The sequence below is a fragment of the Telopea speciosissima genome, chromosome 4, assembly GCF_018873765.1.
Source record: "Telopea speciosissima isolate NSW1024214 ecotype Mountain lineage chromosome 4, Tspe_v1, whole genome shotgun sequence".
NCBI classification, from domain to species: domain Eukaryota; kingdom Viridiplantae; phylum Streptophyta; class Magnoliopsida; order Proteales; family Proteaceae; genus Telopea; species Telopea speciosissima.
In genome coordinates, this window is record NC_057919.1 from 70602075 (window position 1) to 70653389 (window position 51315).

Genomic DNA, 51315 nt, shown 5'->3' on the forward strand with positions numbered 1-51315 from the left:
ACAATCCGTGGGCTCGCCTGCACATCACCAGTTATTGCCACTGCCGTTCTTGGCATTTGAGACACAACCATCCGTTTTGGCCTTCTGGCAATCTGGGGTGTCGCACGCAGGCACTGGATGAGGCGTGGTCGCAGAACCACTCGGACCAGATCCTCCTCCCGTTGCATTGCACATTTACTGGCATCGAGCCATCACCCGACAAGCCATCGACGTATTCGCTAGAGTCAAGAGTCGAAAATCGAGATACACACGCACACAGAAAGAGTGAGGGAGACTGGGAGAGAGATGACGCAGGGAACGCCGACGCAGGCGTATGGAGAGCCGTCGTACTGGGACAACAGGTATGCCCAGGACACTGGGCCGTTTGATTGGTACCAGAAGTACCCATCCTTAGCGCCGTTGTTACATATGTACGTTCGTCGAGATCACCGGATCCTAGTCGTCGGCTGCGGTAACGCAGGTGTGCTTATTCATAACCCATTGTTTCCTCTTCTTCTGTAACTCAAACTATCGGAGCTTCCCCCAATAATCAACTATTATGTTTCAGACTTGTGTTCCTTTGGGTTCTTTTTATTGGCATTAGTTGTATGTGCAACAAAACTGGTTAAGTCGAAGCGATTGCATAAGCATAACTACCCCCCTACCAATTCCGTCCTCGTTTCGTTTTAGGGTTTTTCTTGCATTTTTCCTTTCATAGATTTAATATGATGGACTGCCCATCAATACTTGATGTTGCACCTGTTTTTTATATCATTGCTGAAAAAACGTTTGGTTTTACAATTATTGAATGCTTTCCCAGTTCATGTATTATTATAAGGTGCAATTCATAAAATCTTTCGGTGAAATTAATTTTCAACTAGTTTCATAAAGAAAAATTAAAATAACCTGTTAGCCCTGTTCTCACTTCTTCCCAAAATAGAGTGACCCAGATGCTAAGTGTGGACTCTAGAAAGATGGGTTTGAATCAAAAGTTTTGAAAATGAATCTAACTTAAAAAATATATATATATCGGATAGACTTTTTTAGAACCACACTAAGGGGTGGTTAAGATTTACTCCAGAGCATCCTTTGTTGTTCTCTTGGTCTTATCCATAAGATTAGAGACTCTAAAGAGGATACTCCAGAGCATCCTAGCCGTTCAGAACAGAATGAATGGCATAGGCTCTGGTAGTTTTATTTGTAGATTATAGCAAGAGTACAATTAGGTAAGCTGTGATACAAAAAGGAAAAATTCTATTCAAATTAGATTTCTTAACATAAAAGGAGGATTACAGTATCTTAAACATTGAAACAAATAAGGCCTAATTATATGCTTGATTTCCTCCTTCATTATCTGCTTGATTCCTTCCCCGGTTATCTGTTTGATTTCCTCCTCCATTCAGCTGTCTTGTATAAGGAATAGAAACTCTATCATTTTTACTCCCCCTCAAGTGAAGGTGGGAATGATAGTGAACAATAAGCTTGGACCAAAGAGATAGAAATGAAACGCGAGCAAGAGTTTTGGTTAAAATATCAGCAAGCTGAAGCTGAGAGGGAAGGGATCGAGTAATAAGCGAGCCAGCAACCACTTTTTCACGAACAAAATGGTAATCCAGTTCAACATGCTTAGTTTGAGCATGAAAAATAAGTTGGTAGTTAAGAAATGTGCACTCAAATGATCACAAAACAGAATAGGAGCATGAGGAAGAGGCACAAGGCCTGACCAAGTCCCAAAGTAAATAAGTAATCCAAGTTAATTCAGCGGCACTGATAGTCAAGGAACTGTATTCAGCCTCATCACTAGAATGGGCGACAATGGGTTGTTTCTTAGCACTCCACAAAATGAGATTAGATCCAAGAAACACACAATAACCAGAAGTAGAGCGCTGAGTATCAGAACACCTGGTCCAGTCTGCATCACTAAATATATAAATTTAAGGTACTTTGCGCCAAAATTCGAAGAACAAAATCAACTGTTCCTTTAACATAACGCAAAATGTGTAAGACTCCCACATTACTGCAATAATAATTTGCATCGACCAAAAAATCCAAGGCATCTAAATGCAAGTGATAATGCTGTGGTAAAGGTGTCACAACCTGCTTACACTCTGTCATAGAGGCCCAATCAAGAATATCCCAGGCATAATTGGATTGAGAGAGAAAGAGACCATCACTAGTGCAGACAGCATGCAAGCCCAAGAAGTAGTGAAGATTGTCCAAGCCATAAAGAGCAACCTTAGACCCAAGGATATGAATGAGGTAGATATCATCCGAGAATTCGAACCGGTCATCATCCACGTATAGCAGTGTTAAACAAAATACCATGAGGTGAATGAAGAACAAAAAAAGGATGATTCTGCCTGGCTGCAATAAAAACCCAAGCCAAGAAGAAATAAAGAGATGATCAAACCATGCACGAGGTGCTTGTTTCAAACCAGATAAGGCTTGTTTCAAAAGACAAACATGGTTAGGAAACTATCGATCAATGAACCCTCGAGGTTGTTCCGTATATAGTATCTCCTTAAGAATTCCATTAAGAAAACCTTTTTTAACATATAGCTGACGAATACTCCTATCATTAACGACTACAACAGATAGAACGGGACAAATTGTTGCTGGCTTAATAACATGGGTAAAAGTCTCATCAAAGTCTATTCCTTTCACCTGAGTTTACCTTTAGCAACCAAACAGGCCTTGAACCATTCAACTGAGTTATCAGGCTTAAGTTTGTTCTTGTACACCCAATGAGAACTGACAATTTTCATATAAGGGGTACGAGGAACAAGAATCCAAGTTTGATTATTAGCCAAAGCTTGAAATTCTGTATGCATTGCATTAACCCAATGTGGAGATTTAAGGGCTGACCGCAAAGACTTAGGTTTGGCAATATCTAAAGCAGGAGCAGCCAATGCTTATTTTAAAATTGGGTTTAACTACACCATGTTGTGCACAACTAACCAGATGGCGATTAGGTGCAATAATGTTGCCAAGAGATACATCACACAATGAAGAATCTCTACAAAGCTGAGTAGAAATCATAGATACACTTGTCTGAAGTGAGACCTTGGATGAAACTGGTGAAGAAACATTGTGGATATCAGATGAAGGCACAACAATAAAAATATCAAGAGAAGTATCCGAACTAGAAGACAAAACTGGACTGCCTGAAATATTACGATCAATAGGAATGAGATCAGTTGAAGTAATGGGTTGGAAATGATGTAGTACTAGCATTAGAATCAATAGCTGGTGATGGTGATACTACTGACTCCCCTTCAGATGGTGGATGAGAAACTACATGAAGAGAAAGAGAAGCTGTCAAATCAAAGGAATTTGGATATGTTGTTACAGGTTTGATCTGTGAAACATTAGATGGAACCTATTGGGATTCAAAAATAGATAAATCGTCTAATCAGACAATACTCTGTGAAATAACAACATGCCCAGTAGAAGGAAGTAGACACTGATAACCTTTGTGCAATGGACTATAACCAATAAATACATAAGGAAAGGTCTTTGGCTGAAATTTATTGTCTGTAGAGGTCTTCATATAAGTGAAGCACTGACAGCCAAAAGAACTCAGACCAATATAATTTGGCTCCTTTCCAAACAGCTTCTGATAGGGACTGACACCTTGCAACACTAGAGGAGGTAACCGATTAATAAGAAAGACCGCAGTGGAAAATGTCAACCCAAAGATGCTTTGGTGCACTAGCATGAAATAACATCTTCAGTCTAGTTTCAACAATATGCTTCCGAATTGCGACACCATTCAATTCTAGTGTTCATGGGCATCAAGTATGAAGAATAATTCCACAGGTCTCAAGGTGAGAAAGAAATTAGGTTTTCTCAAAGTCACCTCCTCCATCACATTGAAAGATTTTAATTTTTCGTGAAAATTGATTTTCTACCATTTATTGAAACTTAAGAAAACATATTAGAATTCAGATTTTCGTCGTAAAGGATAAAGCCAGGTAAACCGTGAGTAATCGTCTACAAATTGAACATAATATTTGTAATGTTAAACAGAAAAGGTCGGAGCTGGTCCCCATAATTCATAGTGAATCGATCTTTTCCAAAGGGAAATCAGAAATTTTATTGTTTAATTGGAATAGAAGCCTACAACTCTTTCCCAATTGACAACTACAAACTGAAGACTATTTGAAGTTTTGAACCACCTACTGACATCAATTAAACCTTGCTAAGACAATATTTTTGAAATCGTAGAATGAGGGTGACCAAGTCGAACATGCAAGACTTCTTTTGAAGCCTTTCCAGATCTCAAGGCTACCGAAGCTTGCATACGGCCACTGTCCCAGCTTGTAAATGTTGCCATGCCTGCTCCCTTTTGCTATCAGTTTTCCCGTCTCCATTTCCTTAATAAGAAAACCATTTGAAGAAAATTCAAATATGCAGTCATGATCCTTAGTGAGTGGCTGACAGATAATAAATTCCATGGTTGCTAATATCATTTGTCATGATGATTGGGCCCCTGTTTTCTTCTTCTCCCCTACTATCCACCATCTGGAATGCCTTGCCTTTCATTCCCAGAAGGCTTCACAGTAGGGTAGATAATGTTGTTTGGTCTGCTTCTTCTTTGGGCCTACTAGCTCCAAAGCAGCTTGGGACCTTATCAGATCCTGTGGCCCTATGTCCCCTGGCGCAAGTTCGTTTGGTTCAAGAACCACATTCCCCATCATAGCTTAACTGTTTGGCGGGTCCTCTCCAACTGCCTCCCAAGTAATCTTCTTAGTTGACATGTACAGGTATAAAGCAAAAGAATACAATGTGCAGCAGCTGGAAGAAATATTTATATGGTTCTGTGCATGCCAATTACCCTTAACTTTGTTTAAGATATGTGTACGTTCATTCTCATCTACTGCTTTATGTTGTATGTGACACATTGTCTAAGATATGTATATGTTCATGCTAATTTATTGCTCTATGTTATATATTGTCACCCAAGACATCTCTTGTCTTATGTACTAATATTTAGGTTTCATGAACTATGTTGCTTAACAATTTGACTAGTTCGTGCATAACACAGTTGCTTTTTGGTCTATTGACAGTGTTCAGTGAAGGAATGGTTGATGATGGTTTCCGAGATGTTGTCAACATTGATATATCCTCAGTAGTGATTGAAGCCATGCAAAAGAAATACCAAGATCGTCCAGAACTGAAATGTATCCTATTTGTTAGTGTGGTTGTGGAGTGGATAACGTTCTGTTGATTGGGGTAATTGGTTCGGTGAAAGTGTCTTCAAGCCATGAACCAGTAAACTTTATACCAGAATTTGGTCTGGTGCAAATGGGTTCAGATTCAAGTCTGAACAAGGTGGGAGGGAAGAAAAACCTAATAAGATTTTAATACTTAACCTATTAAGGCCCTGTCTGGCTGAAAGGAAAGTTAAGGGAAGGGAAATGTAATGGAAACAAAAAATAAAACAGATTCTTTTGTAATCATTTCCATCAATGCTTAACTATCTCCAAAACTTACTAAAAATGGGGATTGAATCTTAGTGTATCTTAGTTTTCAATCAAATTACTTGGATTTGAAGAGGAAAATATGATAGTGCTAATTATTATTTTTTAAAACAGTTCAGTTACAATATTTGTTAAGATTTTAAGTTAGTTACACACTCATGGTTATAAAAGTTTTCATTTCCTTCTTTACATTAATTTGACTTCCCCTCATTTCTCTTTACTTTTCAGTGGAATGAGCCTAAGTAAAATGTTCTGCCTGTAGTTTCTATATAGGGCTCTACTCAAACGAAAATGCTTACACCTTACGAGTTTCATGTTTCACCCATTTAGTACTCCCTAGAAAGAAATCTTGTAATGTTACTCTGAAATATCTGCCACAATGGAAAGTATATGAGTAGGCATTTTTGACCTAAAAAATCCAATTAAGAAGTTGGGTACTGGCCACCAGTTACAAACAGGGTACCTGCTTGAGTTGGTATACGAGTTCTCAAATTTCATTTTCTCGGTTGAGATCTCGGGTAACTCGAGATCTCGACTCTTCTACTTCTTTAAAAGTCATCTAACTCGACAGAACTCGATATTTCTCGATCGAGTTCTGTCCAAAAGCTATTTTCTTCCCCATTTGAAGGCTGTGACTCATTTTACTTCTGGATTTCAAGTTATAACCTGCGGGAGAGTTGATTCAGCTGCACATTTGAAGGATTCAGCTACACATCTTCAAGATTCATCTCAAATTTAAAGGATTCAACTCTTATATGTTTGCTGTGGAGCACTATATGCAACAGTGCAGCAACACTATGTCATGGGAAGACTATGTGGCACTACTGGGGACTGAATACTTGATTCAAACTCCGTTTATGTGATGATAGTTGTAACTTGTAACATTGTTAAACAGTTTGATGTATCACTTTAACATTTTTAATGCTTATTTAAGTTGTTTAGCTATTAATTGAATGTTTTGCTTGCTTTCTATTACTAAATTATGTGTAGAGTAGTATTTTAGTACGTCGTCACCTACCAACTTAAGGTCCGAAGTAAAACTCTTATTTGGACTCTGTTTTTTGCAAAATCTAATAATGGCATTGTGTTTAAATGGCCTAAAATAGGCTGAATACCAAGTTTCAGATCCAAACTAGGTCTAAAACCCACCAAGTTGAGCTTTCGAGTTGAAAAAAAAAATGCACCAATTCGACTGAGATCTCGGTTTTTCCCAGGGTCGAGTTGGGGTCAAGTTTCGAGTTTTAGTATCTTGGGTACCTGCACCTGTACCAACTCAAGTAGTGAGAAGGTAACTTCTGGTCTTGACTGGTAGCTATTGTGCTTTGATGAGATATTGTCTATTACCAATGTCTCTTTCCTGAATACTTGAGTAGATATTAAAATGGATGTTCGAGATATGGGTGATTTTGAGTCAGGTTACTTTGATGCTGTCATTGATAAAGGTACTGCTATGTTTCAACTTGCAGGAAATCTTATTTGATTTCTTTCTTTTCATTTTCTGAGGTGTTTATTTTGGTGAGAAGATTGCTTAATGAGTGGCTGATTTTTTTCTCTCACAATGTCCTTCTTGTTTCCAGGAACTCTAGACTCCCTCATGGTGAGTGTCGTATACTTTAAATACTCCTGTCTTTGCAGAGAGATGATTACTCATAGCAAGTCTTTGACCGTAGTGTGGACACAATTCACAACAAAATGCAACTAAGATGCTTGAGGAGGTTGGAAGGTATGTTGAAACTGTTGGAAGTCTTGGTATAATTTTTTCTCTTGTTGTCTTTACTTGTTTGATCTGGTAATCACTTACTGACACAGTTAATGGCAATATCAGGGTCCTCAAAAACAAAGGTGTCTATATTCTCGTAAGTTGTCCTTATTCTTTAATTTTTCAAATGTGAACACTACTCCAGCATTACCTTTGAATTTATACAGGTTGCCATATAAAATCTTGTTTTTTCTAGTAGGCTTGTAATTCTTCTTAAACCCAGATTACTTATGGAGCTCCAGTTTATCGTCTACATTTGTTGAGAGGCCTGTGCTTGTGGACAATAAAACTTCATGTAATAGGTTAGTAACTTCCCTTTTCGTGTGGTAAATACTAAATACTATAATCCTGGATCTCAAAGCTGATATGAATGTTGTACGAGATCCTATAGTGAGCCTTATTCAGCACATTTTTAATGCTTGTGTTATTGCAAATGTACACAATGAAACAACATTTCTTTATCATGTTTCCAAAGTTGGGTTAGGCAGTGCAGGTGTAATCTTCCTAGAACTTTCTGGTTCAATATGTGCTGTTTTACATCACCCTTAAATTGTACTTGTACCTCTTTTTCTTAGACTTGTTGTAATTCACAAATTTTGGCCACAAGATGATTCTATTGTTGGCTTAAGATTAGAACTCAATTTTTGTTGTGGTATTTATTCATGTGTATAACCACCGTTATACTTTCTGTCTCCTACCGGAACCAAGATTGGATGCTGGGAAGAGACTTCCGGCTATCAAGGACGAGACCTTTGACCTTTGCCCGAAGAGGCCTTTGAGCAGTGGTGGTAGAAATGATTCGCTACTGAGTTTATGCAACATTCCTGTGCTGGTCTTGGAATTGGCCAGTGTGGGTTGCTCAGCTTAGGGGGGGGGTGAGTAGTTTTTGTGCAAGGGGAGCTAGTATCTCTGTGCAGCTGATATGTTATTCTTAAATGACAACTTAAAAAACAGGTTGGTTTTTAGCGATTAAAAGGAGATGTTTGCCACAGGTCTTCAACCAAATGAATGAGATAATAACTTCCTGCTTCATCTTTTGAGGCTTTAGAAAGAAGCCTGACACTTTTTGAAGCACTGTGGGAAAATGGATTTAAAAGCTTTCATCCGGAAAATGGCATAATCTGAAGAATTCTTGGAAACTGTCCATGGAGATAAGAAACTTGGAAGTCTTCGTAAGTTATAATGATATATGGAAGGCATTGCTTTGACTTTCTTACAGTGCTAGAGTCACAGTTATGGAGATTAGTGTGCTCTCTAGGAAAGAGGAAGAAGGTTTCATAGGAAAAGTTAGGAGAGAGATCAGATCTGTGCTTCAGTCTTCTTACATTTACTGGTCTGGTATCTTTGGGCTGCCCCAATCTTGCGTCAAGAAGACCGAGTCCCTCATCTGTGCCTTCCTAAACTCTTTGGTTCCAAATCCCCTTTGGAAACCTTGTCTCCTTAGGCTTCTGCTTTCTCTCTTCTCCCCAAGGTGTTTGGATGTGTCTGTTATGTCCACGTTAATAAGTTTGCTCAGACTAAACTTGACCCCAAGGCCCTCAAATGCCTTTTTCTTGGGTATTACTCCTCTACAAAGTGCTATAAGTGCTACCATCCCTCTTCCCGAAGGTGACTTCTCTCCAAAGATGTCACCTTCTTTGAATCTCTACCTTTTTTCAATTCCCATCAGCATCGTTTTCAGGGGGAGAATAGTGGGAGTGAAAAGGCTGTTGATGTCGCCCCTTTTCTTCCACCTTTGCCTATTCCTCCATTTCTGCTTGATGTTGGGAAACACAAAGAAGTGGATGTTGTTGATATTAGTGATCATTTAGACGTTGTTGATATTGGTGATCATTTAGGTGTTGGTTTTGGTACTAAGAAGGAATTGCTTGTGTACAAAAGATAGGGAAAGGAGACCTGCCAAGCGTTCTTTTCAAATCCACATCCTGAGATCCACCTTCCTCAATAAGGTAACGTTCCTTCTCTTCCTTCTGAGTTAGATCTTCCCATTTCTATTCGAAAGGGCAAGAGAGTTTGCACTAATCCTATAGCCCAATTTGTTTCCTATGATGCTATCTCTCCTGCAGGTGTTGCTTTCTCTGTTGCTCTTTCCTCCTCTTCTATTCCTAAGAATGTCCCGAGGCCATGTTTGATCCAATGTGAAAGGAAGTCATGTCTAAGGAAATGATGGCCCTTGAGAAGAATTGCACTTTGAAGCTAGTGGATCTTCCCAAGGGGAGAGTTCTAGTTGGATGTAGATGGGTCTACAGAATCAAGTACTAATCAGATGGTGTTGTTGAGAGATATAAGGCCAGATTGGTGGCCAAAGGGTATAGTCAGGTGTATAGGATTGATTATCATAAGACATTTGCTCCTTTGGTCAAACACAACTTGATGAGAGTTCTCTTGTCATTGGCAGCCAATAGAGACTAGCCATCATATCAATTGGATGTAAGAATGTTTTCCTCCATGGTGACCTAGAAGAGGAAGTATACATGCAACCTCCACCTCGCTTCAAGTTCCCTTCAACTAAAGGGAAAGTGTGTCTCCTAAAAAAAGCACTATATGGTCTTAAACAGTCCCCAAAGGCTTTGTGTGAGAGATTTAGATAGGCCATTCTGAAGATTGGGTATTCCCAAAGTCAAGCTGACTACATTTTAATTACCAAGCGAGGCAATGGTTCTATTACAACCCTCATTGTTTATGTGGATGACATTGTTGTGATTGGAAATGACAGAGTTGAGATAAGTAGATTGAAGTCCAACTTGGCCCAACAGTTTGAGATTAAAGATCTTAGACCCTTGAAGTACTTCTCGAGGATTGAAGTATCAAGATCTAAGGGAATAAATACCTACCTAAGGAAGTCTGTGCTAGACTTATTGAAAGAAACAAGGATGTTGGGTTGCAAGCCAGCAAACCTTTTATTGAACAGAATCACAAGCTTGGAAAAGACTTTGATTCATTCCTTATTGACGCAGGGAAATACCAAAGACTAGTGGGGAAGTTGATCTACCTCTCTTTGACTTGCCCAGACATCACCTATGCAATTGGGGTGGAAAGCCTATTTATGCATGCTCCCAAGAGTGGATACTTGGATGTTGTATATCTCATCCTCAGGTACTTGAAGTCCTCTCCAGGGAAAGGACTATATGCCAGACACAACCTGTAGAAAACCTAGGACCCGTAACCAGTAACTTGAGAGAAAAGAGAAGATGGAAGAAGAATTGATTGTAATGCTTGAGTTCTTTAATTGATAGGTAAGCCCCTTTATTTATAATAGAGGGGAAATTACAAAGTGACTAAACTAGGCGATGTGGGACTAAAACCCACATAGCCGACATAAACTTAATAATATAAGAAGAATAAAACTACCCCCAAAAAGACCAGAATACCCCCACGGTATTCTGGAGTACATATTCCAACACTCCCCCTCAAGCTGGATTATACAAATAAGTAAAGAAAGAAGATCCAGCTTGAACTAAAGGAAAAAGAACTCCTAATAATGCTAACACTCTCCCTCAAGTTGGCGCATACAAGGTACTAATGCCCAACTTGAACAAAATGGAAAAAACTAAGTTGCAGCAGAATCCAGCTTGACAGATGAATGTAGCTCCCAAATAAACCTTCAAGATCTTGAAATAATTGATCTTCAAAACCTGGATAGACATGATCAGCAAACCGGGACTGGAATGTCTTCCAAAAAAGGCAGTTTTCAACGATCTTCAATAGCTATCCAGTGATGAATCTCAGATTGTCATAGTGACATAAAATCTTGAAGTTAAATAACTAGAGCAACAAGCAGCGAAAACAAACTGAATCAAGCAATATCAACCCAACTGAAAGTCCTCAAATAGGCAACAACCAAATATCTTCAATTCTCTTCAATACTTCAATCTCCCCCTTACGGCAAATTCAACCCAATAACAAAGGATATCCAATAGCAATGGTGGAAAACACTGATCTTCTATGTTTGCCCACAAATGTTTTTGCAAGTTCTGCTTATACAATGTCTGCAAGTGTACTATACATAATCTCCCCCTCACGTGTAGTAATACACGTGGACAAATAAAGGAAATGGTGTAAGGTTTAGTGGCAAAAACGTAACTTTTCAGAATTTTCCAAAGGTGCTATGGGTAATTAAAAAGGAAGGAATGGCAAAATTATAATTTACCAGAAGTTTCCAAAGGTGTTATGGGTAAATACCAAAGGTATGGGATATGAAGGGAATTAGAATTATTGAAAGGGAACGGTGTTGGAAAAAAAAGGATGGTATGGCTGTAATTTGGTGGAAATCCACTTTTAAATACAATCCAAGCCAAAGGGCAGACTGGTAATAGACCAGAATTTTCAAGGGTCAATTGGGTGGTCAAATAGGGAAATGGCAGAATTGCAAATAACACAAAGTTGAAAAAGGGATGGCATTCTGGTAAATATGGTGAACAGTATAGGATTCCTTTGAAAGAAACAAAGAGGGCTGTAGGGCAAGGAGTAAATAAGTTCAAAAGGTAAGGGCAAAGCTGGAATTTGGTTGTAATCTACTTTTAAACACCATCCAAGCCAAAGGGTAAACTTGGAAGGGAAATAACTAAAAAGTATGTTGGAATTAGGGATAAAAAGAGGGGCATTTATGGAAAGTATGTGAATAAAATAAAGAAAAAGGAATCGTGAGAAAAGGGGAAAGAAAGTACCGTCTCCTACCTCTAGCACAAACCAGAGGCGGAAAACCAGATTTGAATTTCAAGGGAGGAACTCACTCAATTAGCTTCTATTTACCTTGAGATTTCAATCAATGAAACATAATCCAAGACCCTTCTGATTCCCAGTAATATTAAACCTAAACAGCCAATATATTCCAAGAAGGATTGGCTGAAAGTCTGAAACAGATCTGGCGGAAAGCTTAGATTCAGATTTGATTTCTGAATCGACCAGGGAAAGGAGGAGGCGGAACAAAAAATGCATCGTCAACCTCTCTTCAACCAATTCCAAGAACCAGCCACAAGAGAAAAACGAGAACCAGGGATCGATTCAAATAGGCAGCAAGCAATAGAAGAACTGCAGCAAACCAGAATTTGATTCCACAAGTAAACCTTCGATAGCAATCGAAGTAAACAGCAGCAACGACAGTCGATGAATCGATCCAAATAAAAGTTCTCACAGCAAGAATCAATACCACCAAGAAGACACTTGATCGATCTTAAAAAAAAAGAAGAACCAGTGTGCAAAATCTCCGATCTAAAATTACCCAGATGCTGGACAGAACTGATTCAAAAAACTGGGCAGAATCGATGCAATAACCTTCAATCTCCAGATGAAAGGATAAACAACAGCAATCGATTTCTGCAATAACCAGAAATCAGCAGCAGGATTTTTCAACTAGAAATCCATATCAGTAGCAGCCATCGACTCCATTGAACAATTCTTCGAACCAGGAAAGGCCAACAAACAACGGTGGAAGAAAAAAATAGAAATCGAAGAGATGCAGGCACCATCGATTTCAGCTTTCGAAGATAAATAATCGCAGCAGTGGCACGCCAAGAACCCTTAACACTGCATAAAATTTCCACGGATTGGAAACCGCAAGCCTTCAATGTATAACCACACGATTTCCAAATAAATGAATAAACAAGGATGAAACGAGCAGGAAACCCTAGTTCTTATTTTCTTTCTATGAACTAGGGTTTCTCCATAAATCGGAGAACCGTGAAACGACTCTCAAAACTGCAAATCTTAGAGAGAATCAGTCACTGATTACAACAGCTCTGATACTATGTAGAAAACCTAGGACCTGTAACTAGTAACTTGAGAGAAAAGAGATGGAAGAAGAATTGATTGTAATGCTTGAATTCTTTAATTGATAGGTAAGCCCCTCTATTTATAATAGAGGGGAAAATACAAAGTGACTAAACTAGGCGATGTGGGACTAAAACCCACATAGCCGATATAAACTTAATAATATAAGAAGAATAAAACTCCCCCAAAAAGACCAGAATACCCCCACGGTATTCTGGAGTACATATTCCAACACAACCATTTGAGGATAGAGGGCTACACTGATGCCGATTGGGTTGATTCAGTTTCAAACAGACAGTCTACATCAGGCTATTGGACATTTGTGGGTGGTAACCTAGTTACATGGAGGAGCAAGAAATAGCCTATGGTGGCCCAATCCAGTGCGGAGGCAGAGTTTAGGGTTATGGCTCATGGAGTATGTGAACTCCTATGCAAGGTTTAAAGTATAGGTATTGGGTATTGTATCAGTCGGGTGATTTTAAGAGACGTATAGTATCGTATCAGAGATATGTATCGAACACTACAGATACGCTTGGAAATGGTCAAGATACACATGGAAATACACTTTTGGAACAAAAAACAATATAAATAAGCAATATATAACAAGTATCATGCATAAACATTAAAGTAGAGAATAATATATAACCAAACAAGTGTGTTAAATTGAAATTGTTATAAAAGATGAGGTTTCTTACATGTTGTAATAGCTTATAGCCATGAAGAGTATTGGATGATGCAAAAGATGATGTTGTAGCACTCCTTGATTCTTTTTTTAGTCCAAAAGTGTGAAAAACCAATATTAAATACAAGATTTTAGACTTTTGGTTGAGAGTTTCCTTCATTTTTCTATTAGAATAGGAGCTGTGAGTGAAAAGGGCTTTTTTATGGAATGTATCGATGGTATTGGTATGTATCAAGATGTATCGAGCCGTATCGGCCGATACGTATTTAACCAACCGACAAAACCCTTTACCGGACGTATTGATGGTATCGATATGTATCAGTCATATCGTATCGGCCGATACATTTTGATACAATCCGAAACAGTCCATTTATATATATAAAAAAAAAAAAGATGAATCGGTATGTACCATATCAGTACTGACTGATATCGATACGATATGATACTTTAAACCATGCTCCTATGGTTGAGAAGGCTAGTCCAAGAGTTGGGGTTTGATACTGAGGCACCTATGAGACTCTATTGTTAAAACAATGGCTGCTATAAGAATAGCCTACAACCCTGTGCAACATGACAGGATAAAGCATATTGAGGTGGACTGACATTTCATCAAAGAGAAGATTGACTCTAGCGATGTATACATTCCTTCTGTGAGGACAGGTGATCAGTTAGCAGATATCTTTACCAAAGGCTTTGTCCATCATCAATTCAATACCCTTTTGTGCAAGCTGGGAATGTATGACATTTATTCTCTGGCATGAGGGGGAGTGTTAGAGTTCATGTAATAATGGTACTTTGGGTATTGGGATATATTATGTTGTATTGTTTCTTATCATTTTTACCTTTCTACCTCTCTTAGCTACCTTACATTAGCTTGAGGAGTAGGTTTGTAATTTCCTTTTTATTATTGGTTAAGTGAATCAATATAGGGGAAGAGTATGCAATACTCTCCCACAATTTCTACCACCACTTCTTTCTTTCTCCTCCTCCTTCAATCTTCTACTCTCTTTTTCTCTTGTTCTCTTGCAACCTCTAGATTCCAACTTGTCTTTCCTCACCACTTCTCTTAAGGTCATTTTAGGTCTGATCCTGGCTCTTTTAGTTCCTTTAATCTGAATCAAATCACTCCTCTGGACTGGAGCATCCAAAGGCCTCCGTTGAACATGGTCACACACTCATACCACCTCAAACGACTTTCTCATAGCTTACCATGTATCGGAGCTACTCCCAAATCAGCTCTAATATAATCATTCCTTACTTTATCTTTCCTAGTTTTGCCACTATCCATCTCAACATCCTCCTCTCCGCTATACTGAATTTATCTATATGATTCTTCTTAACTGCCCAACATTCTGCACCATACATCATAGCCGGTCGTATGACTGTCCTATAAAATCTTCCTTCAAGTTTTATAGGAATACGTCGATCACACAGCACTCCGGACGCACCTCTCCACTTCAACCATCCTATTTTAATTCTCTGTGAAACATCATCCTCTATATCACCTTCTTTATTTATGATTGAGCCAAATACCTAAAGTAATCACTTTGCAGAATCTCCCTCTCATCAATTCTCACCTCCTCATCCGTCCTAGTGTAACCAGAGTTACACACTATATACTCTGTCGTTCTACTTATCTTAAAACCTTTTGATTCCAATGTTGATCTCCATAAGTCCAACTTGGCGTTATTCCTAGCTTTTGTCTCATCCACCAAAACGATATCATCAACAAAAAACATACCCAACTGTCAATACCTGTCGAAAAGCTGCAATATTTTTCTCTTGTGAGGGAATAGCTGTCCGCTTGTGGTCTGGAACTATGCCCCATGGGCTCAGTTTCAGCCATCACAATGTTAGCTTTGGTTCCCCCTCTCTTGCCACTTCGTGGACCATCATCAGGTGCATATTTAGGAGGATTGATATCCCCACAGGTTTCCTTAGCCTGCCTGGGTTTGCCATAATGCTCATATTTAAATCTATCTCTGTCATCCCCACGACTCAGACCTTGGCCTCTTCCTCCACCACGCCAACTCCTCTGTGAGGTAGAGGCTAAGGGCAGATCTCTCAAGGTATGGTGGTGTTTCCATGGCTGTCCTTCTTGTTTCTTCACTTTGCAAATAGCCATACACTTCATCCAAAGATGAAGAGGTGTTTTATCCGAAATTTGCTCCCGGATTGGTTCATAATACGGGTTCAACCCACCAAGAAGAATCAAAACACACTAATGTAGGACACAAAACATGAAGAAAAAGAGGCCAAAACACTGTTCACGTGAACAGTGTCACAGCCCCATATTGCCTTGGTGGGAATGCTACTAAAAGATCTTGTGGGGCCCAAGACCAGATCGTGTGAAGAATTTTTTAGAAGGGTCAATTTTGTCTATGCATGGGGATTTAGGAGTTAGTTTAGTTTCTATTTTTAAAGTTATTTGTTTTTATTTTCTGTTTTAGTAACTTAGTCAAGTAGGCTTTCTATTAGTTAGTTTCTAATTCAGTTTAATACATGTAAAGCAAGTCTCAGCCATATATGAGACTGCTATTTTATTTTCTTCTATTTTTGAATCATCCCCTCGAGTCTAAATATATGTAACAGCCCATAGAGGTTCCCAACGATTTAGTGAATGATTGAGTATTGCTTTGAGCAAGTTTCTTTTCCCATTGTGAGGATGAAGGGCAGAGGGCCTGGCTGGTGAGAGCCGAATCTCCTTATCCCCTTCTCTCTTCTTATTCCACTCGATTCCCTTAACCTGCTGCAAGTGCTGTGAACATTCCTTGAAGGCTGCAACCATTCTCCAATACTCCAAGTTGTTGCTGACCCAACAAAAGGGAGGCTACAAATACCCTACGGTTACAGTCCTACCCTGGGTTTTGCTGCAGACTTCAAGTTCGCATAACTCCTCATTCCACCATCGGAATCTGCTGAGTTTTGGAGCACAAAGCAAATGCAACAGGGCCTCCATTCAATCCAGATTTGGGTCCAAGTTTTTGGCTGGTTTGGTCTGCAGGGCTTAACTTTCTATTTTGGTGTCACCCTCATATCTCTCAACCTAGCCATTGGAATTGGCTGTGATTTCCAGCAAAGGTTCTCCTCACTGCCTGCTCCATTCGATCCAAGTTTGACACCAAACTGCTGGCTGGATTACCTGGCATTCCTTACCTTCTATTTTGGTGTTTACCTTCTAATTTTGATTTGCTTCCATTATTGATAATCTGCTGCAACTATTAACGATCCTCCTGTAGAGTGGTTTTTCGTGAACCCCTTCTACATTACACGCATGGTACTAAATCTCGTTTCGTTTCGGTGTTTCGGTCTGACCGAAATTTCGTCGAAATATGGTATTTTTTTGTGGGTGTAAAATGCCAAAATGACCAAGATTTCCGAAATTTTCAAAACGAGATTTCCGAAATTTCTGAAACGAGATGACCAAAATTTCCGAAATATTGCACGTGACTTTTTCAATATCTCGCGATATATCGTGAGTCCACGATATTTCGTCGATATCTCACGAGATATCGTCGAAATATGGTATTTTTCCATTTCGGATTGGTATCGTATCTCAGACAGCTCGAGATATACGAAATTTGGCGAAATATCGCCGAAATTTCGCGAGATTTTGAACTATGATTACACGCTCCTTCTCAAAGGTTCCATAAACCTCGGCCTCATCTTCAAGATTGGATAACTGGAGGTCTCTATAGCATAGTTATCAAGGCGTCGCCATGGCGTCCATGCTCCTTGGACGCCTTGGGCGCCATGGCGGGGGCCTTGGGCGCCATGGCGGGAGCCTTGGGCGCCATGGCGGGAGCCTTGGGCGCCATGGCGGGCGCCTTGCCGCCATGGTGGTGTCATCTTGAATTTTGCCCCTCTAAAACGCCATGGTCGCTTTCCCACCGAGATAACTATGCTCTATAGTGATCATACTCATCCCAAAGATCAATGGCAATATTATAATATCCAGAGATAAACATGTTCCCTGTTTCATCGTGATAATTTTTTTGGAGGAATTGATGGACCTTGGTTGAGTTGCCCGCTTGGTTAAATGCCTTAGCTACGCTATCCCAATATCTTTGGCTGTGTCTTTATGCATAAACCTCCTACCAATCTCAAGTTTCATAGAAAAGATTAACCAAGTCATAACACAAGATTAAGTACCATAGATGGGATCAGATGCTCTCTCTCTCCCTTCGGCGGCCCGGCCCTTGAGTTCATACCCTTTCCCCCTCCGGCGGCCCTTGCCACTGGTAACCCTCCCTGCTCCACTTCCCCATCTCACTCTCTATGCTCTCCTCTCCACCTCTCCACCAACCCAGCTACACCACCTACACCTTCTTCATCACCACCCCCATCACCACTCCTGTTTGCCTCATCGCACCTCCACCTCTCCTGGTTCCAAACCTTGGAAATCTCTCTTCGATTGCCTCCCACACTCCCCGTGAAGGTCACTCTCTTCACTTCGTCCCACCCTCCATTATTGATGACTCTAAAGTTGGCTTTTGCCCTAAGGGGCTCCTTGATGTTGAAATCTCTAAATGGCATTGCTGCCTTGTCGGTCACTTTGTTGGCAACCGACCTTTCCATGTAGTTAAAACCTCTCTTCAAAAACAATGGAGAGCTGATGGGGTTTTCTACACTTTTTTTTTTTGGGTGAATAAAGAATTATATTACCAAAGAGAAAGAAACTATAGAGGCCCCAAAAAGGGGGGGAGAGAAACAAAAGACTAGCTAACACATCCTCAAACAGAGAAGGAGGTCGGCTGGAGGGAGGAGAGGGGTAGATCCCAGGAGACAACAATATGCCTGTTCCTTGGGGTATCAATACAAGGGGAAGTTACATTTGTGGGCTTTCCTTTGATGTCGAAGGAGATGGAGTCCCAAATCTGGCCAACAGTCCTGGAGTTGGAAGTCCATTTCCTAAAGTTACGCTCCATCCAAATTTGGTTGATGGTAGCACAAAAAGCAAGTTTACCAACTATGTCGCATAACGAAGAGCCAGAGAAAGTCATATCAATCCACAACCATTCCCTAGAGAAGGGAAGGATTCTTCGACTGCGAGGCCAACATTTGCCTAGGATTCCCTTCCAAATAGCCGAGGAAAGCGGGCAATCAAAGAAGAGGTGGGCTGCATCTTCCGTTGCGTTCCAGCAAAGACTACACGAAGGGGAAACTGGGATCTGACGGTGGCGAAGGAAGGTCTGCGTTGGAAGGCAGTTGTTGAAGACACGCCAAACAGTGAAGCTATGCCGAGGAATGTGGCCCTTGAACCAGACAAGCTTTCTCCATGGAGCTAGATCTCTTCTAATCCGAACAAGGTTCCAAGCATCTTTTGATTTGAAAATACCCGAGGGAGGAGTCCAAGAAACACAATCATACCTTCCCTGTAGGCCTTCTAGGGATAGAGGGCAAAACATCCCAAGCTTCAAGAAGACCCGGGTGGTTGGTGGTGGGAGGGCACCAATCCCCATTGGATAAAATGTCAGCAACCCTAGATTGTCTACTTAGGTCAGAATTGTAAATAGCTCTGTTGTTGATCGAGAGAATGAGGATACCCTTAGGGTGCCAATGATCCAACCAAAGAGCAGTGGAGGAACCATCTCCAATCTTGGAATGAATTGCTTTGAGTGCCATCGACCTGAGAGAAAGAATTTTGCACCAAACCCAAGAAGCATCTGAAGAGGAAGAGACTGTCCAAATAGAATCAGATCGAAGAACTCTAGAGTAGATCCAGTCAACCCAAATGCTGTTTTCTTTGGAGGCTATCTTCCAAATTAGCTTGATAATCCCTGCAGAATTCACATCTTTTATACGGCGGAGGCCGAAGCCCCCCTCTTCCTTTGGGAGGCAAACAGAAGCCCAGCTGGTGGGGTGAAGGAATCTAGTGTTTTCAGCCCCTTTCCAAAGGAAGGAAGCCATAAGAGATTCTAAAGCTTTGATGGTTGAGGATGGAAGACCATAAATACCCGTCCAATAAATGTAGGTAGATTGGAGCACAAACTTGATGAGAACCAGCCGTCCCGCATAAGAGAGTAACTTGCCCTTCCAAAGTTGAAGCTTTTTCCTGATGAGATCTAGCATAGGCGAGCAGTAATGAGCTGTGAGCCTGGCAGGAATCAAAGGGAGCTCCAAATATTTGACCGGAAACTGACCAAGAGAGAATCCCGAGAGCTCCAACAAAGAAGCCTTTTCAATATCAGACACCCCTGCTAGGAACAGAAGAGACTTTGTGGGGTTTATCTTCAAACCTGAGGGCTCCTCAAAATGCTGCAAACAATACATAATGTGCTCGAAGAATTCAAGGGAAGCCTTGGAGAAAATAATGAGATCATCCGCAAAAGCCAAATGCGTTAGCTTTAGGGCTTTGCATTTGGGTATAGGGACGATGAGCTGGCGATCCGTGCAAGATTGGATGCTTCTGGAAAGAACCTCTATGGCTAGAGTAAAGATGTAGGGCGATAAAGGGCAGCCCTGACAAATGCCCACTGAAGAAGAGAAGAACCCCGTTGGACTGCTGTTGACAAGGACTGAAAATTTTGTCGTAGAGATACATTGGTGGATCCAATGAGAGAACACAGGGGGGAAGCCCAGCTTGGAAAACAGACTGTCTATAAAGTCCCATCTGAGAGAGTCAAAGGCCTTGTGAATGTCAATCTTCATTAATGTAGCCGGAGGGTGGGATTTCCTGTCAAATCCTCTTAACAACTTCATTGCAAAGAATGATGTTATTAGTTATGCTTCTCCCAGGAATGAAAGCTGATTGGTTTGCACTAACCAAGAGGTCCACAACAGATTTTAGCCTAAAAGCAAGGATCTTTGCTATGAATTTGTAGAGCAAGTTACAAAGAGCTCCATGCCTTAGAAGGTTACCTGCTTGCAAATGGTATTTTTGTCTTCCATTTCTACGATGAAGAAGACAAGCTCCGTGCCTTGGAAGGTAGCTCTTGGCTTCTTGCGTCAATGGGATCATCACACCATATTTTGCAAAATCGACTCAAATCCATACCCGTTTGGATTACTCTTCCTGGACTCCCGCTCCACTAATGGTCTCCCTTGGGCCTTAGCATTGTGGGTTCGATTATTGGCAAGTCTCTCTACTCAGATGACCATACCAAGCGCCTAAACCGACTCATCTATGCAAGGATGTTGAAATCATTGTTGATACTCCTTCGCCTGACTTTGTTACCATTTTGGAAGAGGATGGTCACTCTTTCATGCAGAGGGTCCTCTATTAATGGCTTCCCCTCTATTGCTCCTCATGCAAGGTCTTCGGCCATTCATCAAAGCTCTGCCTCTTGTTGCTGATAAGCCATTTGGCACTTTTGATGATCCGGCTGGCTCCACGGTTGATCATCTCCCCAACTCTGTCTCGCTTGATGGTGTTATTTCGAGCGAGGGTTCCATCCCTTCAAATCTTCCCTCAGTTGCCAATGTTCACGAGCTTTTTTAGGCAAAGAAATCCATGGAACCCTCTCGTGGCTGGAGAAGACTCAGGAACCATCGCACCAAAAGAAGAAACTAGTCCTCCGTCGACCTATCCTCTGATCCACCGGACAATAGAGCTCCACCCATTGGTCACAACAGGTTTGCAGTTCTCCATTTGCTCATCCTAAGCCTAGGGTGACTTTACCTGATTCTCAGGCTACTCCAGTTGATCTGCAGAGCTCCAGTATGCCGTCTCTTTCTACCCCGCCACCCTCTGCAACCCATACCTTTCATTTCCATACCCCTAACAACATTCCCCCCCTTTGCCAGTCCCCTTTGTCGCCCCCTTTCCAGCTCTAGTGTCCCCTTGACCAACCAACGTCCCTTGTAGAAATCGCATTCTACAATTTTATCTTATCCCCAACCCTTTTTAGCTTTATCTACCTCTTCTACCCTTGCCCCCACCCGATCCGTCCTCACTTCTCTTAACCGCTACAACAAACCTCCTCCTTCCACTTTTACCCCTATCCCATCTCGACCTCCCCACCTCAACCCGACTCAACTTCATAACCCTCCCTCAACCACTCTTAACCTCCCCACCCTTCCTCCACCTGAACCCGACCCAGGCACCCATTTAACCCCCTCGGCTCCTCACCTCTCCTCTAACACGGGGTCTCTTCATCCCTCCTCTATCCCCTCCAACTGCCAGCTACCCCGGCCCCCATCGTTGGTCCGTTACCCCCCTCTCAAGGAATACCGCCTTCGTCCCCAGAGTACTCCCCCTACCTCTCGCTTGAGCTCCACCAAGCTTTGGTTACCCCTCCTCCCTCCAAATGATTCCTTGGACCATCTGGAATGTCCGTAGTCTCAATACCCTGGCCAAACAATCTGACATTCGTTCCTGACTCAAGTCCTATAAATCCTCTCTTTGTTGCCTCTTGGAAACCAAGGTTCTTGAATCCAATTCATCCCGCATTGTCTCCTCCATCGCCCCTTCTTGGTCCTTCCTATCCAACTACTCCCACTACCCCAACGGTCGTATTTGGATCATCTGGGACCCCTTTAAGTTTCATATTTCTGTTTCTTCTTCCTCTTCTCAATTCATTCACCTTAACATCTATGATCACCTTGACAACCACCTCTTTTTCTTCACTATGGTTTATGCTTTGAACCGTCGTCTTGATCTGCTCCCTCTCTGGGATGCTATTCGCTCCCTTTCATCTTTTGTGAATTCTTCTCCTTAGGGCTTGGGAGGTGACTTTAACGTTGTTCGGTACATTCATTAAAAAATTGGTGGATCCCCCATAGACCAACAAGCTGTCGAAGCCTTTAACTCTTGCCTTGAGGACTCTGGGCTTAACGACAGGTTGGGTGCAAATCTCTCCTGGCACAGTAGACGTTCTGGCCTCAACAAAGTTTCTTGTAAACTTGATCGAGTCCTTGTCAATGAGTTCTGGCTTTCCTCCCTCCCATCTTCGTATGCCTTTTTTGACCTCCTTGGCTTATCTGGTCACTGCCCCATCTCCCATATTGTCCTCCCCTACATATCCTTCAGTCCCAAGCCTTTCAAATACTTTGACATGTGATCTTCTCACCAGACTTTCTTCCCATTGTCAAAGCTGCCTGGGACATCCTGGTGCACTCCTCTCCCCTCCTTGCCTTTTCGAAAAAGCTCAAGAATGTCAAAATTGCCCTCAAGTCCTGGAATCTCTCTTCATTTGGTAACATCTCCTCTTGTGTCTCCTCAAGTCAAGACAACCTCTCCTCCATCCAATCCCGTCTCCAATCCAATCCTTTTAACCCCTCCCTGGCGGATGATGATAAGCAAGCCGCCTTTAATCTTTCCTCTCTTCTGTCCTAAGAAGAAAGCTTCCTCAAGCAAAAATCCCATATTAAGTGGCTTGAGCTTGGTGACTCCAACACTGCCTTCTTCCACCGTTCTCTTAAAGCTAGAACCAATTCCAACTCCATCCTTTCCCTTACCTCCATCGATGGTTCCATTCTCTCTAGCGTGGATGACATTAAATCCGAAGCGGTGTCCTACTTCATTGAGATCTTCTGCCCTCCCCTTCCCCCCCAAAACCCCATTCTAGAAGATCTCATCAACAAATTCATCCCCAACCAACTCCTTAGTTCCCTCCATTCCATCCCTCTGACAATGAGATCCTTGATGTTGTTCGGTCTCATAAATCTAACAAAGCTCCCGGCTCTGGGGTCAACATGGGGTTCTTCTTCTCCTGTTGGGACATCATCAGTGTTGACCTCATCCACGCCATGCTTCTTCTTCAACCCCATGCAAATCCAAAGCATTAACCATACCTTCCTCTGCCTCATCCCAAAGATATCTAGGGCCTCCTCCATGGTAGACTTTAGGTCCATCTCCCTTTGCAATCTCCTCTACAAATTCATTGCGAAAATCCTTGCCAACCGCCTCCAATTAGTCATTGATTCCCTGGTCAGTGCAAACCAATCTGCCTTCATTTCTGGTTGTTGCATAACTGACTCATCATTTGCCAGGAAATTGTCTAAGGCTTTGACCGAAAATCTCACTTTCCCTCCACCCTACTGAAAATTGACATCCACAAAGCCTTTGACTCCATCCGTTGGGACTTCATCTCCCATGTTCTCCTCAAAATGTCTTTCCCCCCCCATTTTTGTCAACTGGATTCATTCCTGTATCTCCTCCCCCCGCTTCTCGGTTCTTGTGACTGGTAGCCCCGCTGGATATTTCTATTCTTCCTTTGGCTTCCACCAAGGTTACCCTCTCTCCCCCTTCCTCTTTTGCCTATCCCTTGAGGTTCTCTCCTGTAGCCTCCAATCCAAAACTGATTGTCACCTCATTTCTTCCATCCCAAATGCAAGCTCACAAACCTTACCCACCTTGCATTCGCCGATGATCTCGTGATCTTCTCTAAGGCCGATACCCTCTCCATCGAGTCCATCATGTCCTCCCTCCTCTGCTTTCAAAACCTTTCCAGCCTTCGCATTAACCTCCTTAATTCCCATATCTTCCTCGCTGGGTTCCCCAATTCCACCAAAACCCTCCTTTCTACCCTCTCCGGTTTCACCCTTGGTGCCTTGCCTATCCGATACCTTGGCCTTCCCCTCATCCCCGCTAGGCTGACAGCTCACCACCGCTCCCCCATTTTAGACCTTTGCAAAAGACTGCAGCTTTGGAAAACTCAACTTCTCTCTTATGCAGGTGGTCTGGAACTCATCAGATCAATGCTCCAATCTTGTTACATATATTGGAGTGGAGTTTTCGGCCTCCCCAAGGCCATCATTAAGGCAGCAGAGTCTATTATGTGTGCCTTCCTATGGAAAGGGGTAGGTTCGGCCAGATTTCTTCACCCCAAGAGTTGGTCTTCCCTTTGCCTCCCAAAATCTGAAGGGGGCCTTGGTCTTAGAAGAATTAAAGATGTTAACCTTGCTAGTTCTAATAAGCTTATTTGGAAGCTTCTCACCAATAAATACAGCATCTGGTCTTCTTGGGTTTATGCCGAGCCCCTCTGTAGGGACTCCATTTGATCGGTCAGCCCCGCATCCGATGCTTCATGGGTTTGGCACAGAATTTTGCGAGTGAGATACATAGCCATCGACGCCATCTCTTGCAGGATTGATGATGGTCTCTCAACCTCCCTTTGGCTCGACAAATGGCACCCCTCTGGTGTTCTCTCTTCAGTTGTGAACCCCGCGATATCTACTCCTTTGGGCTGGACAGATCCTCCTTGGTGGCTTCCATCATCTCTAGAGGCACATGGTCCTTGCACATCTCCCCCCCCCCCTAGAGGACCTTTGGAGCTCCCTCCCCCTCCCATCCCTCCTGGGCACCATGGCAGAGGTGACATGATTCTTTGGCTCCCTTTCCCATCAGGCAGGTTCAGCTCTCACTCAGCTTGGGATATGGTTAGACACAGAGGGACCCCTTGTCCTTGGTACAAAGTTGTCTGGTTCAAAGGGCACATTCCTCGACACAGCCTCACCTCTTGGCACACCCTCTCCAACTGTCTCCCGACTCAGGCTTTCCTCATCCACCGGCACATCTAGGTCTCCCCCTCTCTGCTGTCTCTGTTGGAATGGGCAAGAAAACACATACCACTTGTTCTTCTAGTGTCCTTTTGCTTCCTCCATATGGAAAAGAGTTTTGAGCTCTTGCTGGCTGGACAGAAGAAGCCCCTCCCTCTTCATCGCGAGTGGCTTTGGATAGACATGACATACGGAGGGAAATCAGTTTTTGATTCAGTTGGCAAGCTAGCCTTTTGGCGCCGCTATCTCTCATATTTGGATGGAATGCAATCTTAGAAGATGGACTTCCAACTCTCGCTCCGTAGACAAGATTTGGAATGCCATCTCCTTCGTTGTTTCTTTTAAACTTAGCTCGCTTCCCCTTGCTCCTGTAAAGGATTCCCCAAGGAACAGGCTCATTGTTGTATCCTGGGGTCTTCCTATCTCCCTTTTGCAGCCTGATTCGCTCTAGGCTTGCTTGTTCTTTCTTTTCTTTTGTTCGCTTGCCCTTGGGCTTGTATATCCCATCTTGTTTCTTCGTAATATAATTTTTATTCGTTCAAAAAAAAAGTCATAACAGTAGAGTTTTTTCCGTCTCCCATTTCTGATATGCTGGATCACTGGTGTGTGGAGCTCGAATGTCACCAATGATTTAACCCAACTTCACAGGGTTAGTTTAACAGAGTGAGCCTAGTTCAGATAATTGGTGTTATCTAACTTAACAATGGATATCTGGGCATCTGAACTCTCCAAAGCAATCAGACTAGGATTAACACTACCTGTACCACCACCCGAGGCTTCCATCAGTCTACCAACCTCCAACATTATATGAGAGCATACAAGAAACTGATTAGATACCCAAACCAGATGGGGAGTACACACTCTACTTAGAAGTTCCTTCCCAACACATAAACAGTGATTCTGGCCAACAAAAAAACCACAAAACTTGAAAAGTCTCCAATCGAGTGAGTTTTTCTAGGTGGTAATCTATTCTATTATAACTCACATGCTTTAAAAAACATAACTCATCAATAAATAACCGCCTATTAACTCAAATGTGGCATTCACAACTAGAACACAACCAGCAGTCCAGAAAATGACAATATCAGAGATCTCGTGGAGTTATTGTAATTTTTTTTTTTGGTTTTGGTATGATGTTTCGGTGGGCAAATGGCCATAGTTGGCTCCGAAACTTTAAGGGAGGCTTGTTTTAGGTTTAATTAGCACATATTTAAATCTTCATATTGTAAAAAAAAAAAAACCCCAATTTGGTGTTTTGGATTTGCACCCTTGGTTGGCAGTAAACGTCGAACCCTTAGTGTAATATTGTCTATTCTATGCATTGTTTGAGTGCTATGAGACATAATTGGCAGTAAACGTCGAACCCTTAATTTCGTCACCGTGAGGTCGTAGATTGGCCTCCGATGTCTGACATATAAAAAATATACCCCCATACAACAAGTATTTGTCATATTTTTGTCAAAAAATTGTCTTTAGGAATAGTAACTTTACCTGAAATAGTTGAATGTAGCCAAATCTTCCATAGTAAGCAACAATCAATCTCTTCGTAGTAATGTACCCCCTTTAGTATTGAGTGATGATGTGGCAAGAAAATCAAGATCCAAGCTTTTCCCCCCTTCTCTAGGTTCAAAACCACGAAACTGTCGAGTTTTCTTTGAAATTTCGAAGAATGGGTCGAGTTGCTGCCTATTTATGAGATGGTTTGTGCCATTTTGACGAGATTTCGATACTTTACCAAAACTTCGCCGAAATTTCGGTCAAGTTTCTCAAAACAATGTCAATTTGAGATTTCGTAAGAGATCTCGTCTCAAGCAGCTCGAGATTCTCAAATTTTCCTAGATCTCGCTGAGATCTCTGCGAGTTTTAGAACTATGACCCATTTACAACAGATATCGTAAGTGTTTGAAAGGGGACCAGTTCAGAATTAGAGTTGGGAGAATAATATGACTTGTCATTAATGACAAAGGTCCACTTTATTTATAATGAGAATTATAGTCTATGGGCAAACTAGTCAAAGAGGGAAAATAATAAAACCCTAAAGTAAAGACAAAATATTCCAATCCCATGGTTCTCAACACTCCCCCTCAAGTTGGTGCATATTTATCTAACATGCCCAACTTGAAGATCAGTGGGTGGGAACTCCTTACAATTCAATCCCGTAGTGAATACATTAGCTAGTTGATTAACAAAACTAATAAATGGAATGCAGATGACTCCTTGTTCAAGCTTCTTTTTGATTTAGTGTCTGTCAATCTCAACATAATTTGTCCGGTCATGCTGGACAGGATTGTGAGCGATACTAATGGCAACCTTGTTGTCATAGTAGAGTCGCATAGGATCTTCAGAAACAAGCCCAAATCACTCAATAATTCCTTGAGCCACATGAGTTCACAAATCTCTTGTGCCAATGGCACGAAAATCGGCTTCTGTACTGGAGCAGGAGACGACTGATTGTTTTTTGCTACGCCACGTGACAAGATTTCCTCCAATGAAGGAACAATAACCAGAAGTGGATTGCTTATCATCAATGGACCTAGCCCAATCTATAAATATTCCAGCTTTAGGTTCCCATTGTTGGACAAGAGAATTCCCTTCCTAGGGGCAGATTTTAAATACCTTAGTATACGCTGCACCACATCAATGTGAGATGTCCTGGGATCATGGAGAAATCCACTGACGATGCCCACAGCATAGGCAATATCGGGTCTAGTATGAGATAGGTAAATCAACCGTCCAACAAGCCTCTGTATTGCTCTCTGTCAACCGGGTCACCCATATCACTACATAAATGATGATTAACCTCAATAGGAGAATCTGCAGGCTTGCAACCTATCATGCCAGTTTACTGAAGAAGGTCCAAGACATATTTCCGTTGGGAGATGAAAATCCTTGTCTAACCTTGCAACTTCAATCCCAAGGAAGTACCGAAGAAATCCCAAGTACTTAGTTTCAAACTCCTTTGCAAGTAGTGATTTTAGATGGGAAATTTCATCACCGCTATTCCCAGTGATTACGATATCGTCGACATACACGATGAGGGTTGTGATCTAGGCTCCACTTTTTCACAAACAAGGTGTGATCAGCCTGACTCTGTCTATATCCAAACTTCAATATGGCTTTCAAAAACCGGCCAAACCAGGCCCTAGGAGATTGCTTGAGACCATACAGGGACTTCTTCCGCTTGCAAACACGGCCAGTAGTAGAGGGAAATGAAAAGCCAGGAGACGGGTCCATATAGACTTCTTCAAGATCCCCATTCAGGAATGCATTTTTGAAATCAATTTGTTGGAGATTCCAACCCAAATTTGCAGCATAAAACAGTAATGCCCTCACCGAATTCATCTTTGCTACAGGGGCAAAGGCTTCTTGGTAGTCGATCCCATAGGTTTTGGTGAAGCCCTTCGCAACCAGACGTGCCTTGCATAGTTGTCATGGTGTTTAGGCGACCTAAGGCGTTGGAGAGGGTACAAAAGCAAAGCGACACCAACTAGAAGACCAAGGCGCTCAAGTTGACCAAGGCGCCTGGGCGCCTTGGTGTCGCCTAAGCGGCGCCTTGACAACTATGATTGCCTTGTATCTCTCAACAATGCCATCTTCCCTGTGCTTGACTGTGAACACCCATTTTTCATCCAACCAATTTCTTTCCCTCAAGATGAGGGACATGTTCCCAGGTACCATTTTTGTCCAACGCTTGCATTTCCTCTACCATAGCAACTTTTCACTTCGGATCATTAATGGCTTCTTTCCAATCCTATGGAATAGACACAAAAGACGAAGAAGAAACAAAGTCCCGATAGGAGGGTGATAAAGATTCATAAGAGACAAAATGGGAAATGGGTTGTTGTGTACATGAACGATACCTTTCTTGATAGCAATGGGGGGGTCATCATGCAGAGAGTCAACAAGATCAGGTAAATTATCAGAAGTAGGAGAATTAATACCTGACCATGAGGGCGAATTTGGTGGAGGCAGCAGTAAGAACTGCATTTATACATTCCACTCAACACACACAATCGATTCTCTCATTTCTCCTCTCTTCTCTTCTCTTCTTCTTCTTCTTCTTCCTCACTCAGCTCTTGCTTCTTGTTTTCTTCCTTGAGTTAACTCATTTATACATTCCAACTGATTTTTAGACTCGACCTAGCTCCTCTTGCTTCTCAACTCTCTTTGGAACCCTAGAAATGTAAAGGGTTCCATAGAGACCATACTATGTAAAGTACTTCACATAGAATGATCTATTGTGGTTAGATCTTCAAAGAAATGATGAATGGATGAGGTCTCTTGGCTGGAAAACTGCATTGAAGCTCTTGGAGATGAACCCAGAATTTTCGCCAGCCATTTTTATCTCAGTTTTGATTCTGCCTCTTGGCTGGTTGTTTTGCCTTGAAGCTAAGCTCCTTTGAGTCGCCTAGAGGTGTCCTTTTAAAGCCGCAAGGGCTCGGTTCTTGAAGGGAGAAGGTTAGAGAGTGTTGCTCTCTTTTTTGCTGCTGTACACGTACCGCCAACTCTATTTTTCACTCTTTGGTTGAATCTTTTTGAAAGCTGGATGCCCTGGATGCTTATTAGTTAATGAGAATGAAACAGTTACACCCTTTTATCCTTGTTGGGTACTATGGACTGAAGACTCTTGGGTGTTTGAAGGATTTGGTTTGTGTTCTACAAGTTTTTTGCTCTCTGTATGCCTACTGGCTTTGTTATTTGCTCCTTGCCTAGTTGATTTGGAGCTATTTGTTTACTGTTTTGCCTCCTTTGTTTGGGTTGAGTATACTCCCCATTTGAGCAGAACACTATATTGACTGTTGAAGTATCTACATATTATGTCTCCTATGTCTGGGAATGATTTTGAGGTCAGTGCATCAACTCTTGGTAGCAGCCTGAGTAGTGCTTTCCCTACTATGACCTCCTTTGATAATCCCAACACCCAAATCTCTGTTGTGAAGTTGGACAATACCAACTACTTAGACTGGTCTCATTCTGTGAAGATGTCCTTGCGAAGTAGGGGAAAGTTGGGGTATATTACTGGCTCTGTTAAGGAGCCTGCCTGTTGGAATATGTACTCCAGAATACCATGGGGGTATTCTGGTCTTTTTGGGGGTAGTTTTATTCTTCTTATATTATTAAGTTTATGTCGGCTGTGTGGATTTTAGTCCCACATCGCCTAGTTTAGTCTATTTGTAATTTCCCCTATTATAAATAGAGGGGCTTTCCTATCAATGAATACAACAAGTTATTATTCTCTCATTCTCTTTTTTTTCTCTTCTCTCAAGTTACTGGTTACAGGTCCTAGGTTTTGTACATGGTATCAGAGCTGTTGTAACCAGTGATTGATTCTCTCCAAGATTTGCAGTTTTGAGAGTCGTTTCAAGGTTCTCCGATTTATGGAGAAACCCTAGTTCATAGAAAGAAAAGAAGAACTAGGGTTTCCTGCATGTATCATCTTTGTAATTTTATTTATTTGGAAATCGTGGAGTTCTACATTGAAGGCTTGCGGTTTCTAGATTTGGAATATTTTCTGCAGTTTCATATACTGATTTGCTACATTCGATTGGTGAAGACATCAGCTACTGGTTGGTTTGTGCTCCATTGATATTTATTTTTGTTCTATTCCGATGCTGCTATCGCAAGTTGCGATTTGAGTCAATAACTCGGCTGCTGAAATCGATGGTGCTTGCATTTTTTTCGATTTTTTTTTTCCCTTCCACCGTCGTTTGTTGGTCTTTTCTGGTTCGAAGAATATTGTTCGATGGAGTCGGTAGCTGCTACTGATCTGGATTTCTAGTTGAAGAATCCTGCTGCTGATTTCTGGTTATTGCAGAAATCGATTGCTGTGGTTTATCCTTTCATCTAGAGATTGAAGGGCTTGCTTTGGATATTTCTTTTATTGCTGAATGGAGTTGCTGCAACTGAAACTCTAGAATTTTGGCTCCTGTTAATGCTCCTACAGTGAGAATCGAAACCAAATCAAGTCTGCTTCTCAGATTATCGCCCTAAATTGTTTCAGCCACACTTTGTCGGCATAATACCTAAAATCAGGGACTGTCCTTGGGTGATCTTAAGAGGCCTACATGTTACGAAGCCTTGCCTGAAATTTAGGATCGAACAGATCAAAGATGAGGAAATTCTCTTCTTCGAAGTCGAGTCAGGTTTCGTTTCTGGTTTCGGATGTGGCCAAAGGTTGAAGGAGACTATGCTTCCTTCTCTCATGGTAGCGGTGAGGCCTGGAGATTACGAAGTCTTACCCAAGATTTCAGGTTGAAAAAGCCCTATTTTGCTGCGATATTCCCTTTGAACCAGGTCTGGTTCCGTGACTTTCTCTGCCCTTGTTTGTGTCGTGAGGTTGAAGAATACCTTCTTCCCACGATTTCTCTTCATCTTGGTTAGCTTTATTTTTTAGTTTCTATTATTACCCCTCCTTTCTCTCTTTATTTCACTTAAGCCATTCTTCAAATTTTCATGTCATCATGTGCCATCATTACTTTATTTGGGTTTCCAGCTTTGCCCTTATTTTTTGAACTTATTTAGCCCTACACCCTACGGCCTTCTTTGTTTCTTTCAAAGGAATCCTATCCTGTTCACCATATTTACAAGAATGCCATCCCTTATTCAACTTTATGTTATTTACAAGAATGCCATCCCATATTTACAAGAATGCCATTCCCCTATTTGACTACCCAATTGACCCTTGAAAATTCTTGTTTATTACCAGTTTGCCCTTTGGCTTGGATTGTATTTAAAAGTGGATTTCCACCAAATTACAGCCATGCCATCCTTTTCAACACCGTTCCCTTTCAATAATTCTAATTCCCTTCATATCCCAAAACATACCTTTGGCATATACCCATAACCACTTTGGACGATAATGGTATTCTCTCATTTGCCATTTCTTCCTTTTCCATTACCCTTAGCACCTCTTGAAAAATTCTGGAATATTATGTTTTTGCCCTATCTCTTACATCATCTCTGTTATGTCCACGTGTACTACACGTGAGGGGGGGATTATGTACAGTACACCTGCAGACATTGTAAAAGCAGAACTTACAGAAACACTTGGTGCAAAACATAGAAGATCAGTTTTCTCCACCATTGCCATTGGGTATCCTCGTTATTGGGTTGAGTTTGCCGTAAGGGGGAGATTGAAGTTTTGAAGAATATTGAAGATATTTGGTTGTTGCCTATTTGAGGATTTTCAGTTGGGTTGATACGCTTTTTCCATTGCTGATCCAGTTTGTTTTCATTGCTTGTCGCCTCAGTTATTTCACTTCAAGATTCTGTCACTATGACAATTTGAGATTCATCACTGGATAGCTATTGAAGATCGTTGAAAGCTGCTTTTTTTGGAAGACATTCCAGTCTCGGTTTGCTGATCATGTCTGTCCAAGTTTTGAAGATCTATTTTTTTCAAGTTCTTGAAGGTTTATTTGGGAGCTGGATTCTGCTGCAACTTTGTTTTTTCCATTTTATTCAAGTTGGGCATTAGTACCTTGTATGCGTCAACTTGAGGGGGAGTGTTAGCATCATTATGGAGTTCTTATGGGGGTATTCTGGCCTTTTTCTCCTTTTTTATTATGTCTTGTATGTGTAGTTTAGTCCCACATTGCTTATGTAATTATTTTCCATATCTCATTATGAATATAAATAGATGTGCTTGGGTTGATAATTAATCATCCAAGCATTCAGCCAAGCTGGATTTTCCTTCTCTTATTTGTACAATCCAGCTTGAGGGGGAGTGTTGGAATATGTACTCCAGAATACCGCCACGGTATTCTGGTCTTTTTGGGGGTTGTTTTATTCTTCTTATATTATTAAGTTTATGTCGGTTGTGTGGATTTTAGTCCCATATCGCCTACAACAAGTTATTATTCTCTCATTCTCTCTTTTTTCTCTTCTCTCAAGTTACTAGTTACAGGTCCTAGGTTTTGTACATGTTGGAACTGCTTCCTCTAAAAAACCAACCTTGTAGGAAAGGGAGGAAACAATATGTATATCATACAAGAGCTCTAACACGGCGGACTATCCAAAGGGGGACACGGGTGGATAAATAATTCAACACCTGCCCGCTCCCAGGGAGACTCGATACCGTGACCCCTGCCTGCTCTGATACCATGTTGGAACCGCTTCCTCTAAAAGGCCGACCTTGTAGGAAAGGGAGGAAACAATATGTATATCATACAAGAGCTCTAACACAGCGGACTATCCAAAGGGGGACACAGGTGGATAAATAATTCAACACTGCCACTACTGATCCAGGATATTTGAAGTGGGAGACTGAGAACTCCACAGTTATGACTTGGTTGGTCTTCTCCATGAAGCCTAAGATCAGTAGGAGGTTTATAGACAAGGAGACTACAAAGGGTAAGTGGGATAGTGTCGCCCGGACCTTTGATCGAGTTGGCGACTATGCAAAAATGTACCAAATCCACCAGAAAGTCACCAATATGAGACAGGGTGATAGGAGCATCTCTGACTACTACAACATTGTTATCAGCATGTGGCAGGAATATGATCACTACAAATACCTTTGACTGTCCAACTTTGAAGATGAAATTAAGGTCTACAAGAACCAGGAAGTTGAAAGGATTTTCTCTTTACTTGGTGGGCTCATTCCAAAGTATGAGCCCATTCGTCTGCAGATCTTAGGGAGGTCTCCCTTTCCATCTTTGGATGAAGTGTGTAGTTATTTGCAAAGGGAGGAAACCAAGAGAGCAACCATGGATACTGCACCATCAATGGAGCGATCTGCTCTTGTTTCTAGTTCCCACCGAGGCTGGAGAAGTGGGGGACAGACCAAGGGCCAAGTGGCCAACTCGTGGAGATCACCGTGAGAGATTTAAATGTGATCACTGTGGAAAATTGGGGCACACTAAGGACAGGTGTTGGGTCCTTCATGGGCAGCCCCCTGGTATGCATGGTGGATCACCTGGTGCCCGTGGTGGTAGGCGAGGGGGAGCCAGGGCCCAACTCTGTGACATCTGAGACTGAGACATCTGGACCACAGCTTGCTCTTGATATCCTCGAGTTGTAAATACCTTATTCTCTAGTTTATACTATATAGTGGCTCAAATGTTAAAAATGTTACAGGGTCAGTGGTTTGTATTAGAGTTATTGGATGGAAAGAAATTCCTCCTGGATCTGTTGAAGATAGAATTGAGCAGACTCTTAGGTTCTGTATAGTTGGATGTAAAATGTTCTAGAGTAATGCTTGACTAAAACCAAAAAACAAAATGGATACCTTTCTAACCATTACCAACAATAATTTTCTAACTATTCAACAATTGAATATTGTAACTAAAACTTTTCCTTCCCTAATCAAAATACTGGATTTTAGTAGAAATATAACAGTGCAGAAATTTTACTTCACTTTTCAACCACTGTTAGTTATTACTTATTGGTCCTTTCTTCTTAAAATATTGTACATTTTCTTTTTGATAATTAACAATTTATTCATAAATGAAAAATAAAAGTATATAAAAATACATGACAATACATAGTAACAATCCTTCCTGGAGGATCAGGCCTTGTTGAGCCTTGAGGCAGAGCCTTAAGCTTCAAGCGTCTCCCTTTCATTTCTGCGTTATTTTCATTATTTCACTGCTTCCACTGCATTCTTTTCCCAAAGCCTAATAGCCTTATGTTTCATGAAGAGGAATATTACACTTATATGATATATGCAGAGAAGCTTGAGGCTGAAAGAAGCACAGAGCATAAAAAATGGGAGTTGACAAATCCTGTTTCACTGGACGAGGGAAGTAGCTCAGTTGATACAGCCCTTAGAGATAATCCTGAGATCCATTATATTTATGTCTGTACAAAGGTTTGTGGAAGCTTCAACACCTCCCTTATTGCCAGCCAGTTTCATTGGCTTTGTTATTTCAATAAGAATTGTTCTTTTCTGATTGTTTTTGGGCCTCAATAATTTTGCGACTCCCTTGACCAATCCTGGCTCAGGGGATCTGGAAATTGAGTCCAAATGCATGAAAACGGTATTGCGTGATGATGCAGCTGATGCTTATGCACATATTTGAACTTTCATGTATATTTTCAGGCTGAGTCTGTAAGACCAGAAGTCAATCATGAGACAAACCTTTGAGGAAGAAGATGGACTAGTTTGAGTTTCTGAAGTTTTGTATTGAAATTTGTATCCTCTATACTGTGACAGATAATTTTATCCTCTCATGTATTTTGATTGGAGAGAGATGTTTAACCTGTATGGAAGTTGGCAACATTATTGGTGGAGCTTGTCAGCTATCATTTATTTAAGTGAATATTGGAGTTTCAAAAATATTTCTTTCATCTTGATACAATTCTCTAAGTACTTTCATTCACTCCCTGCTGCTCGAATTCCTCGATGAACCTAATCAAATCCCAACCAAAATGTGCTTTTGTTTGCCTGTTGTTACATTCTCCATCCCCAACCAAGAGAGGGAAATGGAGGGGTTGGAGAAGAACGTTGGTGTAGAAATGGATACAGCTAGGGGTGTCAAATTCCAGGCCGAAACAGGTGGACTGGCCCTGTAACCGACCGGGAAAACCTGAACCCAACCAAATGTTTGCAGGTTCATCTTTGGTTTGGATATTTAATAACTGGTAGAATAAAAAATGATTGAACCGGCCAAATTACCCGAATGAAACCAGAAACTGAATCATATCCAATAAAAACCCCAATAACAAACAGAAAAAAACCAGTGTTTTTTACTAGTTTTAAAGTTATTTAATGTAGGGGTAATCATATAATTTTACATGGATAATGGCAGTTTTTGAAAATGACATAATAATAAATCATTTTTAACTTATTTTGAAAACCATTATTTATACATGACTAAAATAACATTTGAGAATAAGGGGGGACAAAAAATAAGTTATAATCTTGTTCTCGCATAACTTTTTTATTGTTATATAGGTCCTACTCTATCCCATTCTACGAGGGGGGAGGACTATTAGTAAGATGGACTTTTAACGCTCCACACTATACCAAGTGCACTAGGCACTTATTCATATATCTTCTCTCCTCTTTTATCATTAATATTTTAATGGGAAGCAGTTTTTTGTACGGGAGTGTGGCCTACGCCATCACTCCCATGTGTCTATCTCTTTCCTCCTTAAAATAAGGGGGCAGAGGTGTCTTTTCGCGTGGGGAGGAGAGAGACAGACTCATGGGAGTGTTGGCGTAGGTTGCACTCCTGAACAAAGATCTTTTTCCCCATTTTAATATATATATATATTGGAATTGGAAGCTTTTATATATATGTTACTTTTATAGGAGGGGGGGGGAGGGAGGGAAAAGATACCAGCTAAAAGACTCGAACTCGAGACCTCCTGATGAGCATGGGCATGAAGTGCACCACAGCTCACCAAGTGCACTAGGCAACTGTTCATAGTCTTATATATATACTTTGATACCTATAAAAGCAATCATCTATCGTATTATTAGTATATCTATATATGTGCCCATGTTATTTTTACGTAAACTTTCAGCTACCCTCATGGATCTTTGGAAAAACTCATTTCCTGAGTATTTTTTTAAATGAGGTTGAGATTCTTCTTAAGATTGATTGTATCTTATCTTTTGTCTTTTTCCTTTGGTCAATGAAGATTGACCAAATCAACTAAACATCTTTTAAGTTCCTCCTAACTAATCCAGACTTGACTTGGATAGGAATAGGCCGTGACCAATAAAGGATCTCAAATCGGTTTCTTTTAAACCTTATCTTTGGTTTAAGGAAATGTCATTGTGCAACCCCTTATATATGTATGTAATCTCACATAATCTCTCTCATCTCTCTCCTCTCTTATCATTAATATTTTAAACCTTTCTATATATTGCTTTGATGCCTATCAAAAGCAATCATCATGTTAGTATATTTGATAATGTTTGTGCCTGTTGCGTCAAGAAATCGTCGAGCGGTCCTGCGAGTGCCGTCACCTGCAAGTGGACCAAAGGGGTCAACAGAGAGAACCGGTGTGGTTCCGGCCTAGGGCTCTCCGATGCCAAAGTTAGATCTCCCGGCGCAAACAGATGAATAATGATTATTCAGTATGAGTTTAGATATCCCCTATGGGGTTGTGTACCTTTGCCTTTTATAGTAGCATATGGCGGTGTGGAGAGTCCCCGTTCGATTGACGATTGTGCCGTTGAGTGGATAGAGGCCCTGGGTAACGGGGCTCTATCCTGATTGGCCATCTCCCCGCGGGAGGGAGTGTCCTGGTGGCATCAGGATCCTTGGTGGATAGATATCCGCGTGTGGTGATAACGTCCTTGGTGCTTGAATCCGTCTGGATGACGTGACCTCTAAGGGTCTAGAGTCCTGGTAGTGACATGAGTCTTAGCGATACGATCGGGGTCGTAGATGGGTGGCCCCCACCTCGGTGCCCATGATCTGCGCTGGGTGAGGCCGCGCCCGGTGAGGAGGCGCGCTGGGTGAGGCCGCGCTGGTGAGGCTGTGAGGAGGCCGCGCTCGGGTGAGGCCGTGAGGAGGCCGCGCTGGGTGAGGCCGCGCCCGGATGTGTGGCCGCGCCGAGTAGTGGCCGCCCCGAATGGTCTTGGGACTCGGTTCGTTCCCCTTGGCTATGGGGCAGGTCGTCTATGACACGTGGCGGTCGTTGATTGGCCCTGTGAATATTGGATGTATCATTTGCCCCCCACTCTCTTGGGATAGGATGTCCAAGAGAGTAGGTGTCTTTGCATAGTGAGGGGTCCGCTGCGAATAAACTTTCCTATGGGGTTTGCCCGTAAATCCACTAATGAGGTAGGAGAGGTTGGGGGTTCAAACCTTACCTCCTACACTTTTTCTTTTTGTTTTTTGTGGGTATATGTTCCTTCCTCTCCCTTCTTCTTTCACTTCTCATTTCTCTTTCTTACATTTTGTCTTCCCTTTTGCTCTCCTTTAATTCTCCCTTTTTGTCTTTTGTCCTCTTTTTGGTGCCCACCATGTGTTTGTTTTTGGGTCACCTCCACTAGTATCCACTTTGCTTGATTTTGGGGTCCTTGTGCTTGGGTTGTGTTCTCTTGGTGCCTTGGTTTGCTTGGAAAGCTTGAGTGGTGCTTGGCTTGAGTGCCTTGCCTCTTGTGACCTCTATTCCTTGGTTGTGCCTAGTGGTGTGGCTACGTCATCGCCGTGTGCTTGTCCTTCCGGCGGCGCGATCACCTTTTTTCTGAGGTACATCGATTCTAGCCCTCCTTTTTCTTTTCTTTTTTTTTTTTTTGTTTGGGGTGTCTCCTCGAGGCCGCGCTTGCGGGGTGTGGCCGCAGTGAGGCCGCGCCTGCTGGTGCGGCCACGGTGAGGCCGCGCCCCGCGGGTGTGGCCGCGCCCGGCGGGAGTGGCCGCGGTGAGGCCGCGCCTGCGGGTGTGGCCGCGGTGAGGCCGCGCCCGCGAGTGTGGCCGCGCCCGCGGTGAGGCCGCGCCCGCGGTGAGGCCGCGCCCGTGGGTGAGGCCGCGCCTGCTGGTGCGGCCGAGGTGAGGCCGCGCCTGCGGGTGTGGCCGCCTGGCGGCGCTGGGTGGCCATGCCTAGGTGTGGTCCACGCCTTGCCGGTGATGCCGCGCCTATGGTGGCCGCGGCGTGGGCGTGATGGACCCTCGCTCTTCTTCCCTATTCCTCCTCTTGTATGTGATGGATCTGCTGTTTATATTTTGCAGGTGACCTTCCTTTCCTTTTTCTTGCCAGCTTCAGGGAGATTGCTTTCTCGAGTAAGTAGTTCGTTCCCCTCTTGTCCTTCATGTCGTTCCCGGGTGACCTTGGCCCTGCTTCTCGGGGTTGGATCTTTGAGGAGCGTTCCCCGGATCGCTCTTCTTCGTGGGTACTCCGCCCTCTATACCCTCCCCTAGTGATATCGATGGACGAGTGGGACCTTCTAGTGTCTCCGGTCCCCGTAGGGATCGTCGACCCTCGGGCGGCATCCTCATGCCGGTCCTGGCGATAGGTTAGGCCCTGTTGCTAGCATCTTGTCACCCTCGACTTGGTTTCCCTCGTGAGGAGTTTCATATTCCCGCCGAGGTCATGTTGCGTGCTCCTGGGCCTAGCGAGTATGCCTTCTCTCATCGTGCGGGGGGAGATCTGCCTCTACCGTTCATTTTTCCTCCAGGGCCTTCGCCTTCCTATCCCTCGCTTTGTCGAGTTGGTGTTAGAGCATTGGCACCTCACCCCTGGGCAGGTGTTGCCCAACTCTTGGAGGGTGATCTTGGGTTTCTATGTCTTCTTCGCCGCTTTGGGCGTGCCACTTGTTCCCCTGTTCTCCCACTTTTATCGTTGAAGAAGGGGAACCATGGATGTTATCACTTTGCTCGCCTCGTGCTCAAGGGGCCCCATGCCTCTGTGGAGCTTCTCACGGGGATCACTAGCAACGTGAAGTATTGGAGGGATCGCTTCTTTTTTGCCACGGTCCCCCGATGCCCACTACGGACCGTTAGGGAAGTTATTGACCTCAAAAGGGTCAATCAGGGGCTTGAGCTGAGTGATTTTGAGGGTGACTCCCTCAAGCTGTGCCTGGGTCGCGATCCGTTCCACGTCCAGGAGTTGGACTCGGAGGCCTTCCTGTCTCTCTGGAAGCTGAGTCCTGGTAAGAGCATTGTCTTTTGTACTTGATTGGCATGTTGGTATTTGAATGTATGTGTCATCTGATTGGTTGGCCGATCTATGCAGTGGATACGCGTCCGGACTTCAGTTTGCTTCGCGGCAATCTACGGAGGAAGGCCGCTTCTCAGGGTGGTCCATCTGCTGGAGTGACCGATGTTAGTGGTGCTTCTGCGCCTGTGGTTGTTGGAGCGAAGCGGAAGGGTGGACCAGGACATGCCCGCGTGACGAGCTCTGGCGTGCGGGTCCTCCTTCCCCGTACTTCTCCTGGTGACCGTGGCGTTCCAGGCTCTGTGCCTCTGCCTCCCTCTGTTGTTCCTTCTGATTCTTCTGTATTGCCCCTTTCCAGGGGGAAGGGTGTGAGTTCTTCGGGCGGTCCTGCCACTGATCTTCCCACACTGGGTGAGTCCCTGGTGATCACCTTGGGCGTGCCGGAGGGCTCGACCTTGGCTGAGGCCGGCGTATCGCGGGAGTGGGTGGATAGGGGCAGGCTCCCTACCGCGAGGATGGCCTTGCAGAGGCTTAGCGATGCTTGTCTGGCCCAGACCCTCTACCATGACATGGCTTCGGTGAGTTATTCCTTTACTGTCTCCTCATGTCCATTGCTCCATTTATTTTTACACTATTTTATTTCTTGCCATGTTGATTGTAGGTCCATCACCGTATTGTTGAGGCGGTGCTTCGACTGGAGGGTCACGCTTCTCGTGAGGTGCGGATCTGACACACCTGCGTGGCGTGGAGAGGGAGCTCCGGGTCGGTCGATGCCCGTGAGAGGGCCGAGGCGACGCGCAGAGGGTGTCGGGAGCTCATTGTGGCGTCGGGAAGCTCCTAGAGGTGTCCGAGGAGCTGCGTGTGACTTCTTGGCGTGCGGCCGAGAGCTCGGCTAGGGTTCTTGCTTTGGAGGAGGAGCTTCATTCATTGAGGGGAAGGCATGAGGTGGAGTGGCATCTGCAGTGAGCGAGCTGTGGTGAGTTCCAGGCATCCTCTGTGTTCTCGACACTGTTCGCGCAGTTCAGCCCGCCTATGAGGGAGGGGTCCGGGACTTAGCCGCTTGTGTCTGGAGGTGACCCCGACTATGACTTCTCTGTCTCGGGGTTCTCTCGAGTTTTCGGCGCTTCCGGGTGGCTGGGGTGGAGAGCGCTCGGTGTCGAGGTGGAGGCTGCCCTGCTCGAGGGGTGTCTGCTGCACGTCCTCCGAGGCGGACATGATGTCTCAGTGGGTCGGAGGTGACCCACCACTCGTGATCCATTGACCTTACGATCGTCCCGATCCTGTAGACGTCTCCACCTTTTTCCTTTTTTGAACTTGAATTGTAACTACTATGACTTTTCTATGTGATCGCTTTTGCTTTTCTTTGATTGCCTTGTCGCTGGGTGATTATTTGCGCGTTGATGCTCTCTGACCCTTTATAGTTAACGCCTTAGGCGTAGAGCCTCAATGGTGGCATGGCGCCTTAGGCATGAAGCCTCAGTGTTGGCATGTTGCCTTAGGCTTGAAGCCTCGGTGTTGGCATGTCGCCTTAGACATGAAGCCTCAATGTTGGCATGTTGCCTTAGGCACGAAACCTCGGAGTTGGCATGTTGCCTTAGGCACGAAGCCTCAGTGTTGGCATATCGTCTTAGGCACAAAGCCTCGATGTTGGCATATCGCCTTAGGCACGAAGCCTCGATGTTGGCATATCGCCTTAGGCACGAATCCTCAGTGTTGGCATGTTGCCTTAGGCACGAAGCCTCAGTGTTGGCATATCGCCTTAGGCACGAAGCCTCGATGTTGGCATATCGCCTTAGGCACGAAGCCTTAGTGTTGGCATGTTGCCTTAGGCACGAAGCCTCAGTGTTGGCATCTCGCCTTAGGCCTGAAGCCTCGATGTTGGCATGTTGCCTTAATGTAGTGGCCGTGATTCGATTGAGTGGTAGGAGAAGACAAGTATTCTTGCAACATTTCTTTATTTTGATGAAATTCACATTGTCTTTGATGTCGTCTCTACGCTACTCCTCATCGCTATCGCTTCGTTATCACTACCACTACTTGCTATGCTTCTCTTGGTAGTACTTCTTGGATGTTCGAGTTCAGTGACGGTCTACCTTCTTGCCCCTGGAGTCTTCAAGCAGTAAGTCCCAGGCGTATCCGCTTGGAGACTATGTAGGGTCCTTCCCGATTGGGTGACAACTTCCCGCCTTCCGTGGCTGCGATGCACTTGCCCTCCGTAGTACTAAATCTCCCTGGTGGAATAGCCTTTCCTTGACCCTGGCGTTATAGTACGGCGATGCGTTCTTGGTAGGCGACGTTCCTTAGTAGTGCTCTTTCGCGGACCTCATCTATAAAGTCTAGGTTCGCCCAGTCCGTCGACATAAGTGCGTTCATTGAAGTGCAGAACCCTATGGGACATAGCGCAGACCTCTACCGGCGCCAATGCTTCAGTGCCATATGCTAGGCGGAATGGGCTCTCTCCTGTGGGCGTCCGCACTGTAGTTCGGTATGCCCACAGGACGCTTGGTAGCTCTTCTACCCACTTGCCTTTGGCTCCTTCTAGCCTTTTCTTGACTCCTTCCAGTAGCGTTCTGTTGGTGACCTCCACCTGACCATTGGCACTGTGGGTATGCTACGACACGAGCCGATAGTCGATGTTGTAGTTGTGAGAATGCTTGGAATTTAGGGTTGTTGAATTATTTTCCATTATCCGAGATGAGGATCCGTGGTACCCGAACTTGTAGATGACGTCATCGCGGACGAACTTCTCCATCTCTGTCTCTGTTATCTTGGCCAAGGGTTTAGCTTCAACCCACTTGGTGAAGTAGTCGATCGCGACGACCGGTACTTTCGTTTCCTGGTGCTGCGGTGAAGTTGCCCAAGATGTCTAGTCCCCACATGGCAAAAGGTATGGGGTTGAGGATTGATGTCGACTTGGTGGCGGGTAGATGGGGTCTTGGGCGAACAACGACATTGCTCGCACTTCTTGGCATATTGGATGGCCTCCTCTTGCATTCGTGGCGTGTATAGTCCCTGGCGGAGGATTTTGTAGGCTAGGGCTTGTCCCCCATGTGGCTTCCACATATCCCCTCATGGACTTCGGCTAGGGCGTACTCGCCCCCTTGGGTCCTAGGCACCGGAGTAGTGGTGTGTTGCCCCGCTTATGCAGCCCGTCTAGGACGGTGTACTTTGCAGCTCTCATCTTGATCTTCCTTGCTTCGGCCTTGTCTTACGGTAAGACATCGTTCGGAGGTAGTTGAGTAGAGGGTCCATCCGGCTAGGTCCCTCCAGTGATCTCGTTAACTGCTTTTCCTTATACGTTGGCTCATGCGGGATCTCCACATAAGTGCGCTAGCCAAATTTCGGAGTTCCTCATTGGCTAGCCTGGATAGGGCATCGCGGCGGCGTTCTCCTCCCGGGAACTCGAACCATCTCAAACTTCTCGAAACCCTCGATTAATGCTTGAGCGCGTGCTAGGTATGATGCCATCCTCTCATCTTTTGCCTCATACTCTCCATTCACCTGATTCACCACGAGCTGGGAGTCGCTCCGGGTGGATAGGTGTGTGACTTGGATGGCTTTGGCCACCCGGAGTCCAGCTAGTAATGCCTCGTACTCTGCTTCATTATTGGATGCTTGGAAGGTGAACCGAAGAGCATATTGGATACGAAATCCCTCGGGGCTGGTTAATATGAGCCAGCGCCGCTTTCTGCCGCATTGCTCGACCCGTCCCACGAACATGTCCCACGATCCGTGATCCTTCTCTTCGGGCTCCCCTGTTTGTGACTCGATCTCGACTGGGTACATTCTGCAATGAATTCTGCAAGAGCCTGGCCTTTGATGGCTGTCTTTGGTTGGAACTTGATGTCATGCTCACTTAACTCCACCGCCCATGCTATCAATCGTCAGGAGACGTCCGGCTTGTGCAATATCTTCTTCAAGGGTAGGTCTGTGAGGACCTGATGGTATGGGCTTGGAAGTATGGTCGTAGCTTCCTGGCTGCCATTACCAATGCATAGGCTACCTTCTCGATCCTAGTGTACTGGTCTCTGCATCGATCAGGACATGGTGACGTAGTAGATGGGCCTCTGGACTTTGTCTTCTTCCTTCAGCGATCTATGCCGACCGCGGGGGTGGCGGCCGGGTAGAGCCGCAACTCTTCGTTAGGTTCGGTCGCCCAAGCGGTGGGCTCTCTAGGTACTCCTTCAATTCTCCGAACGCCTTTTGGCACTCTTCCGTCCATGTGAAGTCCTTAGGGCTTTGGAGGTTCTTCAATGTTTTAAAGAATGGTAAGCACTTATCACCTGATCGTGACACGAACCTGGAAAGGGCGGCGACCCTTCCATTCAACCTCTGCACTTCCCCGATCGTTCGAGGAGGTGCCATCTCTTGGATGGCCTTGATCTTGGATGGGTTAGCTTCTATTCCACGTGAGACCATGAACCCCAGGAATTTTCCGATGTTACACCAAGGCGCACTTTGCGGGGTTTAGCTTCATCCGGTTCCTCCTCGATCTGTGAATGCTTCCTCTAGGTCGGTCAGGTGTTGGTTGGTGTGGACGCTTTTTACGAGCATGTCATCCACATATACCTCCATGTTGCGCCCGATCTGCTCCTCGAACATCTTGTTGACCATTCTCTGGTAGGTGGCCCCTGCATTCTTTAACCCGAACGGCATGACGTTATAGCAGTAGTTCTCTTTGTCCGTTCGGAATGCGGTGTAAGACTCATCCTCCTCATACATGAGGATCTGGTTGTATCCGGAGTAGGCGTCCATGAAACTCAGCATCTCATGGCCGGCGGTGGCGTCGATCAGTAGGTCGATCCGGGGCAGTGGATACTCATCTTTTGGGCATGCCTTGTTCAAGTCGGTGTAGTCGACACACATCCTCCACTTCCCACTTGGCTTTGGTACCATGACCACGTTGGCGAGCCAGGTTGGGAACTTCTCCTTTCTGATGAACCCTGATTGGCTTAACTTCTCGACCTCCTCCTTGATTGCTGCTTGTCGGTCGAGGGCGAAGTTACGCCGCTTCTGTTGAACGGGCTTCCTGGTAGGGTCGACATGTAGTCGGTGTTCCGCTATGGAACGTGGTATTCTGGCATGTCGGAGGTCGACCATGCGAAGACATCCATGTTCGCTTGGAGGAGGTGTCCAAGCCCTTCTTCTCGCTCCTTGCTTAGCGAGCCGACTAACGACCTTGGAGGGGTCGTCTGGTGAGGGCCATGGGATGAGGTCTTCCACTGGCTTTCCCCTTCTCTGTCAGTTCATCTCTCAGTCGTCACCGATCATGCTCTCTAGGCGAGTGCCATTCCACGGGTGTTGCCATTATTCTTTTTCATGAAGGTGGCGTAGCACTCCCTTGCTTTCTTCTGATCTCCTCGGACTTCGCCTACCCCTACCCCGTTCTCGGTGGGGAACTTCATCTTCAGGTGAAGTGGTGATATGACTCCTCTAAGGGCTGTTAGTGATGGTCGCCCTAAGAGGCCGTTGAAGGACACCACGGACTTGACTACCATGAAATTTACCATGATGGTTACTTGTTGAGGGTGTACCCGAAGGTGACGGGTAGCTCTATGGTACCTCGATGGAGGCGGTGGCACTGAGAATCCATGGAGATAAGTGGGCTCTGGTTTGAGCTGGTCGTCCCCGAACCCGAATTGTCGATAGGCGTCCAAGGAGAGTACGTCAACGGACGCCCCTGTGTCTATCAGTACCACGTATGCAGGTCGATTGGCTACCTCCACTGTACTACCAGGGCATCTTCATGCGGGAAGTTTAGTCCTTCAGGTCTTCATCCGAGAAGGAGATCACCGCCTCGATCTTGGCTATCTTCTTTGGGCTTCTCTGCCACTCCCACGAACCTGGCATGAGCTTTAGCTTTTTCGGTGGACTCTTGCCCTGGTCCTCCAAGTATGGTGAGGATAGGAGGTCCCTTGGTGCCACTAGGTTCTGTGGCATCTCTCCGCTCTTCTGGGCGGTCTCTCTCTCGATCTGTTCTTCTTTCTTCTCTTCTCGGCTCCACTCTGTCTCCGTCGCGACCTCTATCTCCTTAGCCTGAGCGGTTGTCACGTCTCCCCTTCACATACTTGTTCAAGCTTCCTGCTTTTACCAGTTGTTCTATCTCTCTCTTCAATTGATAGCACTCCTCTGTGTCGTGCCCATTCTCTTTATGGAAGAGACAATATTTGTTAGGGTTTCGCTTCTCGCGCCGTGCTAGCATGGGTCGTGGCCAATGGAGTAGGTCACGGTCCTGGATCTCGCATGAGTATCCGGGACCTGGTGGTGTTCGAGTGGTGTGAACTCAGGGGTGCTTGCCCTCTCGCTTCTCTCGGGCGCGATCTGTCCTCCTAGATGGGCGGTCGCTCTTCTCTTGTCGGCGCTCTGTCCTCGACCTCTTACTCTCATTGCGGTCATCAGGTGCTGACCTCTTGTTGTCCTGTGGCTTGGCCTCGATTATTTTTGTTCTAGCTTGTAGTACCTCGGCCATATTCGCAAACTCGTTGCACCGCTCCAGGAGTTCTTTCATAGTCCTGGTCTCGTGACGTGCCAGGTCCTTGATCAAGTCCAGGTCCCTAATACCTCCTGCTAGGGCTGCATGCTGTGTCTGGTCATCCAAGTCTCGAACCTCCAGGGACTCCTTGGTGAACCTGGTAACGTATTCCCGAGAGATTCCCAGGTTACGTACCACGTTTAGTAGATTGACGGTGGTCTTCTTACGCTTGTTGCTTTGGAAGCGGGTGACGAGCTCGCATAGCTCGCGAACGAGCCTATAGATCTCGGTCGTAGCACGGAGAACCATGATGTGGCTGCTCCCTTGAGGGACGCAGGGAATGCCCGAAAGGATACCACGTCCGACCCCCCATACAGCGTCATCATGCCATTAAAGTAGTTGATGTGGTCATTAGGGTCGGTGGTACCCTGTAGAGTTCAAAGGTGGGTAGTCGAAACCTGGAAGGTAGTGTGGGTGACATGATCTCTGCGAGAAGGGGTGTTGTCCAGGTATGGAATGTGTCTCGCCTTTGGTCTGCTTCTTCAACCCTTCCGACTTCTCATCCAGGTCGCGGAGTCTTTGATCGAGCTCCTCGTCCCGTGTCTCGCCCCCACGCCTAGCCGGACGTTCGCTGCGACCCGTTCACGCTCTGTCTCTGGATGTCCCCTCCCGCCTTGAGTGTTGGCGGGATGGTGAATGGTCATGCCGTGATGAACCTGTCGTGAAGGTGAGGGGCTTTCTTCTCTGTAGGTCCGGCTTCGTGTGGTATGTGACTTTCTTCCGGTCGTCAGTCGAACACGGACCTCCGGACCGATCTCTGCGGGCTAGACACCCTCGCCTTGGGTGTTGGCGTCCTCCCACGTTCGACCGTGGCGAGAGGTCTCTTGTTCTCTGGGATCTTGGGAAGGCTCCCCGCGCGAGTGGGGGTTGCCTGTCGCGCAAGTCTCTCGATCTCGCGCCCCTGGGAGATGATCTCCTAGGGTTTGGCTCTTGTTGAGGTATGGACTCCACCCTTCTGCTGGTGAAGTCCTCCAACGGTGAGATGTCGACGCGCATCGAGGTATTCTCGAAAGAGTCGTTGTTCATCGAGGATCGTCGTTGCGGTCGTTGATCGACCCACGTGGCTGGAGCATTGGGGTCGGTGTCACCTCCACCACCACATCGTTGGCCTCGTCATTGTTGGGCTCGCGATCACGAGGCTGGTCATTAAGGGGGATCTCCTCCTCCAGAGGGACATGGTCCTGGTCGTTGGCTCTGCGGCGAGAGCACTCTGGGGGTGGTGATCCATTCCTTGCTCCGTTGTTGGTGGTGGTAGTCTTCCTTCGTGCCATTGAATGAGTATGGAAGCGAGCTAGTAGTCAGTAATGGCTAGCGTCGTTCCCACGACGGCGCCAATCATTGCGTCAAGAAATCGTCGAGCGGTCCTGCGAGTGCCGTCACCTGCAAGTGGACCAAAGGGGTCAACAGAGAGAACCGGTGTGGTTCCGGCCTAGGGCTCTCCGATGCCAAAGTTAGATCTCCTGGCGCAAATAGATGAATAGTGATTATTCAGTATGAGTTTAGATATCCCCTATGGGGTTGTGTACCTTTGCCTTTTATAGTAGCATATGGCGGTGTGGAGAGTCCCCGTTCGATTGACGATTGTGCCGTTGAGTGGATAGAGGCCCTGGATAACGGGGCTCTATCCTGATTGGCCATCTCCCCGCGGGAGGGAGTGTCCTGGTGGCATCAGGATCCTTGGTGGATAGATATCCGCGTGTGGTGATAACGTCCTTGGTGCTTGAATCCGTCTGGATGACGTGACCTCTAAGGGTCTAGAGTCCTGGTAGTGACATGAGTCTTAGCGATACGATCGGGGTCGTAGATGGGTGGCCCCCACCTCAGGTGCCCATGATGCTGCGCCTGGGTGAGGCCGCGCCCTGGTGAGGAGGCCGCGCTTGGGTGAGGCCGCGCCTGGTGAGGCTGTGAGGAGGCCGCGCCTGGTGAGGCTGTGAGGAGGCCGCGCCATGGTGAGGAGGCCGCGCCTAGGTGAGGCCGCGCCCCGGATGTGTGGCCGCGCCCGAGTAGTGGCCGCCCCCGAATGGTGCTGGGACTCCGGTTCGTTCCCCTTGGCTATGGGGCGGGTCGTCTATGACACGTGGCGGTCGTTGATTGGCCCTGTGAATATTGGATGTATCAGTGCCTATACTAATTTTAAATGGGATTAGAGCTACCCTCATGGATCTTTGGAAAAAACTCTTTTCCTCAGGATTTTTTTTAAATGGGTCAATGATAAAGCGTGTGTTGGTATCATTGGGATTAGATATCTGTTTTTCATAAGTGGTGAGGTGGTCATTTTGCCCCTATGTTGACTTGGGTGGTACACTCGTCCATAGAAAATTTTTTCTCCTATTCTTATTCATGACTCTTGAGCAAGGAGGGAATAAGTTTCATGCGCATTACATAAGGTCCAGATTGCCATGGCAGTGTCAGATATTAACTTGGCTGAAAGCCCATTTCTCGGGATGTATCTTTTCCATTGGTCAATGAAGATTGACCAAGTCAACTAAACATTTTATAAGTTTTTCAAATAAATATTAATTTCGACTAAAAATATAAAGGGAAAGAGAACTCCATCCAGCCATGCAGCGCACGCTACCCCTACACCTTGACATAGGGGGGCGTGCAAAATGACCATCGTACTTTCTTAGAACCCCAGAAATGACTAGAGGTGTGGTGGTCATTTCACGCACCCCTATGTCAGAGTGGAAGAGCGGCGTGTCTGGCGCGATCAGGTGGTGTTCTTTCTAATGAATAGCACCATATCAGATGAGATAAGGAAACCTTTCATCCTTTCTCTCCTCGAAATCCATAAACAAGCTGAAATGCATACACCTCATTTTAGGCAGTGTCTCTAATAGATTGATTGGGTTTTGTATTGTGATTTTCTTGTAATCGTAATCTTCTTACCTTTTTAATATAAATCATTTTCCCAATGAGGATAAGTACGTACTGTTATTTAACATATGTATTTGAAAATTGTGCAAGACAACAATAGCTTTTGATAATTATATAATGATAAGTTATGTTTAAATTATTTTTGTGACCCTGTTGTACCCTAACTTAAAGAACTTTTGAAAAATAAAATAGTGGACAATTAAAATAAAGTGTCAAGTTCTAAGTACACCTATAGAGGTGTCATTTAGACAATCCTGAAAAAAAAATAAAAATCAGGTGGTCAATCACAAAAAGGGTCCTATAAATAGTTGATACACAAACAAAGTTCATAAAACTCCTATGCCCTTCCATTTCTATTTTTGTTTCCAATGAAAGCACATGTATAATTTCTATTGGAGCTTATTCATTTAATAAAATCAACTATGAACCGGCCGGATGGACCGGTGTCCGAGTTAAACTATTCCATACGACCTTAATGTAAACTATTAAATATCTCGAGTGGGACTGGAGACCACTCTTGTACGGTTGTACGTATTACGTACACTCCCACCTGCTTGTAGTACTTTAGATACACATTTGATGTGGCAGCCTACACATACGCTACATCGGAATACCCGAAAGCCCTTGACTGCCACGTCGGATCGGATCTTCTCGGATTTGCTCTCTTTTTCGTTAATCCCACGTCGATTTTTATAATCTGAAATTCTGATGATAAAAGATCCAAAGTTCAAAAAACAACAGTTTATGGTGTGAACAGAATACACACAGAGCTTGACTTACACGTTACACCCCTTTCTCCCTCTTCTCTTCTACGAAATATTTTTTAGTGGTTTTGAAACACTTCATATGAGGGCGGTTTCCTATCTCTCTCTCTCCGTTATAATTATGACTCTTCTATGCTTTTTTCCTTTTCTCCTTCCCTTCCTTCGCCATATCTTAGGGGCCACACATTGAAAAGAGACTTCGTGGTGGGGTTTAAATTTATCAAATTTCTCTGTGGTTGTTGTTTTTGTCATCACAGTCTCCTCCCTTTAGGTTTTATCTGTACTTCTTTGTCGGAAGATGGATATTTTTTGTGTTTCCTCGTCTGCTCCGGTGCTCGATCTACTGGATTGAATTGATTGAAGCTCTTTCCTCTATATATTCAACTCAAATTCGTTTCCCCCTGCCTGCATTCTCAGTTTGAGGTTTTGCTGACGAAAAGAGGGTCTTCTGTTCAAGTATTTCTTGCGGATGGCTGAGGGAAGCAGGAGATACGCCTTGAATCAACCGTTAGGTCAGCTTTTATTGTATTTTCTTTATTACGATGGCTATACGTAGCTTTTAATCCAACTATCCAAGTTTTTTTTGGAGTTCGGAGGGGAGGAGAGGGGTGGGGAGGTGGGGCTGGGGAAGGGGTTCGTTGTTGGACAAGAGGATTTCTTTCCCATAAATTTATTATGAAAAAATTTAGTGAATTTGAAGGGGGGCGGGATTTGTGTTGGTGACGCATTGAATGATTATAAATGGGGAAAATGTTAGTAATGAATTGTGGTTTTGATTTTTTTGTCTTTTTTTTACAATAATAATGAAGAAGAAGACTACGAAGACGATGCTTTCGTACATGCTCCCATTGGCCAACACGTGCATGGAAGCTCTAGCAGCCTAGATAGCAATCTTTTTCCCATAAATTTATTCTGAAAAATTTTAATGAAATTTGGATGGTGTGTTGGAGATGAATTGAGATATAAATTGAATTGTGGTTTTTATTTATTTATTTATTTTTGTCTTTTTTTACAATAATAATGAAGAAAAAGACTATGAAGATGATGATGATTGATGTTGGTTCTTCGTATTGGGCCCAAATTCAATTTGAACAGTTGGACGTTAATTCGGTTGGCAAGTGGGGCTTACGCTACATACAGTAGTTAATTAGAATACTAATTCGATGAATCAAAGAAAGAAAATAATGTCTCTGTTCACTCTGTGCTCTATCCTCTGTCCTATCTCCTCAGCAATCACAGATTTTTTAATCTATTGGGTCATTGTGTGTAGAGTGATCATGTGACTGTGACGCTGTACATGACATGGGGACAATATTATAATCGTCATTGCATAATGGGGTTTGATTTAATGTATCTGCGATAGATTGGGCCTAGTATGTGATAGGTTAAAGGGCTAGATTTAATGCGTTTCATCAATTCTGAAATTTTTGGTGTATCGGTTAAACGCCTAACATTTGATATCAGAGTCAGAC

The 51315-nt window shown here is 44.1% G+C and overlaps 1 protein-coding gene across 1 annotated transcript; it reads left to right on the top strand.

The window, feature by feature from the left end:
* Positions 1-261: 261 nt before the first annotated feature.
* LOC122657316 (EEF1A lysine methyltransferase 4) lies at positions 262-35257 on the top strand. Its single transcript, XM_043851979.1, has 9 exons — positions 262-460; positions 5049-5162; positions 6836-6904; positions 7040-7059; positions 7133-7185; positions 7288-7318; positions 7445-7523; positions 34786-34925; positions 35157-35257. The coding sequence occupies exons 1-9, from the start codon at positions 286-288 to the stop codon at positions 35199-35201; spliced, it is 726 nt and encodes a 241-aa protein (XP_043707914.1). The 5' UTR covers positions 262-285; the 3' UTR covers positions 35202-35257.
* The last annotated feature ends 16058 nt before the right edge of the window (positions 35258-51315 follow it).

Bases quoted from the DNA above. Each gene is read 5' to 3' on its own strand.
- LOC122657316 (XM_043851979.1), top strand. From the start codon at position 286: ATGACGCAGGGAACGCCGACGCAGGCGTATGGAGAGCCGTCGTACTGG. The intron at 461-5,048 runs GTGTGCTTATTC...GTCTATTGACAG, and splicing joins CGTCGGCTGCGGTAACGCAG to TGTTCAGTGAAGGAATGGTT. The intron at 7,319-7,444 runs GTAAGTTGTCCT...TCTTAAACCCAG, and splicing joins ACAAAGGTGTCTATATTCTC to ATTACTTATGGAGCTCCAGT.